Source organism: Cricetulus griseus, chromosome 4 (assembly GCF_003668045.3).
Source record: "Cricetulus griseus strain 17A/GY chromosome 4, alternate assembly CriGri-PICRH-1.0, whole genome shotgun sequence".
NCBI classification, from domain to species: domain Eukaryota; kingdom Metazoa; phylum Chordata; class Mammalia; order Rodentia; family Cricetidae; genus Cricetulus; species Cricetulus griseus.
In genome coordinates, this window is record NC_048597.1 from 87,681,131 (window position 1) to 87,753,219 (window position 72,089).

At 38.1% G+C, this 72,089-nt stretch overlaps 1 protein-coding gene and 1 pseudogene across 1 annotated transcript; both read right to left on the reverse strand.

Moving 5' to 3' along the window:
• Positions 1 to 2,328: 2,328 nt before the first annotated feature.
• Positions 2,329 to 2,460, reverse strand: LOC113831218 (annotated as a pseudogene).
• Positions 2,461 to 6,427: 3,967 nt separating this feature from the next.
• Positions 6,428 to 53,149, reverse strand: LOC113835672 (vomeronasal type-2 receptor 116-like). Its single transcript, XM_035444159.1, has 7 exons — positions 52,992 to 53,149; positions 39,887 to 40,274; positions 30,559 to 31,466; positions 29,624 to 29,690; positions 26,733 to 26,960; positions 24,781 to 24,904; positions 6,428 to 7,353 (listed from the first exon to the last, which is right to left on the reverse strand). The coding sequence occupies exons 1-7, from the start codon at positions 53,147 to 53,149 to the stop codon at positions 6,428 to 6,430; spliced, it is 2,799 nt and encodes a 932-aa protein (XP_035300050.1).
• Positions 53,150 to 72,089: the final 18,940 nt, after the last annotated feature.

Genomic DNA, 72,089 nt, shown 5'->3' on the forward strand with positions numbered 1-72,089 from the left:
GAGCTTGAACTCATATGGATGCCCTTTCCTTATGAACTAACTTTCATGATACCAAAAGACATCATGCAGGCTTCCAAGGGATGGAGACAACCAACATTCCTACACCATTGTGACAATGGCCATCATAGCACACAACCCTAAGTGTGCAGAAGTGCCATGAATTCCTTGATGGTGATTAAGACCTCTCTGTATGGGAATAAAAAAACCAGTCTGCAAAAAGGAAGCATGCCTCTGTCTGTTACCTCAGTATTCAGTGCTATTGAAGTCATGGTTATTGGAGGAGAATCTACAACAAATTATTAGAATAATTTACTAAACCAGCATACTTCCTAACAGCCATCTGTAGCACAAATAATAAAAACTCAGACACAGCTAGTTCAGTTCAAGATGAAAATAAGAATATCAAAGCAGCTAAGTTACCAAAGAGCTCTTACCTCTACCAAGGTTGGGGAGATCCTGTCCTCAATGTGGCTGTAGGCCAATTGCCCAAGAATGAATACAATGAGACCCTGCTCCTATCTTATATACCTCTTTCGTGAAGTGATTAAAGGTATGTGCTCTTTCTCAAGCCATGTGTGGTTTGAACTCACAGAGATACATCTTCCTCTGTCTCCTGAGTTCTGCAATTGAAGATGTGTGCCATCACTGCCTGGTCTCTATGGCTGTGGATAGCTTTGCTTTCTGATCTTCAAGCAAGCTTTATTAGATCATAAAAAATTTATCAGCACAACAATCTATAAACATTTGTCCCAATACCTACAGATAATTTTAGCCTTCACCACCCCAGCCCCAGCAGAAAGGAAACTTCTCTTCACAACAGATGAGAGCATTACAGACTAATAAAAAACAGAGTTGTTGAGGGCATCTCCAGTGGATAAGTCTGCAAAACCATTCACAAACCTAACACCCAGGAAACATTTGATTGGGAGATGGAGTAATTGTAATAATCAGAGCTTCAGGGAATTTTATTCAAGATTGTGTCTCCTAGTAATATTAGAGTGTAAAGCCATGACTCCCAACATGGCTGCCTAAACATATGAAACTGATTGGAGACAAAGCCACAGACCTCCCAAAGTAGTCAGGAGAATGACCACTAGATATTCATTCGACACAGAACATAACTAAGAAATGTTGAGAGATGGAAGGAGTAATGTTCTTCCTAGGGAAAAGCACATCAACTGTCATTCAATACCACATGGTCAGTCCCAAGAAAATATATGCAAGGAATATCATGTGGTGATGTATTATTTATGATTTTCAATGCTTGCCTTTGATTCAGAAAGCAAAGTCATCGTCAAGTGATAGAGATCAGACAGTGGTGGTACACATCTCTAATCCTAGGACTCTGGTGGACAGATCTCTGTTAGTTCAAGACCACCATGGCCTACACAAGAGTAAAGAGTAACAGGGCTCATGCTTTTGATCCCAACAATGGGAACCACACATCTTTAATTCCAGCATTAGGGACCAAGGTCTCAGAGCAGACATTCAGTCTCAGCTTTCTCCAGCCATGTGGAGGAGAACATAGCAGTCTGGGATTGCAGTCTGGGATTACAGTCTGAGATTACTGTCTGAGGTTTGGTAGAGCCAGGATCACCTTTCAGTCTGATGTAGAGGTAAGAGTTAGTGACTGTGACATATTCATGGACAGGGTTTGTGATTTCCAAATAGCAAAGGAGGAAATGAACAATTAAAAATTGTCCAGCCAGAATTTATGGAAGTAAATGTCACCTGGGTACAGGTAGGTAGTAAGTGTCTCAATAAAGTGTTTGAAGCCAGGGTTAGTTCTCTTCTTTGAAAATGAGAAGCTTCCTTTATAACAGTCCATCAATTCATTCCACCCATATAATATGGACTCCAAGTATACTAAGTTTGGCTTTGCCATGATCCACACCTTGCTTCTGGTTAACATGATTTCATTGTCCAGGCAGTAAACCAGCAAGTCATCTGTATCAACACAGAATATATACAAATTTACTTGCATATGTTGTTTCAAATTCACCAACCCAACTCCAGACATTAACTGAATTTTGCAATTAGTTGGGAGTTTTTCTGTATAAGCCACACAGATATCTTCTGATGCAATCTCTGCTTTCAGGTCAGAGAGAAACTCCTTTCCTTTCAGGTCATCAGCCACAAGGAGCCACACCCAGTTCCAGACAAAGGGCAGCAATAAAGAGATCACCCCTTGGGTCAGAGCTGTGTCTTTAGGAGACATCTGGTACAGGCATGGGAATGTATCTTTGTCACTTAGCACAGCATCAAAAGTTCCATATGTGATCTAAAGAAGCAAAGCAAAAAATTAGTTGATTCCAAGTTTACAGGAATTTGGAGTCCTCACCTTAAAAAGAATTGAGTTCATTATTCACACAAGAGTATCAGGGATAGAGGATATATCAGATAGTAAACTGATAAAAACAGATACTATACTTGATCTTAGCCAGAACGCTGAGAAGTATAATGAGAAAGGTAGAAGAGAAGGGCTGAGGAAGACATGATTGGACAGGGAGGTTGAGTTTGGGGAAAACAGAAGAGAGTAAAATAGAGATAATATAATAGAGGGAGACATTATAAGTTCAAAGAGAAGTCAGGCACTAGGGAAATGTATGGAAAGCTACAAAGATGACACCAAGTAACAATCTAAGCAACAGAGGAGAGGCTACCTTAAATGCCCTCTTCTGATAATGAGATTGATGACTAATTCATATGCCATTTTATAGCCTTCATCCAGAAGCTGGTGGAAGTAGAGGCAGACACCTACAGCTAAACCTTGAACTGAACTGAAATCCAGAATCAGAGAAGGAGGACTGAGGAGCCAAATGGTCCATACCATGCTGGTGAAACCAACAGAAACAGCTGACCTGATCAAGGGAAATCTCTTGGTCCCCACACTGATAGCTGAGAAACCAGTATGGGACTGATCTAGACCCCCTGAATGTGGGTATCGGAGAGGAGACCTTGGAAATCTATGAACCTCTTGTATTGGATCAGTACAATTCAGGACCATAGGAATGGACTTTAGGAGTCCATCCCACAAAGAGGGATATTCCCTGAGTCTAGACACAAGTGGGTGAGCCTAGTCCCTATCCCAAAGAATATGACAGACTTGAAGACCCATTATGGGAGGTCTCACCCTCACTGGGGAGCAGAAAGAGTATGGGATAGGTAGCCTGTTTTTTGGGGGGGCAGTGGAGGGAGAGTGACCTGGGATTTACATGTAAAATAATTTTCTTACTAATAAAAAAAAGAGTATCAGGGAACTGACTATCTGACTATAGATGAGGAGAATATCTTCTGTGAGATTAGCCTCTCTCTCTCTCTCTCTCTCTCTCTCTCTCTCTCTCTCTCTTTCTCTCTCTCACCATGGTGTGATGGAATATGGCCCAAGTACTATGGGCTCCAAAGGTACTAAGAGTTGTGAAGAAACTAAGAAAGAAATACTATTCTGTTCATGATAGATTTTAAAGGCACCATAGATTTCTTTTGTTCCAATAACAATGCTACAACATATTGGGCGCAGGGAAGGACTGCAGAAGAATTATCTAGTGCTTTACTCTGATTATATGGCATCACTTTCCCTAGAATGTCTAGCTTTATGAAAGGAACTAACATTTTTTAACTATATGTCGCTATTACAGATATAATAGAGCAAGATGAAGATCTGGGGGGAACATCACCACATATTGTTGCCTCCTTCTTCTCTAGAGACAGATTAGGTGAAGATATCACCCAGCAACTAGTGTAAACCACAAAACCTTGAGAATTATGGAAATTATTATGTGTATTATTTTTCTTACATTGGAGTGCAATACATTAATACATTGTTTATTTATTTATTTATTAGTTCTAGTTAGGGAACAACCTTGTTTCACATGTAAGTCCCTTCTCCCTCTCCCTCTCCCTCTCCCTCCCCTCAACCCCATCCCTCCTCTCCCACCCCCAGGCTACACTTCACCCCATCCACCCACCACTCCCCAGGCAGGGTAGAGCCCTCAATGGGGGCTCTGCAACATCCACCAAATCTTCCTGTGCTGGTCCTGGGCCCTTCCCCATGTGTCCAGGGCCAGAGTGTAACCCTTCACCAGGGATGGGCTCTCAAAGTCGCTTATTGCACCAGGGAAAATACAAATCCACCACCAGAGGCTCCCTGGAGTGCAGAGGCCTCCTTATTGACATCCATGTTCAGGGGTCTGGATCAGTCTTGTACTGGCCTCCCCGACAGAACCTGGAAGCAACCTAGATGCCCCTCAACTGAAGAATGGATTGAGAAAATGTGGTACATTTATACAATGGAGTACTACTCAGCAGAAAAAAGTAATGGAATCTTGAAATTCGCAGGCAAATGGATGGAACTAGAAGAAACCATCCTGAGTGACAAAATCACAAAATGACAAACATGGTATGTACTCACTCATATATGAATTTTAGACATAGAGCAAAGGATTACCAGCCTATAATCCTCTTCACCAAAGAAACTTGAAAACATAAAGGACTCTATGGACCCCAGAATTGGGAACGGGCAGGAACTCCTGAGCTAATTGGGAGCATGAGGGTAGGTGAGAGGGAGCTGCCAGAATGAGAGGAGAAGAAGAGAAGAGGAGAGGAGGAAATGGAGGAGTAGAAATATTGAGTTGGGGGAAGAATAGAGGAGAGCAGGATGAGAGATACCATATCTGAGGGAGCCATTATAGGTCCGAGGAGAGATCTGGCACTAGGGAGATTTCCAGAGACCTACAAAGATGACACGAACTGACAATCCAGGCAATGTTGGAGAGGATAACCTAAACACCCTTCCCTTAAAATGAGATTGATGACTTCTCTTTATGCCATCCTAGGTCCCTCATCCAGTGGCTGATGGAAGCAGACACAGACATCCACAGATATACACTGAACTGAACTCTGGAACTTAGTTGCAGAGAGGGAGGAATGAACATTGAATGGTTGTTGCCAGGGAGAAACCCACAGACAGCTGGCCTTAACAAGTGGGAACACATCGACCACAGATGCTGTCTGGGAGGCCAGTACAAGACTGATCCAGACCCCTGAACATGGATGTCAATGCGGAGGCCTCTGCACTCCAGGGAGCCTCTGGTGGTGGATTTGTATTTTTCCCTGGTGTAAGAAGATACTTTGAGAGTCCATCACATGTGAAGGGATGTACTCTTCTTGCACTGGACACTTGGGTAAGGGCCCATCCTAGGCCCAGCCCAGGATGATGTGGTGGACTTTGCGGAGCCCATATTGGGCCCTACCATGCCTGGGGTGTGGATGGTAGATGGGGTGGGGGTATGTCGGGTTGGGATAAGAGGGGAGAGGGGAAGGGATTGACATGTGAATCAAGTTGTTCTGAATTTGAACTAATAAAAAATAAGTAAATAAATAAAAATAAAGTAATGGTTGTAGATTTTCCCTTTAAATTTTACATTTGCATACTTATGCATGTACTTATATATATTATGGATATTTTTAGAGAGACAGTTCATAGTATACTTGATTATGATTTTTCAGATATACCTTACAGTTATTAAACCTACTTCCTTATTTCAAGTTTCAATATTATTCATATTTATGATTAACAATGTATTTAGAAGTCTTGATGAATCACTACATTATTCACAATTTGAGTACTCCCTTTTACCCATTTCCCAAATCAAATCACTTCTACCTTGATATTCTACCCTCCATTGCTTCCCTACCCTCTCATGGTTTCTACACTTATCTCAGGGTGAATCCTCACATCTAAAGATTGTAACTAGATGCCTCAGAATAGAGAGAATATGTGTCATTTGTCTTTCTGGGTCTGGGTTACCTAACTCAACATATATTTTTCTATCTCTACCCATTTATGTGTACAACATTTTCATTATCCATTTATCCACTGAAGGACATTTGGGTGTTTCCATATCCTATATATTATTAAAGTAAAGCAATGAGAATGGCCAAGCAAGTATCTCAGGAGTAAGATGTCAATTCCTTTGTGCACATGTCAAGGAACAGTAAGATTTATCTTTAGTTTTTTAAGAATTCTTCACCTGATTTCTGGAGTTTGGATGTGTTTGCAAGATCCTTCAGCAGAGGGAAAGTTCTTTGCTTGCTCTATGGAAGTATCTAAATTACCACACAAAGCTATGTTTACTCCAAAAAATTAAAAGACTAAAATTAAAAACATTTAGTTTATGTATTACTTATTTCAGCTACTGTCATGTAATTGAATTGGAATATTTAAATGGGCTACAGGTTAATATGTAACATGCATAACTTACTAGAAGGTGTTTTCAACAATTATTTACATCTGAGGTAGACTGTATATGACACAAAGTGGGGGAATCTTTTATTTTTTTAAATATACATTTCAAAAAAAACTTGCTATAAAATAGGTAACTAATTTTACTTTACTAATGGATTTTATGAGAGATAGTTAGTTAATTCATGAAAATAATCTGTTTTGTATATATTTTGTTTTATTTTTGAAGCATTTCAAAGAGTTCTTGTCAGGTCTTAGGAGAATAATGTAGCACTTTGGGATAAAGATGCACCCTAGCAGTCCTGCACTGGATGCCAAGATGGAGAAGACCTCTACAGCCACCATGGCCTTGTTTTTGGTGCTGTGGTAGACTGGGAGGAAGGTGACCCAGACACTGCAGAACACCAGCATGCTGAATGTCAGGAACTTGGATTCATTGAATGTGTCAGGCAGGTTCCTAGCCAGGAAAGCCACAGTGAAGCTTCCTAGGGCCAGGATCCCCAAGTATGCCAGCACACAGTAGAAAGCAGTGACTGAGCCCTTGTTGCACAAAATGATGATGTAACTATGTTCAGAATGTGCATCTGCTTGAATATAGGGAGGTGAGGTTCCCATCCAGACTCCCAGGAGAATAAGCTGCATCAGGAAACAGATGGGGATGACAGAGTTATAGATGCCCGAGACAAACAGTCTTCTCATTGTTCTTCCTAGTTTTACAGCTCTAAAGGCCAGAACTACAGTTATAGTTTTGGCCAAAACAGTGGAAAGAACCAGAGTGAACACGAGTGCAAATGTAATTTGTTGTAATATGCAGGAGGCTGTGCTTGGCTGGCCAATGAAGAGAAAGGTACACATGAAGCAGAGGAGGAGGGAGATGAGCAGGATGAAGCTGAGTGTCTGGTTATTGGCCTTAACGATGGGCGAGTCTTGATGTTTGAGGAAGATCCCCAAAACTACAGCTGTGCTGACAGAGAAGCAGAGAGCTGCACAGACCAGAGCCAAGCCCAGAGAATCTTCCAAAGATAGGAATGTCATTGACTTTTGAAGGCAGTTGTTTCTCTCAGGGTTTGGGTACTGTTGAATTGGACAAGGGATACACTCCTGCTGATCTATGGGAGAAATGAACCAACATTTCAGCCTTTACAATATTTACTCATTCCATATTCAATCTTTCACTGATGTTGTGTGCAGCCTGGCACATTCTGCTTTACTATAGTGCCAAGGAAACCAACTATTTAGAAATCCCTCTTTTAATATCTGCAATGTCCACATCAGGACATTCTGTGTAATGGCAAGATTATAACTGTTTTCTGGACAAATGAAATTCAAATAGTAATCAACTTCTTCAGATGATGTAAAACTGTCCAGTTATCCTTTAAAGAGTTCTAAAGTTAATCCAAACCAACTTGGTCAGACTCCACCTACTTAGGTGAAGGACAAACCACTCAGAACTCTACAGAGCCCCAACTACAACAAAGGCCAAAATAACCATCAGACTGTCAACTGTCTACTTGGACACACAGAAGTCTACAGTCCCCACACTATAAGAAAGGCCAAAATAACCACCAGGGGGTCAACAGAACACCAAATATATTAGATCAGATAAGAAGGCTCTGTTTCACATAATAACTAAAACACTAAACGTATGGAACAAGGAACCACTACTAAAAGCTTCCAATGATAAAGTCCAAGTAACATATAAAGGCAGGTCCATAAAATTAAACCTTGGATTTTGAGCATTTTCTTAAGTGTCTTTCATCCATTTCAGATTCACCTATTGAGAATTCTCTATTTATTTCTGCACCCCACTTTTTAATTTCATTGTTTGGTGTTTTGGTGGCTAGCTTCTTGAGCTCCTTATATATTTTGGAAATCAGGCCTCTGTCAGATGTGGGATCAGTGAAGAACTTTTCCCATTCTGTGGTTGGTCATTTTGTCTTACTGAATGTCCTTTGCCTTGCAGAAGCTTCTCAGTTTCAGGAGGTCCCATTGATTAATTGCAGACCTTAATGTCTGTGATGCTGGCGTAATGTTCAGGATGCAGTCTCCTGTGCCAATTTGTTCAAGGGTAATTCCCACTTTCTCTAATAGAAGATTCAATGTGGATGGATTTATGGTGAGATCTTTGATCCACTGGCACTTAAGTTTTGTGCATGGTGACAGGGATGGATCTATCTGCAATCTTCTGCATGTCCAAATCCAATTGTCCAGCATGTTCATACAATAGGGACATATGTTCAAAGATGTTCATAGCAGCATTTTTTGTAATAGCCAGAATCTGGAAGCAACCTAGATGCCTCTCAACTGAAGAATGGAATGAGAAAATGTGGTACATTTATATAATGGAGTACTACCCAGCAGAAAAGAAGCAATGGAATCTTAAAATTTGCAGGCAAATGGATGGAACTAGAAGAAACCATCCTGAGTGATGTAACCCAGTCACGAAAAGACAACATGGTATTTACTCACTCACATATGAATTTTAGACATAGAGCAAAGGATTACTAGCCTATAATCCTCTTCACCAAAGAAACTAGGAAACATGAATGACTCTAAGATATAAATGGACACCAGGAACAGGAAAAGGCATGAAATCCTGAGCTAATTTGAGCATGAGGGTAGTAGAGAGGGAGCTGCCACAATAAGAGCAGAAGAAGAGTAGTAGAAGAGAGGAAATGGAGGAGCAGAAATATTGAGTTGGGGGAAGAATAGAGGAGAGTGAGCAGGATGACAGATACCATATTAGCGGGAACCACTATAGGTCTGAGAAGAGATTTGGAACTAGGGATATCTTCAAGGTTGACATGATCTAACAATCCAGGCAAGGATGGAGAGGATAACCTAATAGTCCTTCCCCTAAAATGAGGTTGATGACTACTCTTTATGCCATCGTAGTGCCCTCATCCAGTGGCTGATGGAAACAGGGACAGACATCCACAGATATACACTGAGCTGAAATCTGGAATTTAGTTGAAGAGAGGGAGGAATGAAGAGTGAAGGGGCCTGTACAAGGTTGGAGAAACCCACAGAAACAATTAGCCCGAACAAGGGAGAGCACATGGACCCCAGATGCTGGTGGGAGGCCAGTACAAGACTGATCCAGATCCCTGAACGTGGATGTCAATAAGGAGGCCTCTGCCCTCCAGGGAGCCTCTGGTAGTGGATTAGTATTTTGCTCTGGTATAAGAAGGGACTCTGAGAACCCATCCCACATGAAGCGATACACTCTGGCCCTGGACACATGGGGAAGGTTTAGGGTTTGGTGGATTTGGTGGACTTTGCAGAGACTCTGTTGAGGGCCCTACCCTGCCTGGGGAGTTTTGGGTGGATGGGGTGGGGGGTAGGTTAGGAGTGGGGGAGGAGGGTTGGCAGTGAGGGGAGGGGGAGGGAGAGGGAGAAGGGACTTACATGTGAAACAAGATTGTTCCCTAACAAACATATATATATATATATATATATATATATATATATATATATATATATTGAGAAAAAAATGAAACCTAACTTCACAGTGGAGACACAAAAAACAGAAGATCACAGACAAATTCTTGCAGAGACTAAGAGACTACAGATGCTAGTCCAGACTAATATCCCCAGCAAAATTTTCAATCACCTCATATGGAGAAACCAAGATAACTCATGGCAATTTCAAATTTAAGTAATATCTATTCACAATTCCAGCCAAGAAAAGGTACTAGAAGGAAAACAGTAACCTAACAAACTTAACCACACACATTAAAATACAGAGAATACATAACCTTTCTCCAGCGAAATCCAAAGGGACAGACAGACAGACACACAGACAGACAGACAGACAGACAGACAGACAGACAGACAGACACACACACACACACACACACACACACACACACACACACACACACACACTCCTACTACTACCACCAGTACCATAGTAACAAATATTAATAATCACTGGACATTAATATCTCTTTATATCAATGGATTCAATTCCTTAATTAAAAAAACATAGGCTAACAAAATGGATATGAGAACACTATCTATCCTTATGCTTCAGACAGGAAACTCACCTCAGCATCAAAGATAGACATTACCTCAGAGTAAATGTTTGGAGAAAGTTTTTCCAGTCAAATGGACGCAACAAGGAAGCTGAAGTAGCTATTCTAATATCTAACAGAATAGGCTTCAAACCTAAGTCATTGAAAAGAGATGAAGAAAGGAAATACCCACTAGGATGACATTTCAGTTCTGAACATCTATGCCCCCAAAGCAAGACACAGACATTTATGAAAGAAACATCACTAAAACTTAAACCACACATCAAACCCCACACATTAATATTGGGAAACATCAACAACCCACCCTCAGGAATGGATAGGGCACCCAGAGAGAAACTAAGCAGAAAAATAATGGAATTAATAGGTCTTATGACTCAAATGGATCTAACAGACATCTACAGAACTGTTCACCCAAACAAAATGATATACCATCTTCTCAACATCTCATGCAACCTTCACGAAGAAGGAATCCAAAGATAAAAAATATTAGAAATAACCCACTGTGTCCTATTAGAACACCATTGGTTACAGTTGGATTGCAACAATAATTGAAACAACAGAAAGCCTACAAACTCATGAAGACTGAATCATTCTCAACTGATTGACAAATGGGTCAAAGAAGAAATAAGAAAGAAAATGAAGTTTTCCTAGAGTACAATGAAGATGAACACAAAACATGGGATAGCTTATGGGACAAAAAGTGGTGCTAAATGGAAAATTCATAGCACTAAGAGCCTGTAATAGAAAATTAGAGAATCTTCATCCCAGAGACGTAAAGGCACACTTGAAAGATATTAAATATAAAGAAGCATGCACACCTAAGAGGAGAAAATGTTATAAAATAATCAAGCTGAGGGCTGAATTCAATAAAATAGAGACCAAGAGAACAATACAAAGAATCAAGGAAACAAAGAGTTAGTTCTTTGAGAAAATCAACAAAAAAGAGAAGCCCTTATGCAAAATAACCAAAAGGCAAAGAGAGAATATCTAAATTAATAAAATCTGAAACCAAAAGAAGGAAATAACAACAGACACTGAGGAAACTCAAACAATCATTAGGTCATACTTCAAAAACTTTACTCAACTAAATTGGAAAATCTAAAAGATAGGGACAATTTTATCAATAGATATCACTTACTAAATTTCAATCAAGATCAGGTAAACAATTTAAATAGACCTATAACACCCAAGGATATACAAGCTGTTATTAAAAGAGCCAAAGGCCACTAGACCTTCAAAGAAGAGCTAATACCAATATGGCTCAGTTTATTCTACAAAATGGAAACAGAGCAAACATTGCCAAATTCATCTATGAGTCCACAGTCACCCTGACACCCAAAATGCACAAAGACTCAAAAAGAACCAGAATTAGAGACCATTTTCACTTATGCACATTGAAGCAATAAAATACTTGCAAAGTGAATCTAAGAACACAACAAGGAGATCAGCACCATCATCAAGTATGTTTCATCAGAGAATCAGCGATGGTTCCACATTAAAAAATTCTGACATTGTAATCCACCATATTAACAAAAACAGAAAGAAAAAAAGTGATTATCTCATCATATGCTGAGAAAGCCTTTGACAAAATCCAGCAGTCTTTGATTATAAAAAGTCTTGAAGAGATCAGGGATAAAAGGAACAGACCTAAACATAATAAAGTCAATATATGCCGGGCTTTGGTGGTGCATACCTTTAATCCCAGCATTCACGAGGCAGAGACAGGTGGATCTCTGTGAGTTCAAAGGCAGCCTGGTCTCCAGAGCAAGTGCCAGGATAGGCTCCAAAGCTACACAAAGCATCCCTTCTTGAAAAACCAAAAAAGTCTATATATAGCAAGTTGGTATTCAACTTTAAATTAAACAGCAGCTGAAAGCAATTCCACAAATATCAGGGACAAAACAAAACTGTCCACTCTCTCCATATCTGTTCAATACAGTTCTTGAAGTTCTAGCTACATCACCAAGACAACTAAATGATATCAGGGGATACAAATTGGAAATGAAGAATTCAATGCATCATTAATTGATGATATTATAGTACATATGAGGGGCCACAAAATTCTACCAGGGAACACCAACAACTGATACACAAGTTCAGCAAAGTGGTTGGATATAAAATTAGTTCATGAAATTAATAGCCCTCTTATATACAATGATAAACAGGTTTGAAAGAAATCAGGAAAAGAATAGCATATACAATAGCTGCAAATAATATAAGTTATCTTGGGGTAACTCTAGTCAAATAAGTGAAAGACCTGAAATAAGTTAATTCAAGTCTTTTAAGAAAGAAATCAGAGAAGATATGAGGAGATGGAAAGATCTCCCATGCTCACAGATTGGCAGGATTAATATAGTAAAATGTCCATCTTACCAAAAAAATGTCTACAGATTAACTGAAATTCTTAACAAAATTCCATCACAGTTCTTTACAGACCTTGAAACTATTCACAACTTTGTATGGAGCAGAAAGGGTATGGGATATGTAGGGTGTTTGTAGACTGGCAGGGTAGGAGGGGAGGGAGAGGGAACTGGGATTGACATGTAAAACACTCTTGTTTCTAATTTCAGTAAAAATTGGAGAAAAAAGATAAATAAAGGGCCATTATGACATGGCTACTTTTCCTCATCCACAAAAAAAATGAATTAGCCATAAAGCAAGTGAGAACCATGCTACAACCCACAGATGCAGAGAAATTGATACCAGGTACAAGAGTCACTAGAGAGGCTTTACCCAGCAAATGATGGAAATGGATTCGGAGCTCAACGGCCAAGTATTAGGCAGATCTTAGGGAGTCTGTTATGAAGAGGGTTAGGAAAGATTGTAGGGACACTGGTGTCAAGATTACCAAAATAAAACCCCCAGAACCAACTAACCTGAGATAATAAGGTCTCAAAGAGACTGAACCACCAACCAGAGAGCTTTCATAAGACTAACTGAGGTGCTCTGCACCTTTGTTACTTAGGTGTAGATTGGTCTTCTTGCGGGAGTCTTGACAGTGTTAGCAGGGGCTATATCTGAATTCAATTTCTATATCTGTGAACATGGTTAAGCTTCTCTTTAATAGGGTATAGAGTCCTTTTGATACAACCAAAGAGTTGTGTAGCTGCATCATGTGGTGTATCTATTCCCAGCCCCCAGAGAAAAAGACACCATGATTTCCATAGTGTCTGTACATGTTTGAACTCCCACCATCAATGGAAAAATGTTCCCCTTTCCTCATATGTTTGCCATTAATTAAGTACTGCCCTTTGTTTTACTGACTTGGCCATTCTGACTGGTGTAAGATGAAATCTCAATGTAGTTTTGATTTGCATTTTCTGATGACTAAAGATGTTGAACAATTTTTGAAAATGCCATTTTGTCTTATTTGTTTTCTTGATGTTAACTTTTCTTTTGAGTTCTTTACACATTTTATATATTAGTCATCTATCAGATTATAATTCTTAAAAAACATTTTCCCACTAAATAGGCTGTCACTTGGCACAGATTCTGGTGTACTTGTACAGAACTACTTTTGCCTCATGTGGAACCACTTATTAATTGATGTTCTTTGTGAAATCTAATAAGGTCATTTACTGTGAAAATGAGTTCAATTCTACTCTCCACTTTCTTCTCTCTGAGATTCAGTATATCTCTTCTTATATTGAGGTCATTCATCCATTTGAATTTGGGTTTTATACAGGATAATTAATATCTTTGTACAAATTAGTCTATTTGTATTCTTCTACATATGGCCATCCAAGTAGACCAGCACCACTTGTTCCAGTGTGTATTTCTGGATTATTTATAAAAAATGAAGTGTTCATATGTGGGTTGATTTATGTCTAGGTCTTCAATTCAATTACATTGACCAATGTGTCTGTTTTTAATACCAATACCATGATGTTTTTGACAATTATTTTATAGTAAATCTTGAAATTTTGCAAGTTGTTACTTTCAGAACACATTTTAGCATTCTTTTCATTTTTTATATATGCGAATTACAAACAAGATTGAATTACATGACCATCCCAGGTCCTTTCTCCCTCCCTTCCTCCTCTACCACCCGCCCCCCCGCAACTAAAATCCTGTCATATGTCCTTTCTTCCAATCTGCACCAAACTCAAAATATCTGCTTCCTCATGAACTCTTCATCCTTCCTTTTATTCCCTTCTCACTCTCATAGCTAATTTCAGAACATTTTAATTGTTCAGGATTGTTTCAGCTATCCTAAACATTTCTTTTTCATATTGTACATGAAGTTATTTTTTTATAATTTAGTGGAAAATTGTGCTGGCATTGTGATGGGGGATACAATATGTCTATTTCTTTTGGGGGGATGGTCCCATTTTTCATATTAATTATATAGATCAATGAGCAAGGGTGATCATTCCATCTTTACCAATAGCTGAAACTATTTACTGTATAACACTTACACAAGTTTCATTGAGTTATCCCAAAATATTTTATTTTTAAGAGACTTGTGTTTATTTTTTATTCAACATTTGTGTGTCTAATGTCTGTACAATAAGTTGTGGTCACGCTACTTATAATACTTGCATGACTGCCCTATAATCATTTTCCCTTGGCATTGATTTTTCTCTTTTCATAATCATTAATTCCATTTGCAAATGCCAATGTGCATGTGTGTGTAGGGAAATTTACTGTACCTTGGCAAAGCTATCAAGAGACAGTGGAGAAATATGATTCCCTCTACCCCAGCAGCCTTCAACTGCCCAAGATCTCAGGTATTGGTGGACTTCATATATTTAACCTCACACTGATTACTACTGTTTTGCCTTTTATATATGTTGTAATCCCAGCTTCAGAATATTCTTTGCCATTCATATAGTTCATTTTTGCATGTTTGTTTTTTATTTAAATTCTTTAATTAACACTCATATTTATACATCCATCCCACCATTCCCTCACCCTCCCAGCCTCCCATGTTCCTGACAAACCTCCCAACCCATCCTCCAATTTCTCTCCAGGGACAGTGAGGCCCTCCATCAGGGATCTTCAAAGTCTGCCACATCATTTGAGGAAGGGGCCAGGCCTTCCTTGCTGTATCTGGGCTGCAACAGTATCTCTCAATAGGAAATGGGCTCCCAGAGTCCATTTGTGCTCTAGGGTTGAAGACTGGCTCCACTGTTAGAGGTCTCATAGACTGTCTTGGCCTCCTAGCTGGCACACACATTCAGAATGCTTGTTTCGGTCCAATGCTGTTTCCTCAAGCTTTATAACTAGGGTCTCCATGCTCTCACTATGTCAGGTCCACTGTTTCTGCAGGTCACTCCAGCACCTTCTTGGCTCCTTTGTCCATCCTACCTCCCTCTCCACAAATGAATTCCAGTAGTATGGTTCAGTGCTTAGCTTGGATGCCTATTTCTGCTTTGAACAGCTACAGGATGAAGGCTCTAGTAATGGTAACCAAGATAGAAACCAATCTCATTATTGGGGAAGGGAATCAATGGCATTTTCTCCACCACAGCTTGGATTATTAGTTGGGGTCATCCCTGTAGATCCCCTAACATTTCCCCTGTGCCAGACCTCTCTCCAACCTGTACTGTCTTCCTCTATCAACCTGTACTGTCTTCCTCTATCAAGGCAAATGCTTTCTTGCCCTCTTCTACTCCCCCCTGTCTCAATCCAATTGTTCTCCTCCCCCTCCTCTTCTTACCTTCCCGCTTCCATCCTCTCCACCCATGCCCATGCTCCCACTTTGTTCAGGTGTTCGTGACCCCCTCCCTTTCTTCTTGGGGCTATGCAATCTTCTCTTGGGGTCCTCCTTGTTTCCTAGCTCCTCTGGCATTGTGGATTGTAGACTTGTAAACCTTTGTTCTATGTCTAAAAATCATACATGCGTGAGTACAAAACCATGTTTATCTTTTGTTACTGGTTTACCTCACTCTGGATTGTTTCTTCTATTTCCATCCATTTACCTGTAAATTTCAAGATTCCATTTTTTTCCTGCTGAGTAGTACTCCATTGTTTAAATGTACCACATTTTCTCTATCCATTATTCTGTTGAGAGACATCTAGGTTGCTTCCAGGTTCTGGCTATTACAAATAATGCTGCTACGAACATAGTTGAACATATGTCCTTATTGTATGAATGTACATTCTTTGGGTATATGCCCAGGAGAGGAGTTCCTGGATCTTGAGATAGGCTGATTCCCATTTTCCAGAGAAACTGCCATATTGACTTCCAAAGTGTTCTTACCAGTTTGCACTCCCACCAGCAATGGAGGAGTGTTCCACCTTCTCCACATCCTCTCCATCATAGACTGTCATTGGTGTTATTGGTTTTAGCCATTGTGATAGGAGTAAGATGGTATCTCAGAGTGGTTTGAGCTGCATTTCCCTGACAGCTACAGATGTTGAGTACTTTCACAAGTGTCTTTCAGCCATTTTATATTCCTCCATTGAGAATGCTCTATTTAGTTCTGTACTCCACTTTTAAATTGCATTGTTTTGTGTTTTGGAGGCTAGCTTCTTGAGTTCATTGTATGTTTTAGTGATCAGCTCTCTGTCAGATGTGGGGTTGGTGAATATCTTTTCCCATTCTGTGTGCTGGCATTGTGTCTTGCTGACTATGTCCTTTGCCTTACAGAACCTTCTCAGTTTCAGGAGGTCCCATTTTTTAATTGTCAATCTCAATGTTTGTACTACTGATATTATGTTCAGAAAGCAGTCTACTTACCAATTTGTTCAAGGGTACCACCTACATTCTCTTCTAGGAGGTTCAGTGTGGTTGAATTTATGTTGAGGTCTTTGATCCATTGGGATTTAAGTTTTGTGCATGTTGATAGATATGGATCTATCTGCAATCTTCTACATGCCAGAATCCAGTTTACCAACACCATTTGTTGAAGATGATTTCCTTTTTCCATTGTATAACTTTACCTTCTTTGTATTTATCTTCGTTGTGTTGGAGTTTTCCTTCCAGTAATTTCTTTAGGGCTGTATTAGTGGATATTTATTGCTTAAATGTGGTTTTGTCATGGAACATCTTGTTTTTGCCATCGATAGTGATCCAAAGCTTTGCTGGATATAGTAGTCTGAGCTGGCATCCATGTTCCCTTAGTGTCTATAGAATATCTATCCAAGATATTCTTGCTTTCAAAGTTTCAATTGAGAAGTCTGGTGTAATTCAGATAGATCTGCCTTTATATTTTACTTGGCCCTTTTCCTTTGCTTCTCTTAATATCCTTTGTTTGTTCTGTAAGTTTGTTATTTTGATTATTATGTAGCAAGGGGGTCATATCAACAGACACTGAAGAAATCCAGAGAATCATCAGGTCATACTTTGAAAACCTGTACTCCACAAAATTCTAAAGCTAAAGGAAATTGACAATTTTCTGGACAGATATCCCTTACCAAAATTAAATCAAGAACAGATAAGCAGTTTAAATCAAACTATAACCCCTAATGAAATAGAAGCACTCATCAAAAGAACCCCCAGCCAAAAATAATCCCAGAGCCAGATGGCTTCAGTGCAGAAATCTACCAGAAATTCAAACAAGAGATAATACCAGTAATCCTCAAATTTTTCCATACAATAGAAGCAGAAGGTTCATTGCCAAACTCTTTACAAGGCTACCATTACCTTGGTACCCAAGCCACACTACTAAGACACTACTAAGAAAGAGAACTACAGACCTGTATCACTCATAAACTTTGATGCAAAAATACTCAGTAAAATACTGGCAAACTGAGTAAACAATCAGGAACCACAGATGCAAGAATAACCAACAGAATACAAGAGATGGAAGACAGAATCTCAGAAACTCAAGATAAACTAGAGGAAATAAACTCATCAAGCAGAGAAAATCTGAAGTCCAACAAATCCATACCACAAAATATCCTGGAAATATGGGACACCATGAAAATACAACCTCAGGATAATAGGTATAGAAGAAGATGACAAACCCAACTAGAAGGTGCAGAAAACATATTCAACAAAATCATAGAAGAAAATTTTCCCTGCTTAAGAAAGACATGTCAATGAAATTACTAAAAGCCTACAAAGCATCAAAAAGAGTGGATCAAAAAGAAGTCCCCTCGTCACATAATAATTAAAATACCAAACGTACAGAATAAAGAAAAAATATTAAGAGAAGTAAGGGAAAATGTCCAAGTAACATATAAAGGGAAATCTATCAGAATTACACCATTCTTCTCTATGGAATCTCTGAAAGCCAGAGGACCGAGATAGAGATTCTACCAACTCTGAGAGAACATGGATGCCAGCCCAGACTACTATACCCAGCAAAGCTTTCAAACACTATTAATGAAGAAAACAAGATATTCCCCAAAAACAGATTTAAACAATATGTAACCACTAACCCAGCCCTACAGAAAGTACTGGAAGGAAAACTCCAACCTAAGGAAATTAATTACAGTCACATGAACATAGGCAATAGATAATCCCACTCTGCATAAACACAAAATAAAAGGCAGGGAAAATCCACGTATAACACCAGTACCAACAACAAATAAAAAACAAACAAGAATAAACACTCAATGGACCTTAATTTCCCTCAATATTAATGGTCTTATCTCGCTTATAAAAAGACACAGGTGTAATGGTTCAAACAAAAACCTTAATTTGAATAGTAGGCTTACTGTGACATATACAAAAGTTATGGCTGTGATTGTTTAAAAAAATTGGCCTTCATTTCCTTGAGAGCCTAGCTACACCAGGTACAAAGTTTATAACTCATGTGTTTGTTCCAAACACAGAGCTTCATTTGCATAGTAGGGTTATTGTGACATATAAAAATAAGTGTTGTAATTGGTCCAAATAAAAACCTTAATTTGCAAAAATTTAAAAAAGACACAGGTGGATACAAAGACAGAATCCATCCTTCTGTTGAATACAAGAAACACACCTTGAATTCAAAGACAGACATTACCTCAGAGTAAAGGGTGAGGATAAGATATTCCAATCAAATGAACCCAAGAAACAAGCTGGGGAAGCTATTCTAGTATCTAACAAGTTAGACTTCAAACTAAAATCAATCAAAAGAGAAGAGATGAAGAAGGTAATTTCATATTCATCACAGGAAATATCCATCAAGAAGAAGTCTCAATTATAAACATCTAAACCCCAAATACAAAGGCACCAACATTCATAAAAGAAACATTATTAAAACTCAAATCACAAATAAGACCTTACACAGTTATAGTCAGAGACCTCAACACCCCACCCTTACCACTGGACAGGACCACCAACAGAAACTTAACAAAGAGACAAAAGAACTAAAGAAGTTATGACCCAATTGGGATTAACAGCATCTACAGAACTTTCTATCCAAACACAAAAAATATACATTCATTTCAGCATCACATGGAACCTTCTCAAAAATCAACCACATACTTGGAAACATAGCAAACCTCAATAGGTACAAAAAAGTGGAATATTCCCATGTGTCTTATCAGACCATCATGCTTTAAAGTTAGTAATCAAAAACAAAACAAAGTGCAAAATCCTACCAAATCATGGAAATTGAATAATATGCAATCGCACCATTCCTGGGTCAAGGAAGAAATAAAGAAGGAAATTAAAGACTTCCTAGAATTCAATGAAAATGTTGACACAACATACCCAAGTTATGGGACACTTTGAAAGCAGTACTAAGAGGAAAGTTGATAGCTCTAAGTGCTCACATGAAGAAACTAGAGAATAGCCACACCAGAGATTTGGCATCACAGCTGAAAGCTCTGGAAAAAAATGGAAGAAAATACACCTTGGAGTGCAGATGCCAGGAAATAATCAAACTGACAACAGAAATCAATGAAGTCAGATAAAAGAAAACAATTCAAAGAATCAATATAACAAAGAGTTGGTTCTTCAAGAAAATCAATAAGATAGCAAACCATTATTCAATCTAACTAAAAGGCAGAGAGAAAACATGCAAATTAACAAAATCAAAAATGAAAAGGGGATACATAACAGGGGACAATGAGGAAATCCAGAGAATCTTCAGGTCATACTTTGAAAACCTGTATTCCACAAAATTTGAAAACTTAAAGGAAATGGACAATTTTCTGGACAGATATCACTTACCAAAATTGAATCAAGAACAGATAAGCAACTTAAACAGACCTATAATCTCTAAGGAAATAGAAGCAGTCATCAAAAGTCTCCCAACCAATAAAAACCCGGGGCCAGATGGATTCACTGCAGAATTCTACCAAAATTCAAAGAAGAGCTAATACCAAAACGGCTCAAGTTGTTCCAACAATAGAAGCAGAAGGGACATTGCCAAAATCTGTTAATGAGGCTACAATAACCTTGATACCTAAGCCACACAAAGACAGAGCTAAGAAAGAGAACTACAGACCAATATCCCTCATGAACATAGATGCAAAAATTCTCAATTAAATAATGGCAAATACAATCCAAGAACATATCAGAGGAATCATCCATCATGATCAAGTAGGCTTCACCCCAGCGAAGCAAGGATGGTTCAACATACAAAAATCCATCAATGTAACCCACCATATAAACAGACTGAGAAAAAAAAATGATCATCTCACTAGATGCTGAACAAACCTTTGACAAAATCCAACACCCCTTAATGACAAAGGTCTTGGAGAAATCAGGGAAAACAAGCACATACCTCAACATAATAAAAGCAATATACAGCAAGCCAACAGCCAACATCAAATTAAATGGAGAGAACCTCAATCCAATTAATCTAAAATCAGGAACAAGACAAGGCTCTCTGTCCACTCCATACTTCTTCAATATTGTCCTTGAAGTTCTAGCTAGAACAATTAGACAACAAAAGGAGATCAAGGGAATACAAATCAGAAAGAAAGAAGTCAAACTCTCACTATTTGCAGATGATATGATAGTCTACATTAGTGACCAGAAAAACTCTACCAGGGAACTCCTACAGCTGATAAACACCTTCAGCAAAGTGGCAGGATACAAGATTAACTCAAAAATCTGTAACCCTACTATATATGGATGACACATTAGTGGAGAAAGAAATGAGAGTAACATCACCATTTACAATTGCCACAAACAACATAAAATACCTTGGGGTAACACTAACCAAAAAAGTGAAAGACCTGTACTGTAAGAATTTTGAGTCTCTTAAGAAAAAAATTAAAGAAGATGCCAGAAAATGGAAAGATCTCCCATGCTCTTGGACAGGTAGGATCAACATAGTAAAAATGGCAATCTTGCCAAAAGCAATCTACAGATTCAATGCAATCTCCATCAAACTCCCAACACAATTCTCACTGATATTGAAAGAAAATGTTCAACATCCTTAGCCATCAGGGAAATATAAGTCAAAACAACTTTGAGATAACATCTTACTCCTGTCAGAATGGCCAAAATAAAAAACACCAATGACACTTAATGCTGGATAGGATAGGAGAAAGTGGAACACTTCTCCACTGCTGGTGGGAGTGCCAACTTGTACAGCCACTTTGGAAATCAGTATGGCAACTCCTCAAGTAAATGGGAATCACTCTACCACAAGGTCCATCAATTCCACTCTTAGGAATATACCCCCAAAAGAGCACATCATACAACAAGGACATCTGTTCAACAATGTTCATAGCAACACTATTTGTAAAAGCCAGTAAGTGGAAGCAGCCTAGATGCCCCTCAACTAAAGAATGGATAGAGAAAATGTGGTCCATTTACACAATGCAGTACTACTCAGCAGGAAAAAACAATGGAATCTTGAAATTTGCAGGAAAATGGATGGAACTAGAAGAAACCATTCTGAGCGAGGTAAGCCAATCTCAAAAAGACAAACATGGTATGTACTCACTCATATGTGGATATTAGACATAGAGTAAAGGAATACTAACCTACATTCCATATTGCCAGAGAAGCTAATAAACAAGGAGGACCCTAGGAGAGACATACATGTTTCCATGGAGCAAGGGAAAGGGTCAAGATCTCCTGAGCAAATTGGGAGCATGGGAAGAAGGGGCAGGGAGCTAGGAAAATGAGAAGGGGAGAAGAGGAGGGATGCAGAGGACATGAGTGATCAAAAAGTTTGAGTCAGGGGTAGAACTGATGGTAATAAGAATGGAGATACCATAATAGAGGAGACATTTTTGGTTTACAGAGAAATCAGGCACTAGGGAAATGTCTGGAGATCTACAACAATGACACCAGCTAACAATCTAAGCAACAGAAGGGAGGCTACCTTAAATGCACTCCCCTGATAATGAGATTGATGACCAAATTATATGCCATCCTATGGCCTTCATCCAGAGGCTGGTGGAAGTAGAAGCAGACACCCACAACTTATCACTGAATTGAACTGGAACCCAGACACAGAGAAGGATGAGGGAAGAGCAAAGTGGTCCAGACAAGGCTTGTGAAACCCACAAAAGAGCTGACCTGAACATCAGTGAACTCTTGCTCCTCAGACTGATAGCTGGAATACCAGCATGGGAGTGATCTAGACCCCAGGAACATGGGTTTCTGTGAGGAAATCTACAGGACTTCCTGTAGATTCAGTACTTAACCCTAGCATAGGTGTGAACTTTGGGAGCCTATTCCATACAGAGGAATACTCCCTGAGAAAGACACACGGGGGTGGGCCTACACCCCATTCCCAAGGATACAATAGGCTCTGATGATACCATATGATTGCCTCACCATTCTGGAGGAGCTGAAAGGATATGTGATCAATAGAATTTTATTTGGGGGTGGATAGTAGGGAAGGACGGGAAGGAGAAGGGAACTGGGATTGTCATGTAAAACAAATCTGTTTCAAAGTCAAAAAAAAGTTGAAAAAATAAAATAAAATAAAATACTGGCAAACAGAATTTAAGAACATATAAGAAAAATTATCAACCATGATCAAGTAGGCTTCATCCCTGGGATGCAGGGTTAGTTCAGCATTCGAAAATCTGTCAATGTATTCCACCATATAAACCAACATAAGAAGAAAAACCACACGATCATCTCACTCAATGTTGAAAAAGCCTTTGACAAATTCCATACCCCTTCATTGTAAAGGTCCTGGAGAGATCAGGAATAACTTGAACAAACATGAACATAATAAAGACATTATATGTAAGCCAACAGCCAACATCAAACTAAATGGAGAGAAACTCAAAGCTATTTCTCTAAAATCAGGAAAAAGACAAGATATATAGACTCTCTCTATATCTCCTCAGTGTTGTTCTTGAAGTTCTAGCTAAAGCCTACTATAGGAGGTTTCATTTTGAGGAAAAGAAAGAAAAATAATGCAATTACATTTAATTTCTAAATTAAATGTAAATAAAACAAAAACCAAACGTTTGATGTAGCAAATGTTCTAAGAATCAGGATATATGTTATTATGGTATATAGCTCTGTGGGAGAAAGGCGTTTATACTCAATCTACAATGATGTCTTGTGACCTCCATATATGAGCTTTGGTACATATGTGTTTACACACACATACTCATGAATGTACAATAATAAGAAAAAGATTAAATAATCTTTTCTTTACCTGAAGATATCAATTAATGGATCAGATATTTCCAATTATCCTTACTTTAAAATGATGACAATAACCTTGGACTGAACAAAGAATTTAACCTATGGAGACATTAGATTTTAGAAAACTAAAACACACTTAATTAATTTCTCACCTTTCAGGTGTTGCAATAATAGTCTGTTTGCAATTCAGTTGCTCAAGTTTTGGTCTTACTGAAGAGAATAATTATATAGTAGGTTGCTATCATTAGTCGAGTTTTGTATTTTATTTTCCCAATTCTTCTTTGTATTATTTTTATTGTTTAAAGTATAATTTAATACTCAATATAATTATCTTATTAACTCTCTTCTCATTACTGTCTCTAATCATGCTCCTGGACTCATTTTGGTCTTGCTTTCCATAAAATGTATTGCTCTTTTTCATTAATTGTTGATTTATATATATATATATATATATATATATATATATATATTCCTAATTGCCATTGTGCCATTGTTAAGTCCATATTTTATTAACTTTTATATGATATCAGGGCTGACTGCAACCCTAGTCCTAGATCTACACGCAGTTGCACCTTCTTTAACAAAGACTTGCATTTCATACTAGGTTTGATATTCCAATTGGTAACTATAAATATTGTAATCTAGATTCTATGTGTGATACATTTAGGAAACAGCCACACATGCACTTGTCCTGAGCTTATTTTCAAAATAAATTGGATTCATTTATTCAAGAAATACACAGGCAGCCTGTCCATTGGCACACCACTTTTCCCTGGGCAGCATGATCACTCCATAGCTGTGGTGATACTGTTATTCAATGAAAGGCTGTTTTTTGGAAGTAGTGATGTAGGTGACACAATCACATGAGGCTTCCAATCAAATGTTCGTACATCGTGTGGCATCAGCAATGATTACTAATAAATGGATATAGGGATGAGTGAAAGAGACATGGAGAACAATGCTGCATCCCAACACAATGGTCACTTCTTAGCTTTATCCTTCTATATTTACAAACAATTTGGGGAAATGTATTATTTTTCTACCTGTCTGGTTGGAAATGTGCCTCTCTGGACAAAACACACAAGAAAAACAGCAGGCAGGTCTTCCTTCTTCTGTAAGTTTCCAGAAACCTGGACCACAGCTCTGTGTACATACAGACTGAGGATTCTGAGGGACACACAGAAAAACTCTTCATAAATTTGCACATCAGTCACAGGCTTGAATGTTTTTAAGCTAAACAATTTAAACTTAATGTAGACTATCAAAGATGTATAAAGTTATGTGGCACTATGAATTCTCTATATGGAGTGTAGATTTGAAGTTAGCACACTTCCAGACACTAAACTAAAATTTCAAAGTGTCTTTATGGTGAGTAAACTGTGCTTAACCTCTGCTAGCTTTGTGAAATGTCTTTAACAACTGAATATTCCCTCCTGTGAAACAGCAAGCCAGAACTCCTTCCTCGTATGAATTGTGGAACAGTTGAAGGGAGGCAGAAACCAAGTCACTCTAGCTTATCTGTTTCTATGTTTACCTTCCCCAGCCAGTAGTCACAACCATTCACTCTGATTCACTTTCAATGAAAGAGCGTTTGGAAATTGTGGATAGTAACAGCTACTCTTGACTCCATCACAGGTAGATTTTCTGTAGACACTGAATTATGGTTCATTACTGTGACTTTCACCTTTGACTCCCCATGCTCAGAATAGTGCCCTGCTTATTCTTCCAAAGGTTAGTGATGTCATCATTTAGGAATTTATCAATTGGCTCCTTAGTTAACCATATTAGCCAGTATACTTCTAACACAACCTCAGTTTGGTAATACTTTCAGAAAGTGTGAATGCTAGGAAAAATTCTATCTTTCCCTTCGACAAGTTTTTTGTCATAAGTTTGACCCCATTTCAGATTTATAAATATCTCTATATTAACAGGTATAAGGGACTTTAGAACTGGCTCAGCAGTTAAGAGTGTATACTGCTCTCACAGAGAAACACGACTTCACCTCCCAGGACAAAAATCAGGCAGTTCATAAACAGCAGTTATAGAGATGATTTGTACAAAAATCCAAGATATATTTTTTGTTACAAGGACTATGGACAGGTTTGTGTATGGGTTGTATTAAATGAGGTATGAATTGAGATCAGCATACATGTATAGTAAACCTGTGTATATGTATATTCACAATTGTGTGCATGTATATGAACACAGAAGCACACACTAGTATATAAATCCATGAACAGTGATTTATTCATTCACTGCAGCATGAATGAACACACATAAATTCAAATTCAATTCAAACCAATTCTATCTACAGAAATTAGCTAACAATATGTTTGCATATACACACACACACACATATATATATATATATATATATATGTGTGTGTGTGTGTGTGTGTGTGTGTGTGTGTGTGTGTGTGAGTGTGTGTGTGCATATATGTATACATGCATATGGACATATATATATACTTATGCATATATATCAAGTATATATATATACATATCAAAGTGAAATTAAAAGATTGATTTATTTCAGAATTAAAGGCATCAAACTAGACTAAAGATATAGCTCAGTATTGAATGTGCTTGCTGCATAAGCAATGAGGTCCTGAATGTGATCTTGCAGAAGGGAAGTACAGAAAAGTCAGGTGAAAAACTGTATGTCTGTAATCCCAATATGGTGGTCATGGAGATTGGGAGAATGCTGAGGCATGCTGTCTAGTGAGTACAGCTAAAGCTGAAACTTGGCATCTGGAGAGATTGAGATCATGCTTATAATAAAATGAAAACAACTGAGGAAAGTTACCAGTGCTGACTGTGGCCTCAACAAACTCAGGAACTCACATACATGAGCATGCACACACAAGCTCACAGCACAGCTAAGAACTTAGAATCTCAAAGTTACTTTAAAATTTCAAAGAGGTTTCATACAATCACTTATTATAGCTCTTTTCAGATATTTGATGACATATTAAATGTTCATATTCAGCCAGACCTGATTGAAGTTGCTTGGCCACTTGATCAGAACTTCATTGATGAACAAGCCTTTATCTTGTGGACTTTTGGAGACAAACTCTCCTACTTTAACTACAAATGAATCATGATTAGTATATCCCACAAAGTTTTGTATATCATACTTTTCCATAGGATTCTCCTTCTCATCAAAGCATATTTGGTCTCCAGCAGCATTTGTAAATTGGATTTTCCTCAGAAATGGATGAAGCTGAAGAGAGACATCATTTGGATATCAGTGGTGCATACAAATTTCTCACTGATGGTCCCTAAGAGCAATCTTCTTTCTCTCACCCTACACTAGCTTTCTATTGGTAGAGGCTTCATTTGAGTAATTGTCTCCCCAGTTGTTTCAGTAAGATGAACTTTTCTCCCCATGAAATTAATGTAGGAGTAGCTGAACCTAAATATAAATTTTATATGAAGGGTGGAACATAGCACAGAGTGCAGCATGTTCTTAGTGGGAACAAGGCCTTATGTCTCTCCCCAGCATAAAACAATCCTGATTCTAATTCAAATGAAAAAAGTTTGAAAAAAATGTCTACAACTAGAAAATATCAATGTTTTCAGAGTGAAACTAGAGTAAAATGGAAGCAACACTATATCTCTGATTTTATAGGTGCTAAGATATTCATCTTCCTTATGGCAGACAATGAACCCATTGTATGGTTAGTTAGGCAGATAGGTGTACATTTATATAGAGAGAGTTTCTTGACAGGATAATATTAGGAGGAGTTTATGCAAAGTTCCAAATTCTTGAAAATGCATATTAATGAGTGCCAGGAAATTAACAACTGAAGCTGAGTAAGAGAATTGACTTTGTTAAAAGAGAAATTACAGGTTGCACACATGGATTGTGGATCTCTGGTCATATTATAATCCAAGTATTCCCCTCCAGAATTCTAATGCAGAAGAAAGATATTATCATAAAATGGATATTTTTATCACATAAACTGAGTAAAAAATTTAAAAAATTTTTATGGAAAAGTTCTTTGAGTTAATTCTAAAAGGAAAATTGAGACTTCATCAATTAGCTGGAATAGACCCATCAGAAATTTTGATACCTTTTAATAAAGATGAAATTGCTTAATTATGGGCAGAAAGTGTGCCCTGGCAAAGAGCTTACAGCAATTCCTGGGGAGAGATTAACAATAAATATTCCAAAAGCAAGAGAATTCAAATTATAAAGAGAGCTAACTGAATCCTTCTTCACACTGTACTAGAAACACCAAGAAGTACAGCATCTACATTCTATACTGATGCAAATAAATCTGGAAAGGCAGGTTACAAATCAAAACCTTAAGTAAAATGGCTCTATATCCTTATAATTCTGCCCCAAAGTCAGAATCATATGCTATTCTCATAGTATTAATGGATTTTACAGATCCTTTCAACAGTTACTGATTTGCAATATGTATAAAGAGCTGTTTTGTATATTAAAACCACTGAATTTATATCAGGTGATACACAATTGACTTTATTATTTATTCTGTTAGAAGACATAATCAGGAACAAGAATCATCCCATATGTCTAACACATATCTGATCCCTTACAGATCTACTAGGCCCTCTAGCACAAAGCAATGATGAAATTGATCAACTATTTAAGAGGAAATGTTCTAGAGGCCTCAGAATTTCATCAAAAAGCCATGTCAATAGCAAATTTTTGAAAAAAGACTTTTCATCACATGGCAACAAGCCAAGCAAATTATTAAGAAATGTCCTTATACTTGGTCTTTATACAACCAAACTCCACTCCCTGCAGGGAGTTCCCCAAAGGGTACTCAAAGAGATTAAATCAGGCAGATGAATGTTTTACATTTTGTAGAATTTGGAAAATTAAAATATATACACCACACCATAGATACCTATTCATGTTTTCAATGGGCACCCTCTTTGAGTTCTGAGAAGGCTGGTTCATTAATTACACAATTGCTAGAAGGTATGGCCATTATGGGTATACCTGTTCAAATATAGACTGACAATGATCCAGCATATATCCCTAAGAAAATGAAACAATTTTTTGCTTATTATATTATGAAGCATATTATGGTATACCACACAATCCTACAGGGCAGATAGTTATAGATAGATGAAATCAAACTCTAAAGGATACTTAAATAAACATAAAGGGATAATAAAGACTCACAGAAATGTGTTGGATAATGCTTTATTTATTTTGAATTTTTAGATGAAAATGAGAACGGAACAACAGCTGTGGAGAGACATTGGATAATAGAAAAAAACTATGGAATTAAATCAGCCAGTATACTTTAAGGATGTGTTGATCTTAGAAAGGAAACCAATGATACATGTTGGGATGGTAGGGGGTTTTGCTATTGTTTACAGAGGAGAAGTAAAGCTATGACTACCATCAAAAGTGATGAAGATTCTATTTGAACAAGAGAGAACTCTTACTTAGAAGAGATGACAGTTCCTCAAGCAGCATGGACATTTAATCTAAACTAAACTATAATGCTGACAAATGATTTTCTTTTGATCACATATAATTTGCCAAAATAGACCCTCCCCAAAATTAGTGATGGGGAAAGTTTTTGTTTTGCCTTTACAGGGGAATGAAGGCTAATGAATCTGAAGATTAATGGAAAAAGGATACATTGAAGAAAAAGGACAAATCATCCCATTTTGCTTTGCTACTAAGAGCTTCTGTGAGAGTATACATCAGTGGACAATTATCGTTCAGTAGGTTGACCTATCAGAAACATGATTCCCTGGTGAGGAGCCACACTTGGAAAGGAAGTGGAATCACTGGTTGTGGAAACCAGTTGTTCTGGTCTGTAATTTCTCTCATGAGTCACTTCATTTCTTGTCTAAAAGCAGCTTTGGGTGTATTAAAAGTGCTTGTACATTTACCTCATGAATATATTCCACGTACTTGGCATGAAGACAGCTGTGGTTAGCCAGGGGGATGATTCTTAAACTGCATAATTTTGATGAATAGAAAAAAATACTAGGATATTGTACATTACTCAGACTGACATAGGATTTACAGTCACAAAGACTGCCTTTTACAAAACCAGGTAGTTTTGACTTCAGAGCAGATTCAAGGCAGGTTGGTTACCCCTAGAGACAAATATCTGGCAGTTCCTAGACACAAATACATGATAACATTCGTCTCAGGTGTTGTTTTACTAATTCAAGGCGAGATCAAAGTAAATTTAGTCTCTATGAATTCCCTACCACTCAAGGTCTGGCTAATTAATTGTTATTGATAAGTCTTGATTTCCAAAGTCATTTTCTACATGGGAAAGTGCAACATGCATGGGTAAATGAGACATTGCTAGCCTGAGTGAAACTATGTGACTTAACATGTATTATGAATGTGGGTTGAGCCCTGAAAAATAAAATACAATGGAGCAGAGTTTGGCTTTGAGGGAAGCAGAAGGCAGAGACAGGGGATGAGGCAGAGGGCAGAGGCAGAGGCAGCAGAGGCAACAGACAGGAGTGTCAATGCAGAGGTAGAAAGATAGTAGCAAAAGAGGGGCAGATTAAGAAAAGTAGAGAGGAAATAAAAGGATATAATTAAGTAGAAAAAAGCTGCTGAATAGAGCATTGGGAGAAAAGGCACATTATTCACAAAGGATTTTTTAAAGATGAAGTAAAGAGAAATTTACCTACAGAAAGCATCCCTGTTTCCTATTTTACCCCTCAGACAGAAAAGTCTAGTAAACCTCAAGTAAGTATCTATGCTAGATCCCCCACCTTCATGGGTTTCCTTATTTACTCTGGTTCTGACTGGGATTTGGACCCTAGAAGTCAGCAATGTTTTGCATTATTCTTTTCATTACAACATAAAAGTGTGTTGTGTGTTTGAACTCAGGGAAGTACCTACTAATAATATAAGTTCCCAGTGTCTCCTTTCTCTATGAGGTAGACTTACCTGCCAAGGTAGAAGCCTGTCCTGGTTTATGTCTTTGTGAGAATCTATTTTTGTTTTACTCAAAAGCATTTCATGGAGGGCATGGGCCACTGCATACACTGCATTCCATATGGAAACGCTGGGCTCAGAAGTGATCATCACAACCTGTATTTCCTGTTTATTCTTTAGCGATATATTCAGTGGGCAGAGTTCTTGAACTCCACATAGCAAAGGAGAAGGTGAACAGTGAAAATTGTCCAGCCAGAATTTATGGAAGTAAATATCACCTGGGTACTGTGAGGGTGTAAGTGCCTGGATAAAGTGCTTGAAGCCAGGGATATTTCTCTTCTTTGAAAATGAGAAGCTACCTTCAAAAAAGGACATCAAACCAATCCACTTATAAAATACAGACTGTAAGTAAACAAAGTGCGGCTTTGCCATGATCCACATCTTCTTTCTATTTGACCTAATTTCATTTAGTATGTAGAAAAACAGGACATCATCTATATCCCCATAGAATACATGCACATTTACTTTTGTATGTTGGCTCAAATTCACCAATCCACCCCCAAACAGTAACTCCAATTTCATATAAGTTGGTATTTTTTCTGTAAAAGCCACACAGATGTCTTTTGAAGCAAGCTCTGCTGTCATGTCAGAGAGGAACTCCTTTCCTTTTAGGTCATCAGCTACAATGATTCCCACCCACTTCCAGCCAAAGTGCAGCAATAAAAGAATCACCCCTTGGGTCAGAGCTTTTTCTTGAGGAGAAATCTGGTACACGGATGGGAATGTATCTTTGTCACTTAGCACAGAATAAAAGATTCCATATGTGACCTGAAGAAGCAAAGAAAAAAACTTATTTTGAGTTTCTAGCTTGTCAGGGATAAGAAAGCAGCCCCAGCCCCTACCCAGGGTACCAAATGTGAAATGCCTCTCAGGAGTGAAGGAGGAGTAAAAGATTTTATAGTAATAGTTTTCTATATGTCTGCTTCCCATATATGAGTTAGTTAATACCATGTTTGTCTTTCTGTGACTTGGTTACCTCAATCAGGATGGTTTCTTCTGGTTGTATCCATTTGTGTGTGAATTTCAAGATTTCATTTTTTTTCTGCTCAGTAGTACTCAATTGTGTAAATGTACCACATTTTCTTTATCCATTCTTTGGTTGAGGGGCATCTAGGTTTCTTCCAGGTTCTAGGTATTGCAAATAATGCTGCTAAGAACATAATTGAAAAGATGTCCTTGTTGTATGAATATGCATCCTTTGAGTATATGCCTAAGAGTGTGATTGCTAGGCCTTGAGATTGACTGATTCCCATTTTCCTGAGAAGTCACCATACTGATTTGCAAAGTAACTGTAAAAGTTTACACTCCCACAAGCAATGGAGGCCTGTTCTCCTTCCCCACATCCTCAACAGCATAAACTGTCACTGATGATTTTGATTTTATCCATTCGGTTGGGTATAAGATGGTATCTCAGAGCTGTTTTGATTTACATTTCCCTGATGGCTAATGATGTTGAACTCTTTCTTATGTGTCTTTCAGCCATTTTAGATTCCTGTATTGAGAATTCTCTCTTTAGTTCTGTACCCGACATTTTAATTAGATTATTTGGTGTTTTGGTGACTAGCTTCCTGAGGTCTTTGTATATGGAAAGCAGCCCTCTGTAAGATGTGGGGTTGATGAATATCTTTTCACATTCTGTGGGCTACTGTTTTGTCTTGTTGACTGACTGCCTTGCCCTACAGAACATTCTCAGATTCAGAACGTGCCATTTATTAATTGTGAATCTCAGTGTCTCTGCTACTGGCATTATGTTTACAATCCACATATCGACACGTCCAGAGAATCTCAGAAACAATGAGGAACCTGAAGGAGACATATATGATCTCCCAGAGAAGGGGAAAGACACTAGAGCTCCTGAACAACTGGAAGCACAGGAGGAGGGAGGAGGGAGGAAGGAGAAAGTGCAGTGGAGGAGGGGGGAGAAGAGCATGAGTGATCAGGAAGATTGAGTCAAGGGATGAATAGAGGAGAGCAAGAGAAGAGACACCTTAGTAAATGGTGCCATTTCAGGTTTAAAGAGAAATCTGGCTCTACAGAAATGTCCAGAGATCAAAAAAAAAAAATGAACCCAACTAAGAATCTAAGCAATAGTGGAGAGGCTACCTTAAAAGGCCTTCCCCTGTAATGAGGTCTATGACTACCTTAATTGCCATCCTAGAGCTTTCATTCAGTAGCTGATGGAAGCAGAAGAAGAGATCCACAGCTAAGCACGGAGCTGAACTCCTGGAATCCAGTTGTAGAGAGGGAGGAGTGATGGAAAATGTGTCAAGACCATGCTGTGAAACCCACAGAAACAGCTGACCTGAGCAAGTGGGAGCACATGGACACCAGACTGACAGCTGGGGAACCAGCAAAGGACTAAACCAGGCCCCACATGTGGGTGTCTGCTAGGAGGTCTGGGCCTCTGGTAGTGGAACCAGTATATATTCCTTTTGCACAAATTGATTTCTGGAGCCCATTCCCCATGGAAGAATACCCTCTCAGCCTGGATTCACAGGGGAGGGCCTAGACCCTGTAACAAATGACTAGATAGACTTTGATGATCTTTCATGGTAGTCCTCACCCTTCCTGTGGAATGGATTTTGGGGTTGAATGGGGGTCAGTGGTGGAGCGTGGGGGGATGTGAGGGCAAGGGAACTGGGATTGGTATGCAAAATAAGACTGTTTCTAATTTAAATCAAATTTATAAAAAAATGCTGAATCCAACACACACACACACACACACACACACACACACACACACACAATTTTTATTGTAACATCATGCACATTCTGTTATAATGTTCTTTATTGTTCTTCCAAGTGGTAAAAGTTTCCAGTTTATAGACTCTTCCTTCCCTCTCTATCGCCACCATCTCTCCCCAGCCCTACTCCTGTCCAAGGCCCCCATTACCACATTCTCTCTCTGGGCCTGCAACTGCATTGAGTAGACGCACCCAGGTAGAGAGAACCTCCCTGAGTCTGAAAATACCTCACTCTTCCTTCCCCCTCCACTATCCTACCACTACTGAATGAGGAGACTACCAGGAAAGGAAAGACCTTCCTTAGCTCCACACATTGAAGACTTGGCCAACACTTACAACCAGGTGAAAAAGGGAGATAGAGAGACCCCACCTGAACCCACTGGACTAAGAGATGGGAAGAATGCAGAATAAGAACACTCAACAACAGAAAGACCAATATGACACCACCAATATCTAGGGACTCTAACCAGCAAGTACCAAAAAACACAACACAGAGGAAGAAGAGACAAACTGAAAAATCTACTTTATGAAGATGTTTGAGACTCATAAAGAGGAAACAAGAAAATCTCTTAAAGAAATGGAAGGAAGAACAACCAAAAGAATTAAAAAAAAATCAGTAATTCTCTTAAACAATCCAAAGAAAAAGCAACCAAATAAGTGAAAGAAGCACTTGAAACTGTTCAAGGCATGAAAGCTGAAATAGAAACAATAAAGGAACACACAATGAGGGGATGCTGGAAATAGAAAGGCTGGATAAATGATCAGAATCTAAGGATGTGAGTATAACCAATAGAAAACAAGAGATGGAAGGGAGAACCTCAGTTGTCGACGACTCACTAGAGGATTTACAGTAATCCACCAAAGAAAATCTCAAGTCCAACATATCCCTAACACAAAATATCCAGGAAATATGGCACACCGTGAAAAGGCTGAACCTAAGAATAATAGGTATAGAAGAAGCTGAAGAAATACAGCTCAAAGGTACAGAAAACATATTCAACAGGATCATAGAAGAAAACTTCCCCAAACTACAGAAGGATATGCCTATAAAAGTCGAAAAGCTTACAGAACACCAAATAGACTGAACCACAAAAAGAAGTCCCATCTCCACATAATTATCAAAACCCCAAACCTTCAGAATAAAGAGTAAATATTAAGAGCCACAAAGGGAAAAGGTCAAGTGATGTGTAAAGGCAGACCTATCCAAATTACACCAGACTTCTCAATTGAAACTTTGAAAGCCAGAAGATGTTGGATAGATGTCTTACAAACACTAAGGGAACATGGATGCCAACACAGACTACTGTACCCAGCAAAGCTTTCAATCATTATAGATGGAGAAAACAAGCTATTTCATGACAAAATCAGATTTACACAATACATATCCAACAACCCAGCACTACAGAATGTTCTGGAGGGAAAACTCTAACCCAACAAAATAACTGCTCTCACAAAAACATAGACAACAGATAATCCAACTTTACCAGACACAAAATGAAATATTAGGGTGAAATATCACACTATGACACGACCAACAATAAATCCAAAACAAACAAGAACCAACAATCAATGAACACGAATATGCCTCAGCGTCAATGGTTTTCACCTGCCTATAAAAAGATACAGGCTAACAGAATGAATATGAAGACAGAATCCATCTTCTGTATACAAGAAACATACCTCAACTTCAGAGAAAGGCGTTACCTCAGAGTAAAGGGTTGGGAAAACATTTTCCAATCAAACGGACCCAAGAAACAATCTTGTGTAGCAATCCTAATATCTAACAAAGTAATTTTCAAGCAAAAATCAATCAAAAGATATGAAAAGGGAATTTATACTTATCACAGGAAAAGTCCATCAAAAAGTAGGTACCAGGCTGGTGCAACCCACAGAAACAGCTGGCATGAACAAGGAGGAGCACATCGACCCCAGACTGCTGTCTGGGAGGCCAGAGCAAGACAGTTCCAGATTGTTGAACATGGATGTCAATGAGGTGGTGTCTGCAGTCTATGCAGATGCTGGGAATGGATCAGTATTTTTCCCAGTTGTAAGGAGGGAATTTGAGATCCCATCCCACGTGAATGGATGCTCTCTTGGCCTGAACAAATGGGGAGGGCCTAGGCCCAGCCCAGGATGATGTGCTGGACTTTGGGGAAACCCCATTAGAGGCACTAACCTGCCTGGGGAGAGGAGGGGGGATGGGTGGGGGCAAGTGTGGTGTTGAGTGGAAGGTTGAGGGGAAGGGGAGGAAGAGAAAGGATTGATATGTGAAACAAGCTTGTTCCTAATTTGAACTAATAAAACATGTGGTTAAAAAAATAGATGAAGTCTCAATCCTGAACATCTATGCCCCAAATACTAAGGCACCCACATTTGTAAAAGAAATATTACTAAAACTCAAACTACACATAAAACCACACACACTTATAGTAGGAGACTTCAACACCCTGCTTTCAACACTAGATATAAACACCGGAAGAAACTTAACAAAGAAACAAAGGATCTAATAGAAGTTTTGACCCAATTGGGATTAATAGACATCTATAGAACATTCCATCCAAACTCAAAAGAATTTACCTTCTTCTCAGTGCCACATGGAACCTTCTCTAAAATTGACCACATACTTGGCAACATAGAAAACCTCCACAAATACAAAAAATTGAAAAAAGCCCCTGTATCTCATCAGACCACCATAATTTAAGATTAGAATTCAACAGCAATACAAATTGCAGAAACCCTAAAAAGTCATGGAAATGAAATAACGCCCAATTGTACGACACCTGGGGTGAGGGAGAAATAAAAAAAAAGAAAATTAAAGACTTCCTAGAATTTAATGAGAATGTAGACACCACATGCCCAAATTTATGGGATACTATGAAAACAGTACTAACAGGAAAGTTCATAGCATTAAGTGCCCACATGAAGAAACTGGAGAATAGTCACACTAGAGAATTAACAGAACAACTGAAAGTTTTAGAGCAAAAAGAAGCAAACCCACCACTCAGGAGTAGATACCAGGAAATAATCAAACTGAGGGCTTAAATTAGTAAAGTAGAAACTAGGAAAACATTACAAAGAATCAATGAAATAAAGAGTTGGTTCTTTGAGAAGATAAACAGTAGCCTTACTACACATCGACAATAAGAGGGCTGAGAAAGAAATCAGAGAAACATCTCCCTCTGACTCTTTAAAGAAAGAAATTAACAAAGATACCAGAAAATGGAAAGATCTCCCATGATCTTTGATAGGTAGGATCAACATAGTAAAAATGGCAATCTTGCCAAAAGCAATATACAGATTCAACACAATCCCTATCAAAATTCCAGCACAATTCTTCACAGACCTTGAAAGAAAAATACTCAACTTTATATGGAGAAACAAAAGACATATGACAGCCAAAACAACTTGTAAAATAGGGGAAATTCCTGAGGCATCACCATCCCTGAGTTCAAGCTCTTTATAGAGCTTTTGTGTTGTAAACAGCTTGATATTGCCACAAAAATAGGTAGGTAGACCAATGGAATTGGGTTGAAAACCCTGATACTAACCCACATACCTACAAACACCTGATTTTTGACAAAGAAGATAAAGATATACAATGGAAAAAGGTGAGCATCTTCAACAAATGGTGCTGTCATAACTGTATTCTGGCATGTAGAAGACTTTGGAAAGATCCTTGTCTATCGCCATGTACAAAACTTAAGTCCCAATGGATGAAAGACCTCAACAAAAATCCAGCCACACTGAACCTCTTAGAAGAGAAAGTAGTAGATACCCTTGAATGAATTGGTACAAGAAACTGCTTCCTGACTGTAACAACGGTAGCACAGACATTGAGATCTACCATTAATAAACTGGACCTCCTGAAATTGAGAAGCTTCTGTAAGGCAAAGGACACAGTCTGGAAGACAAAACCACAGCCCACAGAATGGGAAAAGATCTTCACCAACCCCACATCTGACAGAGGCCTGATTTCCAAAATATGCAAGCAGCTCAACAAGCTAGAGACCATAACAGCAATCAATGAAATTAAAAAGTGGGGCAGAGAACTAAATATATATTCTCAACAGAGGAATCTAAAATGGCTGAAAGACATTTAAGAAAGTGCTCAAAATCCTTAGCCATCAGATAAATGCAACTCAAAACAAGTCTGAGATACCATCTTACACTGGCCAGTATGGTTAAAATAAAAAACACCAATGACAATCTATGTTGGGGAGGATGAGGAGATAAAGGAACACTCCTCCATTGCTAGTGGGAGTGCAAACTTATAAGACCACCTTGGAAATAAGTATGGTGGTTGCTCAGGAAAATGGCAATCAGTCTATCTCAAGATTCAGGAATTCCTCTCTTGGCCATATACCCAAATTATGCATGTTTATACAACAAGGACATATGTTCAACCATGTTCATAGCAGCATTGTTTGTAATAGCAGAACCTGAAAGCCACCTAGATGCCCCTCGTCTGAAGAATGGATAGAGAAAATGTGGTGCATTTATACAATGGAGTACTACTCAGCAGAAAAAAAGCAACAGAATCTTGAAATTCACAGGCTAATGGATGGAACTAGAAGAAACCATCCTGAGTGAGGTAATCCAGTCACAAAAAGACAAACATAGTATTACTAACTCATATATTAATTTAAGACATAGAGCAAAGGATCAGCAGCCTACAATCCTCTTCACCAAAGGAACTAGGGAACAAGAAGGACTCTAAGAGAAAATTGCATGGGCCCCTGAGGATGAAAATGGCAGCATCTCCTGAGCTAATTGGAAACATGAGTATAGGGGAGAGGAAGCTGCTATAATGTGAGGAGGGGATGAGGAGGGGATAGGAGGAAATGGGGAAGCTGAAAGTTTGAGTAGGGGGAATGATAGAGGAGAGCAGGATGAGAGATATCATAATAGAGGGAGCCATTAGAGGTCTGAGGAGAAATCTGGCACTAGGGAGATTTCCAGAGATCTACAAGGATGATACCAACTGACAATCTAGGCAATGGTGGAGAGGCTACCCTAGATGCCCTTCCCCTATAATGATACTGATGACTACTTTATATGCCATCCTAGAGTCCTCATCCAGTGGCTGATGGAATCAGAGGCAGGCACCCATATCTATACACTAAACTGAACTCTGGAACGCAGTTACAGATAGGGAGGAAAGAAGATCAAAGGGGTTGGGCTTGGCTGGTGAATCCCACATAAACATCTGGCCTGAACAAGGGGGAACACATGGACCCCAGACAGATCACTGGGACACCAGCATGCAACTGATGTGGACCACAAGAATGTGGGTGTCATTTAGGAGGCCTTGGAAATCTATGGGGCCTCTTGGAGTAGTTCAGTAGTACTTATTCCTAGCATCGGAATGAACTCTGGGAGCCCATTTCACATAGAGGGATACTCCCTCAACTTAGACACATGGAGGAGGACCTATGCCCTATCCCAAAGGATATGACAGACTCTGAAGACAACCCCAATAGAATAACTCACTCTCCCTGGGGCGCAGAAATAGAATGGGCTAGGTAGGGTGCTGCTGGGGGGGCAGGTGAGGAAAGGAGGCATTGGGAACTGGCATTGACATGTAAAACAATCCTTCTAATTTAAATAAAAATGGAGGGAAAATGGAAAAGAAAAGGAATGAGGATCTGGGGGCACATCACCAATAATTGTTGCCTCATCCTTCCCTAATGATAGATTTAATGAAGTCATCACCCAGCATCTAGTGTAAAATGTGAGTCTGTGAGAAAGACAGAAATAATCATGTATATCATGATTTCTTAATTTAGGATGCAATACATATATGAATTGTTTTACTGAGTGACAGTAATCAGTGTTGCACTATCTGTTTTTCTAATCTTGATTAATTACCAAGCATGGGGTCTACCCTAATGCTTTCTCAGTTTGTAGTGATGCTTGCAGATGGATGCTTTGCCTCAGTAGTGCTTTGTTACAGCCTATTGAGGGGATATCTCTAAGTGGATGTTCTCTGTGAGTACTACTCAGAGATCTGCTTTCCTGACAGATCATAATTTCTTTGCAAAATTTTTCAGTAGTGATGCCCTTGAGGATTGTTCCAAATTAATTTATAGGTCCTGGGTTCTCTCTTCCTCTCTGTCCAATGTTGAATACTGGATGAACTATGAGATGTTTATACCTTATCTTGTGTAGTTAGTTATATGACTAGTGAGCAGCACTTATCTATGAAGCCTCGTGGTACATCTTGCCAATGATTGAAGATAGAATCATGAATACTACTAAGTGATCTCCTTAGGAAACCAAGTTTTTACTGCTTATGTTTTCACTACATTCATTACACCACTGATCATAGCAGGATCCAGATAATTCATTCACTTCTATTTTAAATCAAAGGCAATAAACAAGTAACTCAGTTTTCTTTTGTTTTGTATCCTACATGACTGTGGATATCAAATTTTACAAACTTACTTGTGGAATTTTGTAGAGTTCCAAAAGAGTTCCAATTGCAGCAGAAAATTCAGGCCTGATTCCCGCAATGATTCCAAGTGCTTTGTGTTGAGTTTTGCATTTGTAGTTAGGAATAATCTCACTCCTATCACACAACCACATCAGAAGCCCCTCTAAAGTTCTTCGGTGAGAGTGAAAGGCATTGTAGAGGTGGAATCCCAAGGTTACATTGGGAAGCAGGTGGGCATCCTTATTGATCTCTTCAATGGCAAAGTATAAAGTCAGCAAATATTGGTAGTTTTTCCATTTCCCCCTAAACAGGAGGGGCAGAATGATGAGCACAGTTAGGGTATTATCATCATCAACTCGTAACAAATTCGGGATATTAGAGGATTTGAAGCCCTGACCTCTTTACTGACATGTAAAACTAGTGTGAGTGAGCCGCTGGCAGCTAAGGAACATCATGGAATGGCTCAGGTACTCTCAGAGTTTGACTTATACTTCAGTATTGGTTTCTATAAGTGCATAGTGTGGATTGAAGTGTCAAATGTCTGTGTTCTATGGTTGCTGAGTACATGGTGCATATGGTGCTTATGGTACATGGTAATTCATCAAACACTAAGATAAGGAAGAGTCAATTATGTTTTCTCTAGAATGTGAAGAAGAACTTCATAAACTTTTATTTTGTACTGAAATGATCTTTTACTCAAATTCTATTTTATATTGGAATTACAAACCAGATTGAACTACAATCCCAATTTCCTTGTCCCTCTTTTCCTCCCCTAACACTCCCCCTGCAGCTAAAAACACTACCTATCCTTTCTTCTAATCTACACCTGACTCAACATTTCTGCTCCTTCATGACCTCTGCATCCTTCCTTTTCTTCCCTTCTGATTCTTGTAGCTCCCTCCCTCCTCTCTTCCCATGTTCTCAATTTGCTCAGGGGATGGTGACCCTTTGTCCTTCACCAGGGTACAGAGTTTGTGTCTTTTAGAGTCCTCCCTCTTTACTAGTTTCTCTGGCAGTGTGGGTTGTAGGCTGACAATCGTTGACTCCATGTCTAAAATCCACATATGAGTGAACACATATCATGTTTGTCTTTTTGTGACTGGGTTACCTCGCTCAGAATGGTTTCTTAGAGTTCCATCCATTTTCCTGCCAATTTCAGGATTACATCACTTCTTTCTGCTGAGTAGTACTCCATTGTGTAAATGCACCACATATTCTCTAACCATTTTTCAGTTGAGGGGTGTCTAGGCTGATTCCAGTTTCTGGGTATGACAAATAGTGTTGCTATGAACATCGTTGAACAGATATCCTTGTTGTATGAATGTGCTTCTTTTGTGTATATGCCTAGGAGTGGAATTGCTGGATCTTATGGTAGACTGATTTCCATTTTCTTGAGGAGCTGACATACTGATTTCCAAAGTGGCTGTACAAGTTGACAACCCACCACCAGTGGAGAAGTGTCCTCCTTTCTCCACATCCTCTCCAAAATAAACTGTCATTGGTATTTTTGATTTTAGCCATTCTGACAGGAGTAAGATGGCATCTCAGAGTTTATTTGATTTGTATTTCCCTAATGGCTAAGGATGTTGAAGACTTTCTTATGTGTCTTTCAGCCATTTTAGATTCCTCCATTGAGAATTGTCTATTTATTTCTGTACCCCAATTTTTAATTGCATTTTTTGGTGTGTTGGACCCTAGCTTCTTGAGTTCTTTGTATATTTTGTAGATCGGCCCTCTTTCAGATGTGGGGTTGCTGAATATCTTTTCCCAGTCTGAGAGCTGCCATGTTGTTTTGCTGACTATGTCCTTTGCCTTACAGAAGCTTCTCAGTTTCAGGAGGTCCCATTTATTAATTGTTGACCTCAGTGTCTGTGCTACAGGTGTAATGTCCAAGAAGTGTCCTGTAACACTTAATTCAAGTATCCTGTAACAATTAATTCAAGGTATTTCACACTTTTTCTAATAGATTCAGTGTGGCTAGGTTTATGTGGAGATGTATGATCCATTTTGACTTAAGTTTGTACAGAGTGAATGGCTTGGGTCTATCTGTAGTCTTCTACATGTTTGCATCCAGTTATGCCAGCATCAGTTGTTGAAGATGTTCTCTTCGTTCCAGCGTATATATTTGGAATCTTTGTCAAAATCAGGTGTTCGTATATATTCAAATTTAATTGTCTAATACTTTTGTTTTCCTATCACGGAGTGTTAATGTTTATCTATGGGAGATGGACAGATGGCTAAGCAGCTAGGGACTCTGATTCCTTTTGTAAAAATCTATGGGATCAATTCCCAGTGTGTACTTGGAGACTCAGAGCCATCTGTAGGTTTAGGCAAGAAATCCTCTTCTAACGTATGTGGGCACCAGGTACAAATGTGGCCAACACACTTATAGAGGAAGGTAAGCACTCAAACACATGACATAAAATAAATAAACCATTTTGAAAAGTGTTTCTGTGACTTGAGAAATGACTGAGAAGTTAAGCCTACTTGCAGCTCTTGTGTCATATTCTGATTCAGGTCACAGCAGCCTCTCTTTGTGTTACAATAGTGTGCAGCACAGTTTTAGGGTGGAACCCACATCCTCCTTTGGCCTCTGCAGGCACCAGGCACAGAAACATATTGGCAAAGTAATTAAAGATATAAAATTTAAAAAAAACTTTAATAAAATTTAAAAAATAGTAAACAAAAAGAAGATCTTTTATTTCAAGATTACAGATTAAAAGAGTGAGCAGAGTTTCCTGTGTAACACAGTGAAAGAATCAAAGTAAGTAAAAACAGAACACATAAAGAGGAAACTTTCCTGAATCCATGAGGCAGTAAAAGAGAGCTTAAAATGAGAGGAAAGGAAACTTTGGAAGAAAGTGGATGGGCTCAACTTTCTCACTCATGGCATTTTTTGGTTGGGGAGGGGTCAACAGGAGCTACTTTCAAAACCTGGATTAGATGAGAGCCTGGCTAACCCCACTAGAGTAAATAAGAGAACTCATGGGCCTCAAGTCCACTGTGTTCTGTTGAAGCAGAGATTCTACCTAGAGACCTGTGGGCAGCAGGAAGAAATGCCTTTGGTTACACTGTGTTTCATGAGGTCTATGGCTAGATGACACATTAAGAGAGCATCTGTTGTTCAAACACTGGCAATTAGCAACCATTGAGGGAGGGAGAATTAGTCTTCCCTTGGGATTATCCAATACCAAGTGTTCAACAATATAAGTGGACATGTATATAGATTTATACATGTGTTTATATGTGTACATATGTATCAGTGCATGTATGTATATAAATACATAGATGTGTAGCAATATGTACATTGCATAAATTCATATATGTGTATAAAATATGTGTATGCATGTAAACATGTCTATGAATTTATATATAGCTATAAATGCACACATGAATACAAATGCTTACATATATATACATGCATATGAATGCATATATACATAAATTTACATATGAATTATATGCATAGAGGTGTATATATACATATATAAATGTAAACATGCATATAAATACATTCATGTATATAATTACATTCATCTATATAATTTTACGTATGTGTATAAATGAATGCATATGAATAAAAGTGTACCTCTTTATAAATGCATACATGAGAACTCCTGGAAATAGTCATTTGTGGAGACTGGCTCTTTAAAACTCAGTGGTGTGTAAAGATTGGATGGTTGCAGATCTAGAAATTCATTACCTTATTTTAGGCTGACTGTAGAAGCCTGAAAAGCTATTTCTTGGACAGCACTGTAAGTGAGGTAGTCTCTTATAACCAAATCTAGTAACTTATCAGAGCACTGGCTTCTAACAACCTAAAAGCTAGGAATAATATCAGATGTTATCTTGGGCTTTTCCTATTTTGCCAGGGACCTCTTCTCTGATGTTTCTACCAATTTATTTGAGTTACAGCTTTCTTTATATTTTACTATGAGATCATCATGAAATTACATCCCCAAGGGAACATTGAATCTTGGATCACCTAAGTCTGTGTTCATTGGCCATGATCACTCAAATTTGGTTCCAGAATAAATTCTCTCTTTTTCAATTTGAGCTGGGGCTGAGATTTTTCCAATGACACCAAGCAATACTGAACACTAAACAATTGTGGGTTTAGTGGGTTATATTTGTACCTTTGTTTATATATATGTGTATGAATATTTCTTCATAACAATAATTATAAACTAATGAATTTGGGAAGGAGCAAGGCTGGGGGGACAGGATATTGTTGGAGGTAGGAAAAGAAAGAGGAAATTATAGAATTAGCTTTTAAATGTCCAGCTGGAAGTCTGCAATTACTGAGGATAGGGATATTTATTTCTGATTTAAATTTAATTCACTACATCTAGCAGAGTAAGTATATTTTCACTATTTTCTAATGTCTTATATGCCTAAAATACAGTTTCATCAAATCTGCACCTCAACCTTTCATCCACTTTGGATGCCAGCAGGTAGGAATACAGTTTCCATGTCAGACCCATCTGAATTCTCCATGTCCTATGACTCAAGTATGTGATGTTCTTATCAAACAGGTCCTACCATTGAATTTTGGAGGATAACCAAATCACTGGAAATAGATTGTAACATTTGAATTTTTTGCAGAATTCTTTATTTGAATTAGAAGCAAGATTGTTTTTTTTGTGTCAATCCCAGTTCCTTCTACCTCCCCTCCTCCCCTCCCACCTCCCCTTAACTAAAACCCTACCTATCACATACCATTTTTGCTCCCCAGGGTGGGTGAGGCCTTTGATAGGGAGTCATCAGAGTCTATCATATCCTTTGGGATAGGGTCTAGGCCCACCCAGTGTGTCTTGGCTCAGGGTGTATCCCTCTGATGGGGAATGTACTGCTGTGTATGTTTATCTTATTGATTGTTAAATAAAATACTGTTTGGCCAATGAGACAGCAAGTTAGACGGAACTAGGAGTCAAAGAGGATTCTGGGAAATGTAGTAGAGAAGTGCTGATCCAGGCAGGAAGTGACATAGCAAGGAGACTCATATTTAAGCGAAGGAGAAACAGGAAGCGTCCTTTTTTCCCGTTCGCCTCCTCCAGCGGCAAGATGTGATCCACCGACAAGGAGGGACGCCAATAAGGTGTCCGATAAGATAAGTCTTATAAAATATATAGATTTATGATAATTAAGACTGAGCTAACAGATGAGAATCCTAGTCATTGGCCAAGCAGCTTTGCACCTAATACAAGTTTCTGTGTATTTATTTGGGCCTAACTCGGGCAGGCTGCTGGCATAAAGCATACACGTGGCGGTGGGGCTCAGCGGCTTTTGGCGGAAAGATTTATTGTAACAGAATGGTGTCAGTGAGCGGGATGACCCCATGCCCCAAGGTTTCCAGAGAAAGAGGGAAACCTGCCGCCACAGCCTGCCCTGTCGGGCTGCTGAAAGGCATTGGAGCAGCTTCCATATGCTCTCACTGTCCCAGTGCTCTTGGGCATTATACTCGGACTTCTGAGATGATAAAGACAGATTAAGATAAAGAAAAACCTCTAAAGGTTTACAATACATTCAAAAATATATGTAAGCTTGTGAGAGAAAAAGTAACAGGAGGAAATAGAGTAACCGGTTGTGGTGGCCAACACGGGTAGGATTTGCTAAAGGAAGCAGAGGCAGGCGGATTTCCACAAAGAAACGCTGTCTCAAAAAAAAAAAAAGAAACAAAAGGAAGTAAAAGTAGAATAGTAAAAAAGCCACCTAGAGATGAAAAATATACAGAGAATCTGGATACTAAATGCCATACTGTTGTCTTTAATTTGTTTGATTGCCAAGGAAAGAATTACTGCTGCTAAAATACATTTGATTATAAATACTGCTAAATTAATCCAACTTATACATTTTAAAAATGCTTTAACTTTAAAGTTTAAGTCTAAGGACAGGCTACTTAGAAATAAAGGTTTTACTTGTATTTCCACAGAAAATCAAAAGCTGTTGATTCCTTCCAGACTAATATGGTTTGATCAAGCAAGACCCCCTGAAGCTAAGACAATACAGCCTTACAGACTACAAAAACAAGGACTTGGTCAGGTTTCTATGTTTTATCATGATCCCTATGGTATATGAACATCGTCCCCAATCAGCAGGAAGCAGTTTAGAAAGAACGACGCCCATATTCCCAAATATTGTTTATAAATGTTTGTTTTCATTTAAATGGGTTTAGTTATAAATGATAATGACCATGGTCAATCTCTTTTTAAAGAAAGAAAAGGGGAATAGGATATGGGAATGAATACTTTGCATTGGTATAGATTTTCATTTATTGATATAACTTTAAGGTCAATTTTGTGATAGGCACATGTCTCCTCTTGTTTAGGTATTGTGTTTACAGATCCTTTACCTATAATAGTCAGAACTTATAATTAGGTTAGTTAGATTTTCTAGATATACAGAGATGTATTTGATATGGATAGGTATTCTTCAAACCTTTCAAAGACCTACAGAAATATGGCATTTTAATGGTTTAGGGTTTTTCTTGGCAGTGAGACACAACTGCTCCTGGCACACCAATTACGTCAGAAAGGAGGATGGGCATCAAAGAAACTTGTGATGGAGTTTGCTTTCAACATGGCAAGACTAGCCATTTGAGCAAGAAACTGCTCTTGCCTAGACTGTTTGTTGCTATATAAACTAGACATACAGGACCCATAAGAAAGTGACTGCTGAACTTACAAAACAAGACAGTGCTGAAGGGTTCCTGTTAAAATGGAGAAGTGTGCCAGACACACTATGGCCTATGGGCTGAAGATGGATGCCCCAACATCACAGAGGAACTTTGGGTGACTGTCCAGGTAGTGAGAAGTCTCTGTCAATTCTAGAGTTCATATATTATCCTTCTGTGGTCTTTGATAGAGTTAAAGAAAGATAGTTATGGTTATAGTTTTCTTCAGTTATTATAAAAGATAAGTTACCCTTTTTATTTAGACAGAAAAGAGGAGATGATGGGGAATGTACTGCTGTGTATGTTTATCTTATTGATTGTTAAATAAAATACTGTTTGGCCAATGAGACAGCAAGTTAGACGGAACTAGGAGTCAAAGAGGATTCTGGGAAATGTAGTAGAGAAGTGCTGATCCAGGCAGGAAGTGACATAGCAAGGAGACTCATATTTAAGCGAAGGAGAAACAGGAAGCGTCCTTTTTTCCCGTTCGCCTCCTCCAGCGGCAAGATGTGATCCACCGACAAGGAGGGACGCCAATAAGGTGTCTGATAAGATAAGTCTTATAAAATATATAGATTTATGATAATTAAGACTGAGCTAACAGATGAGAATCCTAGTCATTGGCCAAGCAGCTTTGCACCTAATACAAGTTTCTGTGTATTTATTTGGGCCTAACTCGGGCAGGCTGCTGGCATAAAGCGTACACGTGGCGGTGGGGCTCAGCGGCTTTTGGCGGAAAGATTTATTGTAACATCCCTCTATGTGGAATGGGCTCCCAAAGTCCACACCTATGCTCAGGATAAGTACTGAACTAGTACAGGAGGTCCCATAGACTTGAGAGGTCTCACAGAAACCCACGTTCCTGGGGTCTGGATCTGTCCCATGCTGGTATCCCAGCTATCAGTCTGGGAGTAGAGCTGAAAACCCTGATATTAACCCACACACCTAGGGAACACTGAATTTCTGACAAGAAGCTAAATTTATACGATGGAATAAAGAAGAAATGGTGCTGGTATAACTGGATGCTGGAATGCAGAAGACTGCAGATAGATCCATGTCTATCACCATGCACAAAACTTAAGACCTAAAGGATCAAAGACCTCAACATAAATCCAGCCACACTGAACCTATTAGAAGACAAAGTGTGAAACACTCTTGAATTAACATTTGAGTTTATATCAAGAGCATTAAAAACAACCTAAAACAAGTAACTTGTACCTAAAACTGAGATTTTTGCTCAATGAGACATGATATTTTGGAAAGGCATTATCCCCCAACTGTAAAAATAACCACATTTAAGTGCTTTATAAATGTATGTATTTAGGAAGCATCTTTAGCAATGCATTTCCATTACGTTTTGTCCAAGGTCTAAAGTTAGGTATTTCCTTCACATACTCCCTCCTCTGCTCACCCATCACTTGCTACTTAACTCTGTTTGCTTCAGAATTTCCATTCTTCTCTTCACACCACATGGGTTCTAGTCTCCTGCTAGTGATATCCCCTATCCATTACACGTTAATAATTTCATGATTTATATGGGTACTCTAGTTAACTAGAGATACCAGAAAATTCAAATCTAGCATCTGCATATGACAGAAAGATTTTGGCTTTTTCTTATTGTGTCTGGGTTACCTCATTCAGAATGATAATCCCAGCTTCATCCATTGCATGTAAATTTCATAATTCTATTTGTGTTTTCTGCTGAATATAATTAAATTTGAACATGTTCCACAGGTTCAATATCATCCATTACTTGATAGACATCTAGGCTGTTACCATTTCTGACTATTGTGAATAAACCAACACTGAACATGAATAATCAAGAAATTTCTATGGTAGGATATGCAGTTTGTTAGGTATATGCCTAAGATTAATAGTCATAGAGGATAGTATTGCTATCATTCCAGAAATATAGTGTATCTCCACCCTAATTTCCATAGGGCCTACAGCAGTTTGTGATCCCCTTGACTCACATATATTCCAGCATTTGTTGGAGTTTAAGTTCTTGTATATGGTGAAGTTTTAAGTTGTATTTCACTGATTACTAAGGAGATTGAACATCTTCATAATCTTTCTCAGCCATTTTTATGTTATCCTTTCCTAATTCTCAGTTTAGTTACATGTGTTTTAAAGTGGGTTGTTTGCTTTATCAATAGTTAATTCAATGTTTGCTTATTAGACATTGGGACCTCTATTTCCTGTTATCTCAACTTCTCTGGTTTTGGAACAGTTGAGAATATTTGAGATACAGTCTTTAAGCCACTCAGTGTTGACGTGTGAATGTATTATCTACAGTATTTGTGGCCCATGCACCAAGCAGCTTCCCTCACCCTACTGGGCACCCATCACATGAAAAGGGTTCATGCTCTTTGTGATTTGGGACATTTCCTCTGACATATCTCTCTGTCTTCTTGGGGATACTAGGTATCTACCCATTTCTCTCTCATCCTTGCTGTCTCTTCCAACATGTTCTTTGATTACTCCGGGAGCTTGCTCTTCATAGGCTTCATGTGCCTTCTTCAATCTTTTTTCTTTCCTCTGACTTAGAGATTCAATTGATCCTAATTGTCTTATTGCAAATGGCTTGGCCCCAGGACAGCTCAGTGGCTAAAGATGGACACTGGATTATCAAATGCCCATAGATTATAATGATTTCAGCTATATCACAAGCACATAATCCCAAAGTCACTTATTTTTAAACTCTTTCTGCTCTCCACTCTCAAAAAATCTCTTATATCTCAATTTTCTTTGATATCTGCTCCTGTTCTCTTGGAACCTGCTTTGTTTTCTGCATGCTCTATTACCTTTGTCTGATCACTGGCTGTAGTTTTTACCAAGATTCAAATATCTTTGCAGTGTGGGTAGTATTAAAACTGTGTTATTCTGTTGTACTCTATAAATAAGGTGCTTCTGGGGTTGGATTTTAGCCCTGCCTCTCCATACCTGAGCATGCTGTTTAAAAGTTTCTTTTGAATCTGTTCTGTGTGAAGCTGGCCACCTGAATCTCTAAGACAGTGAGAAGGAACGCAAAACCAATAACTCAGGAAGGAACACTGTGTGGTTTAAAATATATAAAAAGCAATCTTTCCCCAGTAGGAATCCCAGGTGCTAATCTACTCCCTTTCTTATGTCACTCAAACTTTAATAAATTATAAAAATTATGTTAAGATTTTAAGACTATTTCCTACAGTTTCTGTAGCTCTGGATTTGTAAATTCATTGGATGTGATTTAAAAATTGGTGAAATCTATTACAAACAGTCAGGTTGAAATTTTTAACAAAAGGCTTGACAAGTTTAAAAAATGTACAACCTGATTATGTGTAACTTGGAGTCAACTCTTATTTAGAAAAATATATATGACACAGCATACTGTACATGTTACTTGGATTAGATTCTTATTTCTGGAATAAAAGACTTACTATAGCAAATGTTTGTTAAAGTTTTATAATTCCTAAGGGGCTAAGAGTCTATTCATGATAACAGAGACTGATTTAGAGATACATGTGTGATTAGTTATGTCACTGCTGTGTTCAACCCTAGGCATCTAGAAAATATAGATAAAAACAATGTGTGTTTAATGATTAAGGTATGTTTGTTAAACAAGTATATAAATTCCTAAAGTCCATCCAGGCTACCACAAACTGACATGAAGATAGACATATACCTTCTTTGTGTTTGCTAACTATGTTAATCTTGATGTATTGGAATAAACTAAGTTATATAAGAAACTGATATTCTATAAAATGCACTATTAATGATTACAAAATTATTGTTCCCAGACTCATTATGGTCTATATTTTTGATATATGACTTTATTTTGATGCTAAATGATCTTTAATTCCAAGTTGTAAGGCTCAAAGTAAACATGGATACCTTTGTAAAATTCTAATCTTATAAAAACTACCAACTTGTAAACAGTAGAAAATAATTAAGACATGTAAGTTAATGTTCAGTAACTTTATCAATGATCAGGTTCTTTATTGTAGTCAGAATTATATTTTCAGTCATGGTGAGTACAAATGTAATTCATTTACAATGAGACAAAATTTAGGCATAATGATATATATATATATATATATATATATATATATATATATCATCATCATCATCAAGGAAATGTGTGAAGCAAGTCACTGAAAATAAGTATATTTGTTTTTTACACATAAGGTATAGTTAATGAATTAAACAATATCCCTCAAGTCCCTCAAAGAGATCTGCTGACTGTGGAACTTAAGGAACTTAATAAAAATGCTTCCCCTGCTAAACAAAACTACAAGCTTCTGGAATCAGCAGCTGAGGCCATCCACAAATAAGATGGGAGAAACAGACTCCACATGAATCTTACCTCAACTGTGGTCTTGATGACTACTGCTTCACCCAATACTAGGTTCCTGCCAAAACTTTGGACACTGTTGGGTTGAATGCCCTACTCTGCCTGGGTAAGGTACGTCAGTTTCTCAAGTTCCTCTTCTACAGAAATATGGCTCAGATCTCAAGAGTTCAATGGTTGATGGCTGATGCTACCCTGTGTGGCAGTCAAAGTCTAATGGTGTCTTATGACACATCCAAAGACTGACAACTTGTGCTCTGAACAAAGACATCCAGATCACCATACAGGATCCCAGACTGGCTTCCCAGGTTTCAGGTAACTCTTGGTCATTTTAAATTATATAGAGGCAATTTGGTTTCTGTTTCCTAGTGGGATTTATCCTCCTTAGATCTTTGATAATGTTGCTAGCTAGTTGTACCAGTATAAGTTTAGCAGCAGCAGACAGCCCTACTCAGATCCTTCCAAAAAGGCTCAGCTGCATGGTCTGTCCATATCATATGTAAAAATTAGTTCTTGTTTTTTCTAAGCTAATAGATCATGTGCAGAGGCAGGCAGACATACAGACAGGATTAATTGCTGACAGTATTTACAATGAAAACCATAATCTCAAACAATTGATTTAAATGAAAATCAAACGGAAGCAATCACCTTTTGAATCTTTGATCCCATCAAGCAACCATCTATGTTTCCTGGTAAAAGATTGGATGGAAAAAAGGTTTAAAATTGACATGACTTTTGAGGGTCTAGGGAAGTGACTTAGAGTCAGTAATTCATTTTATTTATTTAGGTTATGTGAAATGAGACTTAAAATTTCAAAGGTACAGATTTTTATCTTATTAATCAGTTGCATTCTGATATGCTATTGATCTAGCCTTGGTAAAATACTGCCTACTCTTTTCATTGTCAAAGGGCAAAATTTTTAGTTTCCTTTCATTTTTTTATATTCTGGAAAGAGAGACAAGGGAAAAATGTTTATGTTTGTATCATCCTTTGGGTCCCCAAGTTTTTACAATGGCTATAGAGCATAAGGCTACAATAAAAATACTGGTTAAATGCCTGGAAATCTGTTTCCTGATCTCATGCAGCAGTGAATATGTTGAACCTTCAAGAAGACTCTTCTCAGTAGAAGATCTCTCTAATCTAGAATAGATGTTCAAATGAACAATGGCACAGATGATAGCAACAACAGGAACAAACAACAGGAAATATAAAACAGCAACTCATTCACAATATCATAACTAAACAACAAATGAACTCTAATGTTCTCAAAGAGATCTAATGCTAGATGAGTAATTCAAAAATAAAGATAAATGACATAAAAGTAGATAGAAACAAACAAGAGAATTTGATTAGGCATTGAGAAAAATGCAATGCTGTAGAGGAAAACAATGGCTGAGGTATAAGTAAAGGAGCCATATATGTGAAAGAGTCATTACTAAGAAACATAAATCCTAAAGGGAAATTGAGATGCTTGGGAAGGGGAAGAACAAGTAAAATTGTTGTAAATGGAAAGCACAAAACTGCCAATAAAAATACAGTGGAAAGTGATCCCAGCACAACTGACTGATGAGAAGACAGAATATCAGGCATGATGGATGCGATTTTCAGAACACTGCTTTAAGATATCAATAAAAATGAAATAAGTAATAAACATGTCCATGACATCCAAACTCTGAGATCCTTTAAATAGATCAATGCAAGAACACATGGGATAGGAGGTACTATAATACATACTAAAGACATAGGGATTTAGCAGAAACTTCCTATGTTTGTAGAAACAGACATTCAAACACAAGACATTTAGATTCCTAGTGAAAAGGGTGGAGCCTCTCCATGGCACATTAGAGTCAATAGGTGAAAATAAGTTAAAGCCTGACCATGGACTCATAAAATGGACAGACCCAACAGTTGGCATTTCTCTATCTACTTGAGTAGAAAAGTAAAGAAGAGGAAAACAAATGTCTGTAGATGCATAATGAAGGCGGAAAGTTTGCAATGACTTTCACATGTCCGTGTATACAATTCATTATTCTCAAAGGAATTACATTTGAACAGATGAACTTGCACTTTCATGTAGCCAGAACACTCTCAGCACAGTCACACAAGTACTTACATCATGGCGTCAAAAAGATTCGGTTTTTTCTTAAAAGGTATCAGGAATTGGTCTTGTAAATCTTGGGTGATGTAAATGGGGATAAATGCACCTAGGATTATGTCAGCATTCATGTAGGTGGTGGGATTCCAGTTATTGGAACACATCTCATCAATCATTTCCCCAATTGTAAAGAAATATTTCAGGAGTAGGAAGAGACAAAGTAAAGGAAGGGACATGGCAGGGTCTGAAATACACAGAGACAATGCCCTGCACCCTGCAACAATGCTTAGCTAAGGAGATTATTGGCTAAGGTCATAGTACAGGTTTAGACCTCAACAGTGTCAGAGAAAACAGTAGCTACAGCTTATTCCTGATGTTGCATCAGGCCTTCAGGCTGCATATAACCCATGGTTCTCATGCCAGACAAAGGCATAGACAGAAGCAAAGTCCAGACAACACAATAAGAGTGCTGAGAGTTTCCTCTAACTGTAACCAGAGTGACCCTGAATGTGCTGACTTTCCTTGCTTCTATTTAGTCTTATACATGTGCTCTGGGGATCCCATAGTCCTGGGACTGTGCACCTGCATCCTCTATGGTGGTGGAAAACATGTTTACATCCTTCCTTCTTCCCCACCTCTATGATTTCATCATGGTCCACAGTGACTTTGGAGAGCACTATAGCCTGAGACAGAGTTGCGGGTCATCACCACAGCTTGTTTGTTTTGGATTGCTGTTTTGGAAGACACATGGAGGAAATGTGAACAGGGGAGAAAAGGCCATAGCTGGAGCCCACAAAGCAACACTTACAATATTTCATCCAATTCTTTCACTCGAGAATGATGTGTTGATGTCAGTTTCCAGTGTCGCCCACTTAGAAGCACACTAACCGTGTGTCTATTCTGACTCCCTGGTCTGCTCTCTCCTCCTTACAGCAATAATTAGTTAGATGTAGAAAGGAGTACGGACATCTTAAACAAATACAAACCATCATTTCCCACCTCACCCAACCACAGTATGAATGTTTCCAAGCAGTTAACAGTGTTGTATTGTTAGTGCTCTCTGCTACAGCCCCTCCTCCTCTACATTTTGTAACAAATAATAATCACAATACTTTATCTCTACACTTCTTCCTCTCTACACTTCTTCCTCTTTCCTATAATGCTAGTTATCAGAAATACTCTTGATATCATTTCATTTTATACTATTGATAATTATGATAGAGTATAAGACAATTCAAATTATATGTATATCTGTTACATAGGTAACAAGAATTTATGAAAAATAACTCCCTGAATTTTCAAAAGAGCAGGTGTTGTATATTCAGGCTTTGTGGGATGAAAGGAAAGGAGAAATCATGTAATTATACCTCAGCAAATAAATAAACAGATATCTCTCATGTATACCCTTCCAAAGTTTTCGTTATTGGATTCCTTAAATTATACAAAATGACCTTTTCAATTGAACAATGTTTGTTAGTATTATCTGCTCTGCATATATCTTGAAGTCTTTCTTTAAATTATCCCTCTTTTATCACTGCAATCTGTTCTTTGGCTAGCCATTTCACACAACCCTGATGTTCAGCCTCACACAGACATTAGTGGTAGCCATGAGGACAGGTGTCCACTTCTCATTTCAGCTCTAAGACACCATTCAGACAGAACCTTGCAAGCCTTGTGCTTCCTGCCTCAGTTTCTGTAGATTCCTATATGTGCAAGTCTATGGATTTAGAGGGCTTTGATCTTTGTTCTTCATTCCCTCTGACTCTGAAGCTGTTCTGGATCAATTAACCTGAGCCTGGAGGGGCAATTTGATGGAGATATTACATTCAAGGTTGAGAATTCTGAGGTCTCTCACTGTCTGCATGTTGTTGTGACTTGTCTCTGTATATGTTCCCATCTGTTGCAGGAAGAACAAATGACGATACCTGACCAAAGTCATGGTATTTAAATATAGCAGAATGTCATTAGGGGTTCTTTTCTTGCTGCATTTTTGGTAGAACAGTAGTATTTGCTTTTTTTTTCTGCGTTTTTCCCTAAGCTATTAAGTTTCACATTCTTGGTCATGAAAACAGTGTCAGGTATTGGTTCCATCTTGTGTAGAAGGCCTTATGTAGATTTTACTGCTTGGTTACAGCCAAAGCCATTTCACTAGCTTAACTTTTGAAGGTAGGACACCAGTACAATTTTAAGGTTTTGTAGCTGGATTGGTGCTTACATTTCTCCTTTGGTAGCATGTAGAATACATTCCTGTATGAAAGTTGCTAACATGTATAGGTGAAGGTTCTACGTACACACCAGCTAGATTTCTCTATGTTCAATGAGTTGTTTGTGTGTTTCTTCAGAAACAGGGCCTTGAATTTAGTTTGATGTCATATATGCATAATTTAGGAAGTTTCTTCTGTATTAACTTTCCATAGTAGCACTTAAATGCCCTTAAATTTAGCTATGCCTACTCCTATTACCTTCCTCATTGTTCTCTTCCCTCCATACCCTTACTTGACTCTCATTCTAGCATATATGGATTCATAACTACCTATTATCTTTTTCTTAATAGATCTATCTGCCCCATTCCCAGGCCTTCACTATGTATGTATGTATCCTCTGTTGTTTTATATATTTTAACTTTCTTATCATTAGCTTCACAACTAATATTCACACATATGCAAATACATACTTTATTTTCCTTTTGAGTCTTGGTTACTTCACTCAGAATGATTTTCCCTAGTTTACATGTGAATATCGATTTACCGGAAAGTTTCATGATTTCATTATTTATTTTTAAAGCAAGCCTTTTTTTCATTCATTTATTTAGCTCATAATTAAAGTCATTCACAATTATGATATGGAATACAGTATGTTCACAATGGCATGTCTATATTAAACTAATTAATATGTTATATCACACATACTCATCATTTTTGTTTTGAAAACACTTAAAGTATATTATCTCACAATTTTTAAAATATATCATATTGTTATCAACCATATTTATCATGCTCTCAGTAGTCCTCAAGACTTCACAGAGTCCATGACTCTTGTCCAACTGCAGTTTTATATCCTTAAACCAATCGTTTCCCCATTGTTAAAAGACCCACATTGAAGCCTGATAGCCACAGTTCTGCTTTCTGTTCCCATAAGTTCATTATTTCTAGGTTACACATAAAATTGAAATTGTGTGACCTTTGTCTTCTAGTGTGGCACTTATTTTTTTTTGGCAAGCATGTAACTTTACTACTTACTAAAGATGAAATCCAATTTTATATGAATGTGCTTCTTTTGGGTATATGCTTAGGAGTGGAATTGCTGGATCTTGTGGTAGACTAATTCCCATTTTCTTGAGGAGTCACCATACTGATTTCCACAGTGGCTGTACAAGTTGGCTCTCCCACCAGCAGTGGAGGAATATTCCTCTTTCTCTGCATCCTCTCAAGCATAAACTGTCATTGGTATTTTTGATTTTAGCCATTCTGACAGGAGTAAGATGGTATCTCAGAGTTGTTTTGATTTGCAATTCCCTGATGACTAAGGATGTTGAACACTTTCTCATGTGTCTTTCAGCCATTTTAGATTCCTCAATTGAGAATTGTCTATTTAGTTCTGTACTCCGATTTTTGAGAAGTTTCCATATGATGCTGAAAAGAAGGTATATTCTTTTGTGTTTGGATAGAAAGTTCTATAAATGTCTGTTAATCCCAATTGGGTCATAACATCTGTTAGTTTCTTTGTCTCTTTGCTAAGTTTCTGTCTGGTGGTCATGTCCAGTGGTGAGAGTGGGGTATTGAAGTCTCCCACTATAACTGTGTGTGGCCTTATTTGTGATTTGAGTTTTAATAATATTTATTTTATGAATGTGGTGCCTTTGTATTTGGGGCATAGATATTTAGAATTGAGACTTCTTTCTGATGGATTTACCTGTGATGAATATGAAATGACCTTCTTCATCTCTTTTGATTGATTTTAGTTTGAAGATTATCTTGTTAGATACTAGGATAGCTACCCCAGGGCTGGAGAGATGGCTCAGCCATTAAAGGCTAGGCTCACAACCAAAAATATAAAGCAAGCCTTTTTAATTCATGAAATGGCTGCCTGCTCCTACATAAGTTTCAAGAGGGCAGCATTGGATGTCTTTTGCATTGGATGCAAAGAAAAAGAGAAGAACTTTTCATAGTTCTGGGGTAAAAGAGTTTCAAACGGGGTTGGCAAGCAAATAAAACAGAACATAGGAATATCTCTGTTGTAAGATAAAGTATCATTTGGTGTATGTCCAAGAGTAATATAACTGGATTTTGAGACATATCAATTTCCACTAGCTGAGGAATAGCCACATTTATTTTCATAGTGGCTATACAGGGTTATACTACTACCAGCATTTATGAATGTTCAACATATTACATACCCTTGTTGGCAATAACTGCACTTTTTATTGATCTTAACCATTTGGACTGTTGTTAGAGGATATCTCAAAGTTGATTTGATTTCATTTCTGTGATGGCAAAGGATCGTGATACTTTTTAATATTCCTCAGCCATTTGAATTTCTCCTTAGGAGAATTCTCTGATTAAATATGTACCTGAGTTTCATTTGGATATATGTTTTCTTGACATAAAGGTTTTTAGTTTAGTTTAGTTTTGTTTTTACCTCTTTATACATTTGTATTATTAGCCCTTTATTGGAAGTGTAAGTAGTAAATATATTTTCCCAGTTTGAAGGCTACCACTTTAAATGATGATGTCCTTTTCAGGTTTGTATGATCCTTTTTCTTAATTAATGTTCTTGATGCGTGTGCTAATGTTGGAAAATGTCTCCCATGCTCAGGTATCAGTAGGATTAATAAAGTATAATTCACTCCCATAACAAAAGCAATCTACAGATTCAGTGCAATCTCCATAAAAATTCCAGCATGCTTCTTTGAGATACTGAAAAGACAATTTTCAATTACATATGGAAACACAATAACACCATGATAGCTAAATAATAACTTCTTAAGGTATCACTATTCCAGGGCTTAAAGTGAGCTACAGAACTAGAGTAATAAAAACAGCATGTTATTGTCAAGGAAACAGAAACTTGGATGAATGATGGAATTGAAGACCCAGATATAAAATGGCGAACCTATGGATTCCTCATTTTTGTTGCTTTGTTTAAAAATAAGGATACTAGAAATACACAGTGGGGAAAGAAGACAGCTTCTTTAACAAATGGTGATGGTCAAACTCAATGTTGCATGGATTTAATGCAGTAAGATCCATAGCTACCACCCTGCACAACATTTGAAATGGATTAAAGACCTCAGCAAAATCCAGATAACCAAAATCCAGATGGAAGAGATAGTGAGGAAGAGCCTTGAACTCATTTACTCAGAAAAAGACTTCTGAAAAGAATACCATTTCTTCTTGTTTTCAACACCTGAGATCTCTCTCCCATTTCTTGGAGTATTGGGGAGCCATCCATCTGAGGTTTTTGTTTTACTTCTTAAAATTTTTCATTCTAGGTTTCCGGTTCTGGTTCTTCATTGTCGCCATTCAGATTCATCTGACGCAAGCGACCTGCTTGCTGGACCAAGTTCGGTGGCCATGGGATCTGATCACCAAACACCCAGAGGCAGCCCTGAGATCCATCTGCCTGACCAGGCCAGTGGCTGTTTCCAGCTCCTGTTGGTCGTTGCAGCTTGGAGTCATCTGACACAGGCGACCTGCATGCCAGAAAGAGTTCAGCAGCGGGATCCAACACATTGAGGCCCGGTGACAGCTCTGCCTCCAATGCCAGCATGATGGGACCCAGCATGCCCGAACACTGCTGACACCCGGGTAAGAGTGACACCTCCATCCACAGGAAGAGGACTGACATCAGAGTATTGCATCTGTTTGCATCTACCAGAAGAGAACCTTGGTCCCACACCCACCAGGAGAACAAGAAACACTTGCTACACACACCAGAAGAAAAGATGAGAAGAGGACAAGGTAAAAGAACATCCAACAACAGAAAACTCAATATGACACCACCAGCGACTAGGAACCATACACCAGTAAGACCTGAACATCACGGTGCAGAAGAACTAGAAGAGAATGACATTAAAAGCATCTTCATGAAAATGATAGAGGATCTCAAAGAAGACAAGAGAAAATTCCTTAAGGAAATGGAAGAAAAAAACTAACCAAAAATACAAGATATCAACAAATCTCTCAAAGAAACAGTTCAAGAACTAAAAACTAAAAGAGAGACAATAAAGAAAGCACAATCTGAGGGAATTCTGGAAATAGAAAAGCTGGGAAACAATTAGGAACTACAGGTGTAAGCATAACAACAGAATACAAGAGATGGAAGACAGAATCTCAGGAGTTGAAGACACACTAGCGGAAATAGATTCATCAACCAAAGAAAATCTTAAGTCCAAAAAGTCCCTATCACAAAATATCCAGGAAATATGGGACACTGTGGAAATACCAAAGCTAAGAATAATAGGCATAGAAGAAGTTGAAGAAATCCAACTCAAAGGCACAGAAAAGATATTCAACAAAATCTTAGAAGAAAAATTTCCCAACCTAAAGAAAGACATACCAATGAATATACAAAAAGCTACAGAACACCAAATAGACTGAACCAAAATAAAAAAGGTCACCTCGCCACATAATAATCAAAACACCAATCATCCAAAGAGAAAATATTAAGAGCAGCAAAGGAAAAAGATCAAGTAACCTATAAAGGCAAACCTAATAGAATCACACCTGAATTTTCCTTGGAAACTCTGAAAGCCAGAAGGTCCTGGATAGATATTCTACCTGCACTAAGAGAATATGGATGCCAGCCCAGATTACTATAACCAGCAAAGTTTTCAATCATTATAGATGGAGGAAACAAGATATTCCATTACAAAACCAGATTCAAACAATATATATCCACCAATCCAGCCCTACAGAAAGTACTGGAAGGAAAACTGCAACCCAGGGAAGTTAACTACAACCAGCAGAACATAGGCAATAGATAATCCCTACTTTCCAACAGCCAAAAGGAAAAAGGGACAGAATCCCAGACATAATCTCCCCACCTTCACCAAATCAAAAACAAACAAGAATGAAAAATAATCAATGGTCATTAATATCCATCAACATTAATGGTCTTAAACTCCCCTATAAAAAGACACAGATTAGCAGAATGGATAAGAAGACAGAATCCTTCCTTCTGCTGCATACAAGAAACTCACCTCAACCTCAAAGACAGACGGTACCTAAGAACTAAAGGTTGGGGGAAAATCTTCCAATCAAATGGACCCAAGAAACAAGTGGGAGTAGCAATCCTAATATCCAATAAATTGGACTTTAAAATCAGTCAAAAGAGATGAAGAAGGTCAATTCCTATTCATCACAGGAGAAATCCATCAGGATGAAGTCTCAATTCTGAACATTTATGCCCCCAATACAAAGGCATCCACGTTTGTAAAAGAAACAATACTAAAACTCAATTCACACATAAAACTGCACACACTTATAGTGGGAGATTTGAACACCCCACTCTCACCACTGGACAGGAACACCAGACAGAAACTTAAAAAGGAAACAAAATAACTAATAGAAGTTATGGCACAATTGGACTTAACAGATATCTATAGAACATTCCACCCAAATACAAAACAATTTACCTTCTTCTCAGAGACACATGGAACCTTCTCTAAAATTGACCACATACTTGGCAACATAGCAAACCCCAACAGGTACAAAACATTGAAATAACCCCCTGTGTCTTATCAGACCACCATGCTTTAAAATTAGAATTCAACAACAACATGAACTACAGAAAACCTACAAACTCATGGAAATTAAGTAACACCCAATTGCACAATTCATGGGTCCAGGAAGAAATAAGAAAAGAAATGAAAGATTTTCTAGAATTCAATGAGAATGCAGACACAACATATCCAAACCTATGGGATACTCTGAAAGCCGTGCTAAGAGGAAAGTTTATAGCGCTAAATGCCCACATGAAGAAACAGGAGAATAATCACACTAGAGAATTAACAGCACAACTGAAAGCTTTAGAAAACAAAGAAGCCAATACACCCTGGTGGAGCAGACACCAAGAAATAATCAAATTTAGGGCTGAAATCAATAAAATGGAAACTGTGAGAACAATACAAAGAATCAATATAACAATAAGTTGGCTCTTCGAGAAAATCAACAAGAGAGACAAACCTTTATCCAAACTTACCAAACAACACAGAGTGAACATGCAAATTAATAAAATCAGGAATGAAAAGGGGGACATAACAACAGACACAGAGGAAATTCAGAGAATCATCAGGTCATACTTTGAAAACCTATATTCCTCAAAATTTGAAAATCTAAAGGAAATGGACAATTATTTGGACAGATTTCACTTACCAAAATTAAATCAAGAACAGATAAGCAACTTAAATAGACCCATAACCTCTAATGAAATTGAAGCAGGCATTAGAAATCTCCCAACGAAAAATGGCCCAGGGTCAGATGGCTTCAATGCAGAATTCTACCAGAAATTCAAAGTACAGCTAATTCCCATTCTCCTCAAATTATTCCACACAATAGAAGCAGAAGGGTCATTACCAAACTCTTTTTATGAGACTTCAATAACGTTGATACCCAAGCCACACAAAGACAGAAGTAAGAAAGAGAATTACAGACCAATAGCCCTCATGAACTTTGATGCAAAAAATCTCAATAAAATATTGTCAAATCAGTACAAGACTGATCCAGAACCCTGAACATGGATGTCAATAAGGAGGCCTCTGCACTCCAGGGAGCCTGTGGTAGTGGATTGGTATTTTTCCCTGGTCTAAGAGTGACATTAGGAGTCCATCCCATGTGAAGGGATGCACTCTGGCCCTGAACACATGGGGAAGGGCCCAGGCCCAGCACAGGAAGATTTGGTGGACTTTGAAGAGCCCCCATTGAGGTCCCTACCCTGCCTGGGGAGGGGTGGGGGGATGGGTTGGGAGGTAGGTTGGGGTGGGGGAGGTGGGATAGGGGTGAGGGGAGGGAGAGGGAGAAGGGACTTACATGTGAAACAAGCTTGTTCCTTAACTTGAACTAATAAAAAAAATTAAAAATATGTTGGCAAATCGAATCCAAGAACACATCAGAGAAATAATCCATCCCGATCAAATAGGCTTCATCACAGGGATGCAAGGATGGTTCAACATACGGAAATCCATCAATGTATTCTACCATATAAACAGACTGAGGAAAAAAATCACATGATCATCTCACAAGATGCTGAAAAATCCTTTGACAAAATCCAACACCCCTTCATGATAAAGTTCCTGGAGAAATCAGGGATAACAGGAACATACCTAAACATAATAAAAGCAGTTTACAGCAAGCCAACAGCCAACAACAAATTAAACAGAGAGAAACTCGATGTAATTCCTCTAAAATCAGGTACATGACAAGGCTGTCCACTCCTTTCATACCTCTTCAATATTGTCTTTGAATTTCTAGCTAGAGCAATAAGACAACAAAAGAAGATAAAGGGAATACCAATCAGAAAGGAAGAAGTCAAAATCTCACTATTTGCAGATGATATTATAGTCTACATAAGTGACCCAAAAAACTCTACCAGGGAACTCCTACATCTGATAAACACCTTCAGCAAAGTGGCAGGATACAAGATTAACTCAAAAAAATCTGTACCCCTTCTATATACAGATGACACATTGGTGGAGAAAGAAATCAGAGAAGCATCACCCTTTACAATTGCCACAAACAACATAAAATAACTTGGAGTAACACTAACCAAAACTGTGAAAGACCTGTACCATAAGAATTTCGAGTCTCTAAAGAAAGAAATTAAAGAAGATACCCGAAAATGGAAAGATCTCCCATTCTCTTGGATAGGCAGGATCAACATAGTAAAAAATGGCAATCATGCCAAAAGCAATCTACAGATTCAATGCAATCTCCATCAAAATCGCAACACAATTCTCACTGATATTGAAAGAACAATTCTCAACTTTATATGGAGAAACAATATACCCAGGGTAGCCAAAACAAAGCTGTACAATAGAGGAACTTCTGGAGGCATCACCATCCCTAACTTTAAGCTCTATTACAGAGCTATAGTCCTGAAAACAGCTTGGTATAAAATAGACAGGTGCACCAATGGAATAGAATTGAAAACCCTGATATTAACCCACACACCTATGAACACCTGATTTTTGACAAACAATCCAAATATATCCGCCTGAAAAAAGAGAACATCTTCTACAAATGGTGCTCACATAACTGGATGCAAACATGTAGAAGACTACAGATAGACCAACGCCTTTCACCCTGCACAAATCTTAAGTCAAAATGGATAAAAGACCTCAACACAAACACAGCCACACTGAACCTACTAGAAGATAAAGTGGGAAATACCCTTGAATTAATTGGTACAGGAGACTGCTTCCTGAACATAACACCAGTAGCACAGACACTGAGATCAACAATTAATAAATTGGACCTCCTGAAACTGAGAAGCTTCTGTAAGTCAGAGGACATAGTCAGCAAGACAAAACAACAGCCCACAGACTGGGAAAAGATATTCGCCAACCTCACATATGACAGAGGGCTGATCTCCAAAATATACAAAGAACTCAAGAAGCTATTCTCCATAACAACAAACAATCCAATTAAAAAATTTGGCACAGAACTAAATAGACAATTCTCATAGAGGAATCTAAAATGGCTGAAAACCACATGAGAAAGTGTTCAACATCCTTAGTCATCAGGGAAATGCAAATCAAAACAACTCTGAGATACCATCTTACTCCTGTCAGAATGGCTAAAATCAAAATGACAGTTTATGCTGGAGATTATGGGGAGAAAGAGGAACACTCCTCCACTCCTGGTGGGAGTGCCAACTTTACAAGCACTTTGGAAATCAGTATGATGACTCCTCAAGAAAATGGGAATGAGTCTACCACAAGATCCAGCAATTCCACTCCTAGACATATACCCTAAAGAAGCACATTCATACAACAAGGACATCTGATCAACAATGTTCATATCAGCATTATTTGTAATAGCCAGAAACTGGAACCAACCTAGATGCATCTCAACTGAAGAATGGATAGAGAAAATGTGGTACATTTACACAGTGGAGTACTACTCAGCAGAAAAAACAATGGAATCTTGAAAATTGTAGGGAAATGGATGGAACTCAAAGAAAGCATTCTGAGAGAGGTAACCCAATCACAAAAAGACAAACATGATATGTACTCACTCATATATGGACCTGCTTTATGATACATAGTAGTGACCCTGCTTTATCAGAGCGGTTTGTTATGATGTTGCTCAGAATGGTTTCCTTCCTCATGATGATTGAGAAGCTAATTAAAAAAAATGGTGCCAGGTACCACAAGAGTAACAGAATTGTGCTGTTTTCTGGGATTTTGTTTTTTACTTTTTTTGTTTTTTTTAATGGAGTGTGCTAGATGTCTCTACAATTATGTTCAACAAATGACTGCTGAACCTGGACAAGCTGCTGCTGGTATTGATGCATAACATACTGATATATATATATATATATATATATATCATCTTCAACATTCTTGAACATATAAATAGCATCAGGTTTGAAGTCCTTGTCTTTTTCTGTGGCTCTACTGTATTTATCAATATCTACTCTAATAAGTTTGCTAAGTTTTGGTGGATAGATATTGTCTTGGGTGCTAATGATTTGTGTTTGACACTGGTGTCTAGGTATCTGGATTTGGGAGGACTGTGATTTTAGCTATTGATTTCTGGGCTTCTGTTTGTTAGGGTTTTGGTGTTTGATGTCTAGGCTTCTATTTAACTGTCTCAATCTTAGGAAAATGTTTTGTGGGTTGCCTTGTCTTGCTTTAGCATCATTACCATGAGTGGCCATTGTAGATCCTAGGTAGAAAGTTCTTCTAGGTACCAGAACTGACACTAAGGAATGGGGATCTTTAAGAGGAAGAGGTTGAGAGTGTGTTCAGGAAGGAGAAATCTGGGTCTACCACAAGGTCTGGCAGAGTTCCCATTATGTGGGGGTAGTGTAGAAGAACAGACCCTGTAAGGGTGAGCTGCAAGGCTGTGGATGAGACTGAATAGATTGAATTGGAGCACAAGAAGGACAGTAGGAATCACCTACCTTTGCCCAGTTTTGATGTGGTCACCTGGGACCCAGATAGGGAGTGTTTTCACTTACTGGAATCACTTAAGGAATGAGAGTAGGCTAGAAGAGGGGACTGAGAAGGTCTTCAGGATGGAGGGAAGCAGGGTCCACTGAAATATTTGGTTCAGTGCACAGGGGATGTACGTAAAATTCAGAGGACAGGTCCCTGAAAATGGTCTGCTACAGGTTGGGGGATGAAACTGAGGGATTTTCTATGAGGGACAAGAAAGAAGTGTACAGATGGCCTACCTGATTCCTAGAGTGGTGTGGTCATTGGGTTCCCAGCTAGAAAGTCTCCAGGCATTGTTGACTGATACAAAGGAATGTTAATGGCCTAGAGGGAAGGCTGAAAGGGTCTACAGGAAAAAGGAAACCTGAGTCAATCATGAGGTTCCTTTGGATAAAATAAGGACACAAACACACTAAGAATGTTTGAAGAAAATGTTTTAAGGTTGAGATGAAGAAGTGTACAGCCATAGGCATCTGGAAGAGTCTAGAGGAGATAGAGAAAGTGTACATGAATTGTGTGTATGTGTGTGTGTGTGTGTGTGTGTGAGAGAGAGAGAGGGGGGGGGAGAGGGAGAGAGAGAGAGATGACAGAAACAGGGAAAGAAATGACAGAGTGACAGAGGAGATAGAGTACAAAGAGGAATGTGGTAAAAGAGAGAAATGGCCATGGGGACTAAGAGAGAGCCAAGAGGGCAGAAGGCCAAAATAGAAGGGTTATGTAGGAATGAGAAGCTGGAGGAAACAAAAGCCTATTCACTAGTGAAGTTTGTCATAAGGGGTGCTGGATAGGAACCAGGATGCATCATGGAATCTGTAACAGGTACTTGAGTTGCTGAGAATGCCTGGAGCTAGCATTGCTTTGTTATGCTAGCATTCATTACTGTTAGATATTAGATATTTGTCCCAAGTTTCTTTTGAATTTGACACCCTGGAGTCCCCAGGAAAAGAAGCCAGGGATGTAGTACATGTCCCTGTAAGGAAATCTTGTTTTCTATTTGATTGTTTTGGTTTTTTGTCTCTTTGATGTGAAATGGAGTCCAGTAATCCTGAGTCATTAAAAAAATGGGTACTAATTCTTGATATTTTATTGCATTTTGGTATGAGATCTCTTTGAGAAATCACTATAATTTATTCCTATTTAAGTATACTCACTTAGAGCCTTTTAATCTTGTTTTAAATAGAAAATACAGGCCTAGGAAGTACAAAAACATAACTGTAGAAGTTTGAATAGGAATATCCCCCATAGAGTCATATATTTCCATGCTTGGTCATTAGTAAATGGCCCTGATAGACAGAGATTGGGAGATGAGGTCTTGTTGGAGCAGGTGTGGCCTTGTTGAAGAAGGTCTGTTACTGTGGTTAGTATCTGTGGTTTCAGAAGCCCAAGTTGGGCCCAGGGGGCTCTTTTTGTCTCTTCTGACTCTCTGTGGATTTGGATGAAGAACTTCCAGGTACTTCTCTAGTGCCATGTCTGCCTGGATGTTGTTATATACTATCTGCTTTAATGAAAATCTATTAAATCCCTGAAACTACAATCCAGCCCTAATTAAACTTTTTCTTTTAAGGAAGTTGCTATGGTCATGTTGTTTCTTCACAGTAATAGAACACTGATTAAGACAGGAACCCATTGATTAAAATTTTATTTTATTTTCCCAATACAACTTCAATTCAAATTTGTCAGCTGCAAATATAAATAAAGTAATGTTATTGGTAATAATTTCAATTATTTATTTTTTGTGATAACAATAAGATTATATCATTTCCTACTTTAAATTTCCCTCTCTGAAACCTCCCATGTATCCCTTGCATTTCCATTCAAATTCATGGCCTGCATGATCATTAGTCATTGTTACATGTATATGTTTTAATATTCACACCCATAGGGACACACACACACACACACACAAGTACAACCTGTTCAGTCTGTATAATGTTCCTTGAAATTATGATTTGAGTTTTGACCACTTGGCAAATGACCATTGAGTAATCAGTTGTTTTCCTCTTCCACAGGGAAGCCTATTTCTCCTGATCTTTGTATGTATGTTAGTTGTCTCTAGCCTTTAGGTAGATTTGAGGCCATGTTTTCTTTTTCTCATCTAGATTAGTATGTCTATGTTGTCATGCTCATTCAACTCATGTTTAGGCAGTCATACTGGTGGGACTTTATGTGTGTATTTTCTGACATTGCGGGGAGACACAAACACAGAACACACTACCTGTTGCTCTGCTCTTAGAATGTTACCATAACCTCTACTGCAATGACCCCTGAGTCTTATGTTCTGGAGTTGTAACCTTGACACATGGCTCCACAACTTTTCTGTGGATGAAAGGACAAAGATTTAGAGTATAGTTAGGGATTATGGTGATTTAATGAAGTTATGTTTATATTTTCCATTCCAACATCCACAATTTTACTAGCCATAGTTAGTTAGCTAGGTTTTCAGTACCAGTGATGGCTTACCTCTTGTTGATTTGACCTTATGTCTAATTAAACAACTATTGGCTATCACTATGGTATACATGAAACTTTAGCATTTTTAAGGTTTTGATGTCATGTTGATCTTTTGTGTAGTTCATACCTGTGTAAACTGTTGATGGCTTCTCATCTTTGGAAGCTTACATAGCAACAAATATAAAAATATAGACTATTGGTTGCTCTAAAATGAATAGCAGAGCCCGTTCCACTGACCTGATCCATAATGAGGTGAGTGACCTTCTGCTCTTGCTCTACTCCCATCCCAAGCCCCAATCACACTGATTTCACTGGGCCTGTGCCCACTGCAAGTAGATCTGCCCAAGCAGGGACGAGCTCCCTGAATCTGGAATCAGCACACTCTTCCTTCCTGTTCCACCAATCTGACCCCTACCGAGGCCTAACTCCTTCAAAGTGAGGAGACTACCAGGGGAGGCAAGACCATCCAGAGTTGTGGACATTGAATCCTTGGCCCACACACACAACTGGGTCACAAGAGGAGCTAGAGAGACCCCACCTGCATGCACTAGAAGATGATATGGGATGAAGACAGAATAAGAACTCACTCAACAACAGAAAGACCAATATGACACCACCAGAATCTAGGGACTCCACAACAGCAAGATCTGAAAAGCACAACACAAAGACAAAGAAGAGATGGACCTCAAAAATTATCTCGGCAAGATGATAGAGACATTTACAGAGGAAACAAGACAATCCCTTAAACAAATAGAAGAAAAAGCAAGCAAAAAATTACACGAAATGGAGGAAAAGACAAACCAAAAAATTCAAGAAATAAACAAATCTCTTAAAGTATCTAAATAAAGCCAAGAGAAAACAACCAAACAAGCGAAGGAAGGTCTTGAAACAGTTCAAAGTACAAAAGCTGAAATAGACACAATAAAGAATAGATAGAATCAGGCGATGCTAGAAATGGGGAGGCTGGATAAATGATCAGGAACTAAAGATGTGAGTGTAACAAATAGAATGCAAGACATGGAAGAGAGAATCTCAGTTATTGAAGACTCTCTAGAGGATATACATTCATACACCAAAGAAAACCTCAATTCCAACAAATCCCTAACACAAAATGTCCAGAAAATATGGGACACCGTGAAAAGACCAAACCTAAGAATAATTGGTATAGAAGAAGGTGAAGATACAGTGCTCAAAGGTACTGAAAACATATTCAACAAAATAATAGAAGAAAACTTCCCCAACCTACAGAAGGATATGCCTATGAAAGTACAAGAAGATTACAGAACACCAAAAACACTGGACCACCAAAAGAAGTTCCCATGACATATAATAATCAAAACACCAAATCTACAGAATAAAGAGAAAATATTAAGAGCAGCAAAGGAAAAAGGGCCAAGTAACATATAAAGGCAAACCAATCAGAATCACACCCGACTTCTCAATGGAAACTCTGAAAGCAAGAAGGTCTTGGATAGATATCCTACAAGCACTAAGGGAGCATGGAGGTCAACCCAGACTACTGTACCCAGCAAAACTTTCAATCACTATAGATGGAGAAAGCAAGATATTCCATCACAAAACAGATTTTAAAAATACATATACACAAATCCAGCACTACAGAAGGTTCTGGAAGGAAAACTCCAACACAACGAACATGACTAAATTCAAACACAGGCAATAGATAATCTAATTTTACCAGACACAAAAAGAAACAGGAGGGCAAAATCCACAGACAAGGACACCACAAACAATAAATCCAAAACAAACAAGAACCAACAGTCAATGGACATTAATATCCCTGAATGTCAATGGTCTTAACTTACCCATAAAAAGATATAGGCTGACAGAATGGATATGAATACAGGATCAATCTTTCTGCTGTTTACAAGAAACAGACCTCAACTTCAAACACAGGCGTTACCTCAGAGTAAAAGGACAGGAAAAGATTTTCCAATCAAATGGGCCCAAGAAACAAGCTGGTGTAGCAATCCTATATCTAACAAATTAGACTTGAAACAAAAATCATGAAAAGAGATGAAGAAGGGCATTTCATACTCATCACAGGAAAAGTCCAGCAAGATGATGTCTCAATCATGAACATCTATGCCCAAATATGAAGGCAACCACATACGTAAAAGAAACATTACTAAAGCTCAAACCACACAGAAAACCACAAAACTTACAGTAGGAGACTTCAACAACCCCTTACACCACTAAACAGGACCACCAGACAGAAACTTAACAAAGAAACAAAGGATCTGACAGAAGTTATGACCCCAACTGGGTTTAACAGATATCTATAGAACATTCCATCCGAACACAAAAGAATATACCTTCTTCTCAGCACCACATGGAACCTTTTAAAAAATTGACCACATAGTTGGCAGCAAAGCAAACATCCACAGTCACAAAGGAATTGAAATAACCCCTGTATCTTATGAGATCACCATGCTTTAAACCTAGAATTCAACAGCAATACAAATTGCATAAAACCTACTTATTCGTAGAAATTGAATAACACCAATTTCACCATTCCTAGGTTGAGGAAGATATAAAACATTAATAAAGACTTCCTAGAATTTAAGGAGAATGTAAACATAACATACCCAAACTTATGGGACACTCTGAAAGCAGTGCTAAGAGGAAAGTTCATAGCACTAAGTGCCCACATGAAGAAACTGGAGTAAAGTCACAGTAGAGAGTTGACAGAACAACTGAAAGCTTTAGAGAAAAAAGAAGCAAACTCACCAAGGAGGAGTAGATGCCAGGAAATGAACAACCTGAGGCCTGAAATCAAGAAAGTAGAAACTAGGAAAACATTACAAAGAATCAATGAAACAAAGAATTGGTTCTTTGAGAAGGTCAATAAGATAGAAAACCTCTAGCCAAACTAACCAAAAGGCAGAGAGAGAGAGAGAGCATGCCAATTAACAAAATCAGAAATGAAAAGGTGGATATAACAATGGGCACTGAGGAAATCCAGAGAATCTTCAGGTCATACTTTGAAAACCTGTAGTCCACAAATTTGAAAATCTAAAGGAAATGGACAGTTTTCTGGATAGATATCACTTACCAAAATTAAACCAAGAACAGATAAGCAGTTTAAAACGACCTATAAACACTAATGAAATAGAAGCATTCATCAAAAGCCTCCCAACCAAAAAAAATAGCCCAGGGCCAGATGGCTTCACTGCAGAATTCTACAAGGAATTCAAACAAGAGGTAATTCCAGTACTCTTCAAACTCTTCAGAACAATAGAAACAGATGGGACATCGCCAAACTCTTTCTACGAGGCTACAAACTCTTTCATACCCAAGCCACTAAAGATATGACTAAGAAAGAGAACTACAGACCAACATCCCTCATGAACACCAAAGCTGAAATATTCAATAAATATTGGCTAACCCAATCCAAGAACATATCAGAAAAATCATCCACCATGTTCACTTCGGCTTCATCACAGGGATGCACGGATGGTTCAACATATGAAAATCCTTCAATGTAATCTACCATATAAACAAACTGAAAAAGAAAAACCACATGATCATCTAACTAGACACTGAAAAAGCCTTTGACAAAATACAACATCCCTTCATGATAAAGTTCTGGGAGAGAACAGGAATAACAGGAACATATCTGAACATGATAAACGCAATATACACCAAACCAATAGAAAACATCAAACTAAAAGGAGAGAAACTCAATGTGTTTCCTCTAAAATCAGGAACAAGACAAGGCTGTCCACTCTCCCCATGTCTCTTCAATATTGTCCTTGAAGTTCTAGCTAGAAAAATAAGATACGAATCAGAGTTCAAATGGATACAAATTGGAAAGGAAGAAGTCAATCTTTCACTATTTGCAGATTATATGATAGTCTACATTAGTGACCCGAAAACCTCTACCAAGGAACTCCTACAGCTGAAAAACACCTTCAGCAAGGTAGCAGGATACAAAATTAACTCAAAACAATTAGTAGCCCTACTATATACAGATGATAAATCCAATGAGAAAGAAATGAGGGAAATGCCACCTTTCACAATATCTACAAGCAACATAAAATATCTTGGGGTAACACTAACCAAAAAGTGAAAGGCCTGTACAATAAGAACTTTGAGACTTTAAAGAAAGAAATTAAAGAAGATACCAGAAAATGGAAAGATCTCCCATGCTCTTGGATAGGTAGAATTAACATAGTAAAAATGGTAATCCTACCAAAAGCAATCTACAGATTCAACACAATCCCATCACAGTTTTTCACTGACATTGAAAGAACAATACTCAACTTTATATGGAAAAATAAAAAAAAAAAAACAGGATAGCCAAATCAACTCTTTACAATAAAGGATCTTCTGGAGGCATCACCATCCCTGACTTCAAGCTCTACTATAGAGCCATAGTTCTGAAAACAGGTTGGTATTGGCACAAGAATAGACAGATAGACCAATAGAATCGAATTGAAGACCCAGATATTAACCCACGAACCTATGAACACCTTATTTTTGAC

What these genes read in the sequence shown, in the direction of transcription:
- LOC113835672 (XM_035444159.1), bottom strand. Translation starts at nt 53,149, where the DNA reads ATGATTGATGAGATGTGTTCCAATAACTGGAATCCCACCACCTACATG. An exon ending in ACGTGGAATATATTCATGAG is followed by an intron (nt 26,961 to 29,623) that starts GTAAATGTACAA and finishes GTCTCTCTTCAG; the next exon opens with CTTCATCCATTTCTGAGGAA. An exon ending in GCACATTTCCAACCAGACAG is followed by an intron (nt 7,354 to 24,780) that starts GTAGAAAAATAA and finishes TTTCTCCCATAG; the next exon opens with ATCAGCAGGAGTGTATCCCT.